Source organism: Clytia hemisphaerica, unplaced genomic scaffold (assembly GCF_902728285.1).
Source record: "Clytia hemisphaerica strain Z4C2 unplaced genomic scaffold, Clytia hemisphaerica genome assembly, whole genome shotgun sequence".
Taxonomy (NCBI): Eukaryota; Metazoa; Cnidaria; class Hydrozoa; order Leptothecata; family Clytiidae; genus Clytia; species Clytia hemisphaerica.
The window spans coordinates 396,915-469,003 of NW_027103851.1; the positions used below are offsets into that span (position 1 = coordinate 396,915).

A 72,089-nucleotide genomic window follows, 5' to 3' on the forward strand; every position below is an offset into this window, starting at 1 on the left:
TCACGAGTGAAGCTATGAATGCCATCCTCGGAAGCTTTAGGCTTCCTGCGGTGGCAATTATCACTTCAAGATATAACGACCCTGAAGAGTCTACGTTTGAAAATGTTAATGTTCTTTCTCGCTCCTTTAGCATAAACAATACACGACAATACAATATAATGCAATAAAATGAATTTGCCTTAGAACTTCAATTTTTGAAAATTAAAAAAAAGTAATCATATCCGCAGCAATAGTAACACTGCCAAAATCTTCATGAGAGAACTCGGTATATAAAACATTTCACAAATGAAAAGGGTTTTTTATGCATTCAGTGTAATAAGAGTGTAATAACAGAGCATAACATGCATACATTTAGCTTTTTTAATAAGATTAAGAATATCTTTTATAAAAAAATTAGGATGAAAATTGGCCAAATCGCAAGAATACTCTAAAAATACACTCTAGGGCGATACACGCTTTTTTTTTTATAAGAATACACTTTATAAGAATGTCCATGATGAAAATGGCCAAAAAATTAAGAATATGGTAAGAATATTGCCATCATGGAATTTAGCAACTGAACCTAAGAATGCCATTTTTAATGCATTTTAACCTGTAGATTGCCAATTTCGATCTTAACCTAAGAATACCGTAAGAATATTTTTGGATGATTTTCGCCAAAAAGTTAAGAATATCCATGATGAAATGAAAAAACACCATTCTTATAAAAAAAAAAGCGTGTAAGATAAGATGAGAATACAGTCATTTTGTATTTTTACAACAGAAAAAACTGCTTCTTTTGTTAGACTTAAAGGGACATTGCGGGAGTTGTGATGTAAACATTGTCGCGCTTTCAAGTCAAAACAAAACATACAAAATCAAAACAAAAGTCACGTGGGAAAACAGAAAAACCATAACAAACATGGTAGACTTTCCTTTGGGCGAAAAGTTGCAGGAAGCCTTTTGCATATGAATCCTTCCGATCTTTCTTCTAATATTAGCTAACGAAGTAATATTTTCATTCACAGAGAAACATTTCCAACAAAATAAAAAATCTTTCATTCATTTCTTGTCATTTTGTTTTTGTTTTACTTTTTTATTTCTCTGGACGGGGGTGCTGGTGTGTTTCTCTATCGCTCTTGTAAAGAGTAATGCCCTTGCCAAAAAAATTTTGCTTTGAAAATGGGATACTTGACCATTAAAATGCACTTCCTGAACTCCCAAAAAATGTCCCCAAAAAGTTTCCCTATATCGTCAAACGTCCGGTGGGTCGCTTTACGTTTTAGATGCCCCCCCCCCCGGGTTTATTGCAAATTTTCGAACGTCGAGGTAATCGATTTCATTGCTCTCTCCTCCGCAGCTAAAAATTGAAATTATAAAAAAGAACTCCATTATAAAAATGAAAAAAGACACAACGGTAAGTGCGCTACGATTACGTAAATCTAATGATATTTTTGACCAATTTTTAGCAAATACGTCTTTGTTATTATGACAGAAAGCAGACAGAAGAAGAAGGAAAAGAAAAATGGATGATTTATTTTGCAATTGTAAAAATACCTTTTGTAGAAAAGATTACAATCTCAGAAAAGGATGTCCCTGCAAAACAAGGGTTGTCAAATGCTCAGAAAAATGTTCTTGTGCGAAAAGAAAAAGAAGAGCCTATCCTGCATGAGATTATAAAGCTAAGTTATAGTTACAATTTCCAATTTAAAAAGCATAATAATCCACATTTTAAAGAGTACAAAGTTCTTAGTAGTGGAAGCCAAGGGAAGATCAAACACCTATTTTATATTTCTATGAAATCCAAATAATATGCATTGCATTACAGAAATCTTTATGATTGCTAACGAAATACTTAAAATCATGGATCGAAACTTCGCAGACATCAACTTTGATAAGTCTCCTTTCAACTCCATACATTCCCAAAGAAATTGGTAAAATAAAAGACAACTACTAGACCATTAAATTAAAGTGAAAGAGACCACAGAGAAATACACATGTTCTTGCCGACATCTTGAAAAATATTATAAAAATAATCCGCAGGTTGTATCTCAGTGGCTGGAAAATGAATAATATAATCTGCAGACCTAGGCTTTAGTATAAAGCGCGCTGGTCTGTAAAATACACAAAACACAATCTACCGATTCTTAAAAACGAAAGGCTTCTATTGTTAAAACTCCCGCAATGTCCCTTTAAGTTTAAACTTTGAGGCAGAAATATAATTTTAGCTCCCAATGTACACTCGAAAGTCCAAAACTCTCAAATTGAATATTTCTCATATTCGGATATAAGTCAAGTCTAAAAATATTAAGAATACGTTAGGAATATTTCACCCTCAATTTGGGGAATTTCTTAAGAATACTTGACCCTCATATAAAATCATATAATAAAATTGAGCTTAACCCTATTTTGGGCTGTTTCTATCAAATTAATGGTAATAGCTCCTGAAATAATAGAGCTTTTACCATGAAATGTTCTGTAAATTCTTAAAGGGGAAGTTAAGTCATTTCTAGGGTACCCATTTTTTGCTGTTATCATCATTATATGACAATATCATGTGCCTCAGGTTACTTTTTATTCGTTCAAAACACTTTTTTCTACGAGATATAGCTCCCTCTTTTTTGCAATAAAAGTGAGTTTTTAAAGAGAACGCGTTTTTTAAAGAGGAATGGCACGAGCATCTGTTCTGACGTAATTTGCTCCAAAAGACAAACAGAAATTTTTCTTTTAAACAAAATCTGTACTGATAAACAGTGTTTTGTAAAGAGATTCTGCTAGACCTGGCTAGACATTTATTCGTTTTTTTTTCAAGATTTCTTCACGTTTCTTTGATCCTATACTTTCTCATACTTTCTAGCTACAAGATTAGTAAGTCCTTGACCTTTTGTGATAATTTTAGTTTGATGAAGCAACCGTAAATGCTAGATTTGTAGATGCGGAAAAAGCTTCGGCTCTCCAGAGGAAAATGTGTCCACGAATAGTCCTCATCCCGATTGGGTAAATCGCTAATTCCACTTGAATTTTGTGGCTGAAAATGATTCCATTGAGAAAAAAAAGAATTAACATATCCCATTTAAAAGTCTCTTATTTTGACTTTGACTTTACTGCGTGCGAGATTCAAAAGTTCCCTAGAAGGTTCTCCTTCCTTTACTTCTCCTAGAATTTAGAAAAATATATATTTAACCCAGTTGCTTTCAGACTTCAATTTCCCACTGGATTAGCTAGACTTTAGAAAAACCTACTGGTAAAAACAAGTTCTAGACTTTAGATATAGGGCGCACAACGTACGTTAGCATTAACTCACTAACGTTGACTTGTCATGAAATAGGAATTATTTAGCAACATTTTTCTCTTTAAAGAGCGAGGAATGGTCTAAATACAATTTTTATATCTCTTGTCTTTCGTGTTTCATAACTATAACTTTACTTACGGCCTCTTCACATGGAAAGAAGTCCAAAACTTACTAAGCTTACTGGACCTTACTGAAAACACAAAGATTCTTTCACATACCTAGATATTGTGGCTACCAGTGAATTTCTATTGAAAAAAACAAGGTTTTTGGATTCTAGTATGGTTAGACCGTATAAAACATCAAGTAATGAAATATTGAAAAAATCAAGGGTTGAAAAAAGTTTTGATCAGTTATGATACAGCTCTTTTCTACTACAAAATCGTTTAAAAAAGATTCTTTCTGGAGCAAATGACGTCACACGAAAGAGAGATTAGAAGGAATTTTAAACAAAAAGGGGGTCTTTTAAACACCGGTTTTTGCGTCTAAAAGAGTATGTGTTTATGAAAGATATATCGATGTTTAGACATTGAAGTTGAGATTTTCGTGAATTCTATGATGTTAGGATTGGTTTTCAGGGAAAAAACATACACCTTAAAAATCACTTAACTTCCCCTTTAACTTTTATTTATGTTCAAAAAAAAATTGACACCCAAAAATTTTCACACCTTGCGCATGATGACATTTCTGACAGTAAAGTGTCACAAGAATTGGCACATTTCCAATACAAATTGTCTTTATGTCAAATACATCGTTTAAACCGTAATTTATTGAATATTTAGGACAATATTTTCGTTAAAAGTTACCTTATGTGACAAGGATCTTGTGTGCCAAATTTCAACCAAAAAGACCCTCTAGAACAAAAGTTAAGGGGTGGTACACGAAAAGCCCCCCTCCACTAGTTTTGAACCACCCCTAAAAGCCTAGTATAATAGTATGAATAGGGTTAATATGTACTCTCCATCTTCGATTCATTACATGCACGATAAAATTTTTACAGTACGTCTCCACAGCTTAACTTCAGAGAAGCTTCGGTGTTCACGGTACTGAACCAAAGGATCGCATTAAGCGTGAAGCTGGCAGTAGTGTCCGTTTTCTTTAAAACTGTAACAACTTTAAATATATGTACTCGTTTAAAAAAATGTTCCTGCAATCTAATCTTTTTACGAAATGTTTTGACATATGTGGAATCCACATCTCCTGCCATCAGTTGATTATTTTGTTGATATAAAGTTTGTTTTTTATCTAGTTTTTCACCATTGTGTCATACATAGGTGGAAAACATGGTTTCTGGTAAGTTTTTTGACGTTTTTAAAGAATTTCAAACAACTTCAATCTTAAACCAGTCCCAAACGTTTCCAAAACATTGTTTTGGTTGGTCATCAGAAAACGTAAAATGTTTCCCATCATTTCCAATAACAACATTTTTGAAGGGTCTATCCTCTTTAAGAACTGATGACCTTGTTGAAAGTTTACCATCTTCTGGATCCCACGTGTAACCCAGGCTGTTTGGTACCCAGGCCCAATGAGTGACAACAGGTTTCCAATAGTTATCACCTATGAAAAAAATAATTGTCGGATATTCAAAACGTGATCTATTCGTGATCTATTAAGTTAAATCAACGATGTAAAAATAATAGATAACCAACTTGCCTTGATTCTCAAAAAACATCCGTGTTATGGTTGTAAAAATATTAATGACATTTTGCATCGTAAAAAGTGCAATTAAATAAAAACTTGCTTCATTTGCAACCTTCTATTGGACAGAATCGATCACGTGATGTATATTTTTCCAAAATTTGGGTTAGAAAAAGTGTATTTTCCTATAGGCAGCCTCACAGAAGGAATTTTTTAACTAGATATAGTTGTTCTATAAACATTCATCTGTTTATTTTGTATCAGGCAACCTTCATGCACTTTTCATTCGTGAGATATCGCAGTTCAAATCACACATATATTTTTCAGATAACAGCATTTTATGAGCGTTTATTTATCCAGATGAAGATTAAGTGGTATCAGGCTGATCCGTAGTCAATTTGTCTAAAGATTGGTACCTTTATCTTTTGAAAAAAATTTCGAAATTTGCAGTAAATAATAATTCAAATTTTCTATCAATTCAGTGGATGTCAAAAAGTGTGTCAAAATCTAGCTAAAAGCATAACACGCACTGCACACAGAGCTTTTTAATAGAGTGCTCATTTCAATAGGAAATCAATGGTTGTTCTCTTGGGAGAAGTGCCTTCTAGAGGTAGTTGGTTATCTATTATTTTTACATCGTTGGTTAAATGTTTTGCTGTGGTGTCGTTCAGTTTCATCTAAAAAATCGATAACCTCAAATAAGTACAAACCTTTGTTTGTGACGATAAAAATAAAGTAGTTGTAAAAAAAAGTTATCTAGATGAAACTAGACGGACTTTACGTAACTTAGTTAAACTGAAAAACATCTTCCAGATATAACAAAAACAAGGACTTCACGTCTTAAGGCTTGGGAAGACTAGAAGTTTTCTTTCGCATTGGTGCAATGCAACATGCTCCATGCCACCAACCTGAAACGCTTTCTCGTGTCTCCACCCCATTTTTCTTTTAATAACATTTGCGCTTCTCTCACTTTTGTCCCAAGAACAAAATCAGCGTGTCTTTTGGGTATTTCCCTCACTTTTTGTCCCATGAAACAAAAAAGAAACCATGAGACACGCACTTTTTTCTTGTGTTGGTGGGATGGAGCATCCCGAAGAGTATTTTTGTGAGTTGATAGCTCGTGAAATTATTCTTAGAAATAACATCATGGCCCGCTACTTAGGTAAAAATAGGTACTGGGTATGTGCGGACGGTAAGGGTCGGTTTTTTCACCTTTCAAAGTCTCTCTAAAGCTCGGAAAATTCACGATTTTTAGGAAATTTCTTTTGATTTCGAGAGAAAAAATTGTAAAAAAATCTCTCTAAGGGTCACCTTTTTAGCAAAATTTAGGCTCTCTAAGGGTTGGTTTTCGGAGGTTCCATCCGAACATACCACTAATCTGCCGACCCTAGTACCTCCCCTGGCATCATGGGTTATATTAACTCCCGAATATGTCCCAAAGAATAGGTTTGTGAGTTATCAACTCGCAAAATATAAAAAATATTAATATAAATCACGAATAATGGCTTCCGGGGAACCCTTCATGTATTCCTGCCCTGTATGATACGAGCCCTCCCTTCTGGGGAATGGGTCCAACTATCCTTACGAAGTAAGAATTTCCCCTTTTTCAAGTTGGAACGTTTAGTGTTGTCCGGACACCGCTGGTTCTGTGCACGCGAGACACAGATATCATGATGCATAGTGAGCTGCGCGGGAGAGAGCATATTCATGATATTCATGACGTAATGTTTTCTACGGAAAGACCCCGGTTTTTGCCAGTAGTGGCAAATTTTATACAACTTTTGTCTTGCTTAAATTTGCCACTACTGGCTAAAACAGGGGGATTTCCGTAGAAAACATTACGTCATGAATATCATGAATAGCTCGTCGCAGGCGCAGAACGGGATGAGTGACAATGTCTAGTATATCACCCACACTCTTGTATGAGAGTAGTGGTATCCAATTCCCCTCACATGATATGGGTTGATCCGGGTAAAGGTATGTTCATTTGCCAAATGAACCGTAGTACTACAGTGGGGATCGAACTCTGACCTCCCAGTTGGGAGTTAAGAGCGATGACCACCACACCACTACGCCCTCCAACCCTGAATATAGCTTGTAACGAATTACCAAACTCCATGAAATACCTTCAAGCTGTTATAGTTTACAGATTGTTAAAGAATTTCTACCTGTAAAATATTTAGCTTGGCGGTAATTTACCAAATCATTTACAATACGATTGACGAAAGAATACGTAGCCCCACCATTTGTTTGAGAACATCGAAAATAGATTTTGTCAAAATAAATCAATTTTTGTAAATTATTCAAGAATGATGCTTTTGCTCTGAACAATCCATTCGTCAAATCAAGACCATCAACCAAATCAATATCGCTCAAATCTACGACAAAAAGAAATATATAACGTCATTCTCAAAGCATGGTGGGAATTTGCTAATTCCTTTGAACAAAAAACGTGGGATGAGAAATTCACTATACACCTTTCTTTTTATAATGTTGCTTCATTTCATCTCATCATGAATGTTCTTAACTTTTTTGTTGAAAACCATCCAAACCATCTTATGGGTTTTCTTACTGTATTCTTAATTTTTTGGCCATTTTCATGATTGAGTATTCAAATTTCTAATCTAATCGACTTTTGAACAACCGTTCCCAGGGGATTAAATTTCAAGAATTTCGTAGATTTGAGTGTCCTCAGAAATGATTAACGGTTAGCTTGGGTTTCTCCTAAAATTCATACTTTTTAGCACATACAATTGAGTAGCGCTTTTGTGCTTGTTGAAAAGATAAAGAAGTGGAATATTTTCAAGAGAAAAAAAATCCAAAAAAAATCAGAAAATGAAGATTGAAAATGAATAAGAACAAAAACTTCTTCAATAACATTTTTAAATCTATAGAACAATTTATACACCCCCTTCTCACAAAACCACTGGTATACCTTCCCACTGGAAAAAATTTTCCAATACATCGCCCCCTGGAAAATTAACCCCCAATTTTAAAATATTATGCCATTTTTCCCATACCCACTGAATTTTCTGACAAAAGAATTGAAATCCCTAGCCATAAGAAATATGGGAATAATCATCCCCATCATGTTTCAGCCCGTTGTCTTTATCCCCACTCAGCTGGCACACAACGTCGTTTCAATGTTCATCGAACGTTATATGGGCACTGGCTGAAAAAATCCAACCGGGTCTGTGAGAAGGGGGTGTAGTGTGTTTGTATGTTGGATTTACCTCTTATCTCCGAGTTACTATTCGTAATTTTCGTCACTGTCATTCGATCACCTAAAAAGGGAATTGGAGAATATTTGATATCACAGCCACAGTGACTGGTAGAACTTTTTAAGCTGATTAATAGGGGCAAACCCTTAAGGCCTACGTCAACATTTTTATTTGAGTGCTAAAAAATTTCCCACGCCTTAGCAAAAAAACTCCTTACAAAACATTCTTTAAATAATACATTCTTTGAAATAGACCGGGTTTGGTTGCGTCACTTAAAAGATTTCAAGGGCCTTGGGGTTCGCCCCCCCCCCTAAATATGGCTCAGGAAATGAGTGATTCTTATCCAATGTTCAATGGTCAAATATACGAAAAATAACATATAAATAATAATACAGTATAATACAGTATGTCTTAAAAAATGCGGACAAATTTCGTAAAGTCTTAATTATTTATACAAAATTTTATGACTAAACCTGATTTTCTTGGGAATTAGATATCTATTGATTGAGAAGATAAAATTGTAATCATCTAGTCTGGCTTAGAAAATCAGTTTTTTATTAAATTTCACTTTATATGAAAGATTTGTTGGCTTTTTGGGACACACTGTATGAAAATCACTCTCAAAGGAATCCGTCTAATTGTATTGACATCGTTTCCACAAGGAAAAGCCTATAGAAGGTGGCTCGTTGAAGTGGAAAAGAAAGTAAAAAACAGAGTTTTTGGACTAAAACAAGCTCCTTCTAGAGGTTGTAATTCCCAGTTTAAGAGTTCTACGGAAAAAAAAATAGAAACTGGAATTGCGAAGCTTCAAAGTGCATTAACACTAATAATGAAATTCATAGGACTAAATTAAGAATAAAAAGTTCATTTTTTATCGGCCTATTCAAAAAAATGTTTTTTTCTTTTGTAAATTATTTTGCTCTGAATTATTATTTCAACAGTGGGGGCGGCAATGGTTAGAATTTGAAGCACTAGTTGAAAATGCAAGCAAAATAATTAGCGTTTAATATGTAGACCGAATGAAATCTACTTTTTTTTCACTTACCATGGCAAACTACGGTAATGTTTCTTTGATCCCTCCAAGGGTAGATAGTTTGTATTGTTTTGTGGACAGATATGTCGTAATACTTCTTGAGTGTTCTGCATGAGCTGTTCTTACCATCCAAAATATCTAAAACGATTTTTGTTGGAGAGAATTATTGCTTTTTTTTAATTTTACTGGCTTGCCTCTCAGCTGTTCTTATTTCTTTCTTAACCTCTTCTTATTTTCAAGGATGGTTAAGGTGTTTTACGCTCTAAATCTAATTTCTAATACTGCAAATCTTATACACTTCTTGAAATTGAGCTAATCCAGGTTCATCTCCAGAGGGAGAACTGACGTTGATGGCCGACGGGATCGTGGTGTTTGAGTTTAAAAAGTGGACCCTGTCAGATCTAAATGATTGGTGAATTTGGGACCCTGTCAGATGGATCCCCAATCTCTGGCGCAACATGAATCGCGGTCCCACCAGTATCTCTACAAACCACTTTCATAAAAGTAAATTTTCTTGACCACTCTTTTGAAAATTATAGTTTCAAGAGAAATAAAGAAGATTCTGAAGATGTACGCAATCAGTTTCAATTGAGTTGAACTCTTTTTGCCTTCAAAATCAAGGAAATCGGTCCGATTTACCAATAGATAATAGCTTTTAACTGGCAATCGCACCAAGAAAGGTTATAAATTTTTCCAAGGAGCCTTAAATATGTGCCATTAAGGGCTCTGACCATAGTGAATTTTTCATAATTGCCGTGTTTAAAATGTGTTTTCTGACTGATGTAACCAACAAAACTATGGCATGTTATACATTTTCTGTTAGACAAACTATTCCTGATTCTGAGAATTCAAAAATTGCATTGAAAAAGAAGAAGAAAATGAAGACTTTTGCAAGGAAGAGTATTTCAACTTTGAAGAGCTTAGTTTCGGCGAAGAAAAAACATTTTGAAAAAATTTTCACAGTAGATGGTGTATCTTTTACCGAACAATAAAAATTTTTGCGGAAAATTTTTGTAAATGCTTCTTTGTCTCAAAATCTTCAAAATAGTGGATTTTCATCAATTTTTCATCTGGATTTTGCTTAAAAAAACAGTCTTTTTATAAAAGAAGGTGATGCAACATATTATTAACGTCTTTTTAAAGTTCATAACGTCATTTTTGCAATTAAGTTCTTAATTACTCTTAAGGGTTTTTATTAAAAAGCAATTTTATAAAGGCAATTCTTTGTTAAAAGTGTTAAAACATAACTTTCATGTTCAGATACTAAAATCAATTTTCCGACTATGGTCAGAGCCCTTAAGTTCTTTTTCCAGCTTTCTAGAAAGAGACCAAAGATGAGAATAGGTTCAATCGTTGTTTGGAATATTTAAACCTTTAATTCAAAATTGATTACCTTGGCTAACTGTCGGAGGGGTCGGCGGACCTAAAAGATTAAATAAAAATTCATGGTGTTCATTAATAGTAAAGATTTACATGTTTAGGCACTGCTCGCATTCGTAAGATGTTTCAAGGTTGTCGAGGGGTGCTTCGAATTTCAAAAAATCTTTAGATCATCTATAACAAGAATAAAAAGATCCACCTGCATGCATAATACTTGGCTTGTTGCTGAGAAACCGAGAAATAGAAACAACGATAGAAAGAATTTCTTTACAATTGATATTTTGAACAAGAAAAGTGGTTCATAAGTTTTACAAGGAGTTTTCATTCAACAAACTAAAAAAAGATTAAAGCACGTTAGAAATGTATCGAAATAAGGCAGGCTTCCGTTTTCTGTTTCATGGGATTCGTGCTTTTATTACCTACCGGCCCTTTTTGTAGTGAAGTTTTAAAAAGACAAAAGCAATATAAATTCAAGTCAATTATGACAAAAAAGATTTTTAGTGTCTTTCTCGAAGGGAAACCTGTACATATGCATTTTATCCTCTAAATTGAATAGAAAGGGGGATGTCATGTCATGACATGTACGAATCATTTGAAATGGACTAACAACCATTATCTTTGTATCCATTTATAGCACTTAGTGCGTAACGCAGGTCACAGGTCACTGGTTATACAAACTACAGAACGGAAAACTGTACTGCACTCGTAGCATATAATTCAAAACATGTTTCTTGAAATATTATGCAATGGGAACGTTGTATACAAAGTATGCTATGTAAAAGGTTTCATGGGCAAATCAACAATGAATGATTCAACCCTCCAATATTGACAAACTGACACAAATCGACAATTATTGAAATAATGACGTCAGCACCTATTGAGCATGAAAAAAGATTTTGTTGTAATTTGTGGTGTGACCTGTGCCCGGGGGGGGGGGGGTACTTAGGCAAAAATAGGTGCTGGGTATGTGCGGACGGTAAGGGTCGGGTTTTTCACCTTTCAAAGTCTCTCTAAGGGTTACAAAAATCAGGAAATTTCAAAGTAGTCTCTCTAGGGTGGGAAAAATCACGATTTTTAGAAAAAAATTTTGATTTTGAGAGAAAAAATTACAAAAAATTCTCACTAAGTGTAGGAAAATTTTGAAAATCAGAGAAAATTTTTCGAAAATGTCTCTCTAAGGGTCACTTTTTCACTAAAATTTGGTCTCTCTAAGGGTCGGTTTTCGGAGGTCCCTTCCGCACATACCCCTCATTCACCAACCCTAGTACCCCCTGTGCATAGCACTACTTCGTCACATATCCTTACTTCGTCTCCTATTGTTATTTTCTTTTCTACGTCATAATGTATGCTTAAAAATTAAACAGCTAAATATACATGGTTTCTACTAGATTATTGTTAATCATTTAAACAACATGACGTAACATATGCTATTATGCAAGCTAATAAGTTGATTGACAGATATCTTTGAATAAAATATGGCAAATTGATTGACAGATATATTTTTCTAGAATTATACATAAAGTAATTACCGTTAGGTGTGAAAATGATAGGCGAAGAGGTAAATAAAAAACATCAAAATCTAACTTTCAATTCATGTGACCAAGTAAGGATAAATCTTTTTGACTGATCTGCAAAATCTAACTTTCAAGTCATGTGACCAAGTAAGGATAATTTTTTTTGCCTGATCTGCGAAATCTAACTTTCAAGTCATGTGACCAAGTAAGGATAATTTTTTTTTTGACTGATCTGCAAGATCTAACTTTCAAGTCATGTGACCAAGTAAGGATAAATTTTTTTGACTGACCTGCAAAATCTAACTTTCAAGTCATGTGGCCAAGTAAGGATAAATTTTTTTGACTGATCTGCAAAATCTAACTTTCAAGTCATGTGGCCAAGTAAGGATAAATTTTTTTGACTGATCTGCAAAATCTAACTTTCAAGTCATGTGACCAAGTAAGGATAATTTTTTTTGCCTGATCTGCGAAATCTAACTTTCAAGTCATGTGACCAAGTAAGGATAATTTTTTTTGACTGATCTGCAAAATATAACTTTCAAGTCATGTGACCAAGTAAGGATACATTTTTTTGACTGATCTGCAAAATCTAACTTTCAAGTCATGTGACCAAGTAATGATAAATCTTTTTGACTAAAGTCTGTTCACGATAAGTGTGCACTCTTATTTCTTTTAGCTATAACTTTTGAAGGAATTCTTCGTTTTTTATAAATTTGGTACCGTTGGAGAGATATTTGTGAGTGAAACAATTTGAAGTAAAAAAGTCTTTAAAAAAATTCTAAAAACGAAGATGAAAATGAAGAAGAAAAAAATGAAGATCTTGTAGAAAAGTGCTATAACTTTCATTTTCACTGGAGAGATTCTTTGATCTTAGGAGGTCATCACTTTGAAGAAATTTCACTAAAATATTTATTCAATTTAAAGTTATGATACAAAGTTAATGAGTGATTGACCCCAAAAAACAGCAGAAAACAGCAGAAAACAGCGTTTTTAGACGTCAATCAGCTTATAACTTTGTTTGATATCTTTTGACTTAATGATTATTTTTGAGAAATTTTTTCACAGTGATGACGTTCGATAATGAAGGAATCACTTCAGTGAAAATGATAACTATAGCACCTTTCTGCAAGATCTTCATTTTTTTCTTCTTCATTTTTCATCTTCATTTTCAGAATTTTTTATAGATTTTTTGATTCCAAATTGTTCCACTCACTAATATCTTTCCAACGATACCAAATTTATAAAGATTGAGGAATTCCTTCAAAAGTTATAGGTTAATGAAAAAAGAGTGCACACTTATCGTGAATAGACTTTAATATATAAATCTAACTTTTAAATCACGTGACCGTGTAGTGGGAATACAAGTTTTTGCGAAATTTTTAAAGAACTCTTACACAATGCATCGTGACCAAGTAAGGATAATTTTTTTTGCCTGATCTGCGAAATCTAACTTTCAAGTCATGTGACCAAGTAAGGATAAATTTGTTTGACTGATCTGCAAAATCTAACTTTCAAGTCATGTGACCAAGAAAGGATAAATTTTTTTGCCTGATCTGCGAAATCTAACTTTCAAGTCATGTGACCAAGTAAGGATAATTTTTTTTGACTGATCTGCAAAATATAACTTTCAAGTCATGTGACCAAGTAAGGATACATTTTTTTGACTGATCTGCAAAATCTAACTTTCAAGTCAAGTCATGTGACCAAGTAAAGATAAATTTTTTTGACTGATCTGCAAAATCTAACTTTCAAGTCATGTTACCAAGTAAGGATAAATTATTTTGACAGATCTGCAAAATCTAACTTTCAAGTCATGTGACCAAGTAAGGATAAATTATTTTGCCTGATCTGCGAAATCTAACTTTCAAGTCATGTGACCAAGTAAGGATAAATCTTTTTGACTAATATGTAAAATCTAACTTTTGAATCACGTGACCGTGTAGTGGGAATACAAATTTTTGCGAAATTTTTAAAGAACTCTTACACAATGCATCGTGACCAAGTAAGGATAAATTTTTTTGCCTGATCTGCGAAATCTAACTTTCAAGTCATGTGACCAAGTAAGGATAAATCTTTTTGACTGATCTGCAAAATCTAACTTTCAAGTCATGTGACCTTGTAGTGGGAATATGAATTTTTGCAAAATTTTAAATATAACTCATATGCAATGCATTGTGACCAAATAAGGATAATTTTTTTTACCTGATCTGCGAAATCTAACTTTCAAGTCATGTGACCAAGTAAGGATAAATTTTTTTGCCTGATCTGCAAAATCTAACTTTCAAGTCATGTGACCAAGTAAGGATACATGTTTTTGACAGATCTGCAAAATCTAACTTTCAAGTCATGTGACCAAGTAAGGATAATTTTTTTTGACTGATCTGCAAAATCTAACTTTAAAGTCATGTGACCAAGTAAGGATAAATCTTATTGACTGATCTGCAAAATCTAACTTTCAAGTCATGTGACCAAGTAAGGATTATCTTTTTGACTGATCTGTAAAATTTAACTTTTAAATCACGTGACCTTGTAGTGGGAATATGAATTTTTGCAAAATTTTAAATATAACTCATACGCAATGCATTGTGACCAAATAAGGATAATTTTTTTTACCTGATCTGCAAAATCTAACTTTCAAGTCATGTGACCAAGTAAGGATAATTTTTTTGACTGATCTGCAAAATCTAACTTTCAAGTCATGTGACCAAGTAAGGATAAATCTTTTTGACTGATCTGCAAAATCTAACTTTCAAGTCATGTGACCAAGTAAGGATTATCTTTTTGACTGATCTGTAAAATTTAACTTTTAAATCACGTGACCTTGTAGTGGGAATATGAATTTTTGCAAAGTTTTAAATATAACTCATACGCAATGCATTGTGACCAAATAAGGATAATTTTTTTTACCTGATCTGCGAAATCTAACTTTCAAGCCATGTGACCAAGTAAGGATAAATCTTTTTGACTGATCTGCAAAATCTAACTTTCAAGTCATGTGACCAAGTAAGGATAAATTTTTTTGACTGATCTGCAAAATATAACTTTCAAGTCATGTGATCAAGTAAGGATACATTTTTTTGACTGATCTGCAAAATTGCAAAATCTAACAACTTTAAAATCATGTGACCATGTAATGAAAGTTTTTTTGACTAATCTGTAAAATCTAACTTTTAAATCACGTGACCATTTAGTGGGAATATAAATTTTTGCGAAATTTTTAAAGAACTCTTACGCAATGCATCGTGACCAAGTAAGGATACATTTTTTTGACCACACATCAACATTTTGCTTTTAATTAATGTCAAACCAGAATAATTATCAAAATAATTTTACAACGGAGTTTAAAAAAATACTTACCCACATCTCTTCGTCATCTTCTTTTATAGGATTATATGTAAGCTCGATGTCCAAATTCCCTGATAAATATAACCGTGCCACTTTTCTGTCCTGGTTTGTGCGCTCCCTTCCTTTCACCATATTCCGACCATCATTTTGAATTATATTGACGAATAATTCACAATCTTCGTCTTCTATAGCCGTGTTCTATAAGACGGTTCTCGGTTTTGATTACATTTCCAAAAAGCAGAATAAAAACGTAAAAAATAATAATTTTGCTTTTTCTTTTCATACTTTCTTGTTTTATTTCGTCACGAAAAAAAGCCATTTGCTTCAGAAGTTTTTTTCTGACAATGTGTAGAGCACGTGCATGCGTATTATCGTTTCTTCGAGACATTTCTTTAGATATTCAATCACGATTGTTCATCGTGCACTCACTCTTCAAAATATTACATATATATTAGTGATTTGATTAGTCAGTTAAAGAAATGTAATTTAGGTATATGGTAGGTATTTCACATATTTTAACTCAAGAAACTTTACAAATTGCACAAATAAAAAACGTTTCTCGGTCAATTTTTTACCCATTAAGAATGTTCATAGTTTTAACTAACAAACACTACTCGGTCACGCCTTTTTACTCATTAGAAATGATCATACTTGCATCCAAACACCAAAACACTACTTGGTCACGCCATTTTACTCATAAGAAATATTCCTAATTTGGACCGAAAACTCCAAACACTAATTGATCACATTTTTTTTATCCTTAAAAATGCTCATAGTTTGCACCAAAAGACCAAACACTACTTGGTCACGTTTTTCCATTCACTAGAAATGTTAATAACTTGGAACAAAAACACCAAACACTACTTGGTCACGTCTTTTAACCCCTTAGAAATTATCATACTTGCATCCAAACACCAAAACACTACTTGGTCACGCCATTTTACTCATAAGAAATATTCCTAATTTGGACCGAAAACTCCAAACACTAATTGATCACATTTTTTTTATCCTTAAAAATGCTCATAGTTTGCACCAAAACACCAAACACTACTTGGTCACGCCTTTTTACCCATTAGAAATGATCATACTTTCACACAAAAACACCAATATAAGTAGTGTCACATTTTTTTCTTCATTAGAAAAGTTCATAATTGGGACTAAAAACACCAAACACTATTTGGTCACGCCTTTTTAATCGTTAGAAATGTTCATGGTTTGGATCATAAACAATAAACACTACTTGCTCACATTTTTTTCTTCATAAGAAAAGTTCATAATTTGGACCAAACACTACTTGGTCGCTACTTTTTACTCATTAAAAATATTCCTAATTTGGATATTTGGATCATAAACACTAAACACTACTTGGTCACGCCGCTTTACTCGTAAGAATTTTTCCTAATTTGGACCTCAAACACCTAATACTACTTCGTTACGCCTTTTTTCTCATTAGAAATGTTCATAGTTTGGACCAAAAACACCAAACACTACTTGGTCGCAACTCTTTACTCCTTAAACATTCAGATATTTTTCGCATAAAACCCCATCAAATGTTACTTAATCATATCTTTCATTAAAAGCTCTCCTCACTTCCATTATTCGTCCAAAAATTTCTTCGATATTTAAAGAATTTTACGATATATTGAAAGTTCAGGTGCAGAGGAGTTGCTACCTTGCACTTTTGCGGCCGAAACGCCCGACGAGACAGAATAAGATATACCTGTTTCTATTGAGATTTTTTAAAAACATTCAATTTTTTTTAAAGCTTTAGGGTGTTCTTTCTTTTGAATCTTAACCCTAAAAATATTATTAAAATTTTTACGGCGATCGGTAACCGGTAAGACCGATTTTAAGGGATCCCAGCCGTGATCAGGATAGGATAGAGTGATCTGTCGAAAACGAAAGTGTCTCAGAACTTGTGACCTGGTTGATGTATGTATCAAAAAACTTCTTTCTTCTACATTTTGACTTGTTATAAGGAGACTTTATCATTACTTTTAGAGATACGAAAGAAACAAGCTGAAAAAATTTCGATTTTTAAAACTTCCACAGATAGATCAATGTGAAAACTAATTTATCTAAAATTATTTAAAAAATAATATCAAATTCGATTTTTTTCGAGTTTTTTTTGTGCCGCTTCTTAGAAACCGTATACAGTATGTTCTTTACAAAGTTTTTGATAAAAAAAGGGTTCAGACATTGAGATTTCAACCTTTTGTATTACTTTTTGCTAGACGGAACAAAAAAGCGACCATCCATTCACTTTATTAGTTTGCTTGTTAACACCTTTAAAAAAAAGAGAGATCAACCATAGACTATTTCTTGTATCATTTGTTTATTAACACCTTCACATGAAAGAATGAAAGAACAATTTTTTTGTTTAATTTCAACAGCTATAAAGGTGTTACATACAGAACAATACAATAAAAAAAACAAGTAGAAACCACCTCTAATCTCAAGATCAATCAGAAATAATTTATGCGATTATTCATGCATATATTATGACGTAAAAGAGAAAATAACAATAGGAGACGAAGTAAGGATATGTGACGAAGTAGTGCTATGCACACCCCCCCGGGGACCTGTGACCTGTGACCTGTGACCTGTGACCAGCGTTTCGAACTAGCCGCAATTATGGGCTTTACCTGTTTCATTGCAATGTAATCCAGTATACGGAGCCAAGCAAAGAAGGCATTCGTATGTTTTATTCAAACGATCAGGTGCACAGGTACTCCCGTGCTCGCATAAATTCAGATTTTCGGTGCACGGATTCTAAACGTGATAGAAAATTGAAAGTAATTACTGTGGTGTTAGTAAGGGGTTTTTTTCTCTTTATAACGTGGGTATCATGGTACACTAGCGAACAAATAAAACAACACACTACTGACAAAAAAAATGTCCTTCCCCGCTAGGCACCTAGCGATATCACCATAGATACTAAAGTGTGTGGACACACTGTTTCTACTGTTTTAAAAACCATGACATTAGACTATTTAGAAACTTTGAACATTGCTAATTTTTCAAATCTGTGTTCAGATTTTACGTATCTTTCTTAGATGAAAAGTTACAGCATTGCGAAGTTGGTCAGACTATGATGGCTCGCACATACCCTACACCCTTTTTTCCATGTACCCCCTCCCCAGTTGTTATCAAAACCTTCATATAACGTTATATGGACGTTGTGAATGTTAGTTAAATGTTTAAACAACGTTGTTTGACTTACCATGACTTCGAACGAAGACCATTCATCTGAGAATGTATTTGTAGTAGCTTGTTGACCAGCAAGAAAGCTTATCGAATAACACAAACAAAGATCACCATCAGAGGACCAAGAAATACACTGCTCATCGTCCATACATATCTCAGCACATTGCCTTTTACTCTTACCCGACTTACTAATAAGAGGGTTTTTTCCGTAGTATGGAAATGGGGTTTTCTTGAATCGCATCGATTGGATTGTAATCAGTTTGTTGTTAGTTAAAACAGTACGATTTTCTGCTACCCATAAAAGTTTTGAAATAATAAGCGTCGGTAGATTGAATAATAAAATGAAGTAGGAATACATTTTTACATCAAAGTGCAGAAATTAATGTCAGCGAAGCCTGTCTTCTCTAAATAATAACAAAATCTTTTAACTAATTTTTTTGAGAAAATTTGGAATTATATAAATTTATTGATATATTATTTTGATTGAAAACCAGGACAACCATTTATTTTCTAATATATATAAGCTGAATGCATACTTCGAAAATTACGACAAGGCAAGCGGAATCAGTTACTCACATGGAAATATTTTTGATTATATTCATTTATGAATTATGTATCATTTTGAATATATCTTTAGTTATTGATTTATTTTTCTCATGCTGTTGATTCCGTATGAATAAATCAGAGATTCATGAAGACTGTTTGAAGTAGAAAATCTTTGAAATCGAACCCTTACAGCGCAGAGAAAATTTTGAGAAAATTGAGAAAATTTGAGTGAAAAATCGACCCTTACGGTGCATTTTCTGGAAAGTTTTTGACCATTTTCAGGAAAGTATGGTCAGCCCTATTCAGGCTAGTCACCATTGCCGGCTGATTTAAAAATACCGTCTTTCCGTCTTCTTTTTTGTTAAATCCCGTAATAAAAAAGGCCAATCCCGTCACACCGTAACAGTACAGCTCCCCCCATAGAAGAAGCCGACAAAATTTAGAGGGATCAAGTGGGAAAAATTATGTGGAACTGATATATTTTGAAAATTATTTCTAGATCTTGTGCCAATAGCGTACTTTCTTTTGAATGAGAAGTGAAGAAATGGAGCTACAGTTGGATCTCCACAAGTAGTATTCTCAGGGGACCGGTGATAAATGGGTTATTAGCTCGGAGGACATTTTGAAGCCGTAGCTTTTTGAAAGTAACCTTTTAATCTTAGTTTGTTATGTTTTTCTGGACGGGCATGAAAAATTGTGCAAAGTCTCATCTTTTCACACCTTTGTGCACAATTTTTACACAACAACACCGTACTCACGCATTCACGTAACCAGCTTGCATTATATTGCATTTAAATAAATAACAAGATTCGCACAAATGCGACTAAATATTTCCCCTTACACTTGCAGATGGACTGCTTGATCGAAAAAAAAACGTTTCAACTTGAGGCCGTCCAGGCTTGCGCACCGCACTGGGCTCGACTTCAGCAACTTTCGAATTATTTATTATTTAAAGGTCTGATTGTAGCAGCTTAAGATTAAAAAAAAAATGAAAACTCGACCCCAGGCCCAAAAATCAAAATTTTCAAAAAAGAAATATGGTTTGTCTCCTAGCCAATCAGATTGCTTATATTTTTCAAGTTCAGGAAAGGAAAACAAAATTCGAGTTATGGAGCCAAAAAAAGGGGAAAAAAAACGATCAGGGGGAGGGGGCCAAAAACGAATGTACTGAGGGGGGGGGTTACTTCGAAACGAACGCCGACGAACAGAGGGGAGGAGGTGGTCTAAAAATAGGCGAAAATGGACGAACGTACTTTTTGAATGGCCCCTAAGAGCGTAGCCCGGGGGGGGTACTACCCTTGTCGACCGACGGGGGTCCTCCGCTGAGGTTCGAAAAATGGACCCTACGTGGGACTCAAAATTTGCGAATAAAGTGACCCTGAATGGGACTGAAATTCCAAAATTTTCTACTTTTTCCCCAAATTTTCCAAAAATAGGCACCCTACGAGGGACTGATTTTTCTATTTTGGTGTTTTTGCGACCCTACCTGGGACTCGTGGAGGTTAAAAAAGGTACCCTGACCAGCGGAGCATCCCCGTAACCCATCTTGCCCTAGTACCCCCCCCCGGGGAGCGTAGTTCCAATGTGACCAGCACAAATGGGGATTGGCCAAATCTTAATATAGATTAAGCACAAATGTCAAAAAAATGTATAACAAAAGAACAGTAAAGTTTGTTAAAAATCAAAAGCACAAATGTTAGCAAATAATAACAAAAGAATAGCAAAGCAAAGTTTGTTGAAACCAAATTCACTTAAAACCAGCACAGTTTTTATTGGTATCATAAAGGCACAACGTAGTAGTGTCTTTGAGGAACTGCATTGTTACCTCTTTGTCAATCTTAGGCAAGGACTTGTTCAAGTGTGTTTGGAAGTATTCTTGCACTTTTGTTGGTGCAAAATATAGGATCTTACCATCCGACATTAACGCTTTGACTGAGACATTGTTTTCCGTCTTTTCTGACAAGCGTTCGCATCGATATGTTGCACACATAAACATTTCAGCATCTTGGCTAACATCTTCAACATTTTGCATTTGGGGCAGAAGTATTTTCTCTTTACAAAGTATATTGATTCGGCTGGAAATGCAACTTCTTCGTAACAAATTTCTTTGAAGAGGGTAGCAGGTGCAATATTATCTTCAGCAAGTTCAATTTTGGTACTTGAATTAGTTGTAATTTCAACAGCTCCATAATTGAGTTTAACTTTGCTATTTGATATGGTATATGTATTGTTAGTTGGGATTTTGTCAATCAAGCTTCCCCAGAGTGATACAGCGATTGTTCCTGTGTCATCGTTTGCAATAACAGTTTTCACATTGATAGGATCTTTTTGGTACTTTAATGATACAGGTTTCACAGGACGATTTTCAGCATTAACATAACATTTAATAGACACACAGTCCCCTGGCTTTTTTGAATCAAAAATTTCAGAAACTTTTACGAAGTCTGATGGCTCTGTATCAAACTTTTTAATAGCAAAGTCAAGAGTAGTGTCTGTCACATGAAAATTGTCATACACTTTTATTTCTTCAGAATACTTTGCCATTTTTGATGGCGATCGTTGAATATTGTGGATAGTTATTGGAGAGTTGTTTTTCTCTGCATCTTCAAAAAGTTTTCTTTTATTCGGTGAGAAGCAGACAAGTCGTGAAAAAGAAGTCGGGTGTTCCTGAAGAATCGCATTGAAGAATTCTGTAGTACCATTTTTCGCAGTTTTGGTTGGTGACATTAACTGCACATAACCAGAGGCTATAAGTAAAGAAAAAAATTAATTTTATTAGTTTTTAAAGCAAAATTTTAAGAATCTCTTAAGACTCTTGATCTACCTACCAATTGGCTATATCTATAGGTAATCGATGAAAATTGATAATCGATTGTAAAAACACTATCAATTCTCTCTGGCTTTGTGGAAAAAATAAATTAATGAGTCACTCTCGAGAAAAATGCTGGTAATGAACGAAAAACAGAAGTTAATTCACAGGACCTCCAAGCAGTCTAATAGACATCCAGATATGGAGACTTTTTCAAACTTCCATATGTGGAAGCTTTTTGACGTTTCAAGGTTTGGTTTTTTTTTGTCTTGGTATGGCTTTTTGAAAATTACTAGTGTGAAATTCTCTGCAGTTTAAGGTATGTGGAAACCTTCGTTTGGAATTTTTATCAAAAAAATTTTTTTTGTTTAATCTGATGTAAAATTTCCAGAGCTTTCCAGACATGTAATTATTGTTTATTAATTCCAAATATTTTGGATGTTATGATAGAATTTGTATCTCTTCCTTGTTTCCCTTGTTTATAAATAAAATGTCTCTCTTCTCTAGTTCAATAAGACCGCCAAACAATGTTCAAAAAAAGAAGAGGGGAACATTTGTGTTTTGACCCTTTTTATATAAGAACACGCTGCTCGAAAAGGATTTCTTAGAACAGTCAATCTTGTGACCATAATCTTTCCGTCCATAATAGAGCCCTTTAGAAGTTATCAAAACAGATGAATGTATCATAATAAGGATATATGATTTATTTCGAAATACAATAGCGAAACTTTTTAGACAAGAATAATTTCATTAAATTTTTCTTGTAAAAAAATGTTAGAGAGAACAGAAACTTCATATTTATAACTTTTGTAGTTTGATGAATAGTTTTGTTTAATCTTTATGCAAACAAAAGATTAAGGGGAAAACTTAAATCGATGATATTTCAAGACAGAAAATTGGGATACCTAGGGTCATTCCACGAGTAATAAGTCCCCTTATCTCTGAGCTACGGACTTCATTTTTTCTTTATTGTACTCGTGAAAAATAGATCTAAAAAACGTTGCCACGTTTTTCTTTCTTTTTGCCTTAAACTAAAGTTATGACCCTTTAAAGCAAAAAATCGCTATTAATTTCATGTTTTTTGTCGTTTTTTGAAAACTAAGCGTTTAGAAAAAAAAACGTGGCAACGTTTTTTTCGTCTTTTTTTCTGGATCATGATCATATAAAAAGCTTTATTAAATTGCCAACATAAGGGGACTTATCACTCTCTGAAGATGACATGGTCATTTTTCCTTTGTCACCTTTTATTTCTTCGTCAAATTGACAAAATTTAATGTTGTCAGTATCATTCGATAGAGAATTTAATAAGCTTTCCAAAAATATATACTTTTACTATTGAAATATATCTGTATCGAAAGCTATTAATAAAAGAGTCAGGTGTGGTGTAGAAGGTTTCCACATACCTTAAGCTAAATGGTTTTATTCAAAATGAACTTTATGGGTGTTGAATAATTAACTTACAAAAAGCTTCCAAAAACGCAAGTTTTCAATTTGGAAAAACGAAAAAACTGCAATGTCTTCCGAAAAAAGCTTTAAAAAGCTTCTGGATATGGAAGTCTGAAAAAGCTTCCGTATCTGGATGTCTATTAGACTGCCAAGAATTGTTACGGTGCCACCCGAAGCCTCGAGGTCCAGGGTCATTTCAGTTTTTGTCTGAAACCCCAACAACACAAAATTTCTAGCCTGGATATCCAAGCTCAAAATTTTAGAAAAACCAAAATTTACCTCAACATACAAAGTTCTAAAATTATAGAGCTTGGTCTCCCTAGAAAATGAAAGTGCAAACCCATGTTTCCAAAACTTTCCTAGCCAACCCAGGGCAACAAAACATAAATTGAAAAAAAGCAGCCTTACAAGATCTAAAACCATTTAAAACATCCAAAGATTACACCAGAGTCTATAAAACTATAAACAAGTTTGCATGCATAATCATGACCAACCATGTTTTCTTGGAAAATGAACTTGCCTCTGTTTTCTTCTTTTTCATGTTTTCATGTAACAGAAAGCTCTATCTTCACTAGCAAGTGGAGGACTATCCTATTTTTGCTTCAGAATTGCCTAAAATTTGTTTCACAAACCTTTTTTACTGTCATCATCACTCATTTTGTTGCCTGCATCACCAATTTGGTTGCCTGCATAATTTTCTTTATCTTCATCTTGAGAATGTTCAGAAGCAGCCACCGACCTAAAATTTGCAAATATCTGTTCTGATTTGCCAGCTGGAAGGATTTCCACGAAATTAAGAACAGTTCCTCGTTTTCCAGGCGAGAAATTTTTACTTCAGAACAGTTATATTTTTCCAGCTAGGAGGTAAAAAAACTTTCAGAACAGATACGAAATTACCAGGCGATTGATTTTACGCGAGTTAACTGTTCTTATCTACCAGGGCTGACAAAATCTTTTAAGAACAGATCGCTAAATTCCAGCTTGACATTGAAGGACTTTTAAGAACAGAAACTTAATTTCCAGCTAACAGTTCGAACAGATCCACAATTTCCAGATGTTTTGTAGAACAGATGGAGAATTTTCAGCTGCCACTCCAGGCAACAACATTCAGGACTTTTTTTAAATTCCCTCAGAACAGATAGGAAATTCTTAGACACGTTATTTATAAATATAAGATATCAGACTATTTTTTCATAAGAACAGATCATATTTTTCCAGCTGGTCCCAATCTTCAGTAGAACAGATCATATTTTTCCAGCTGGTCCCAATCTTCAGTAGAACAGACCATATTTTTTCCAGCTGGTCCCAATCTTCAGTAGAACAGACCACTTTTTTCCAGCAGACTTTTTTCTTTAGTTCGGTAAGAACAGACCGCCATATCCAGCTGGAACGTGCCTTCAGAACAGATATTTTGAAGTCCTCCTTCGGTGGATGCTTTCGAATGTTCACCCAACATGATGTCTATAAATAGAAATATAGAATTGATTGAGTTTGTAAATGTCAAGTTTAAGTTCTATTTCATTATTTGATTGATGAATCGTAATAGTAAATGAAAGTAAGCCTGACAATCAATTACCTTGACTTTGACTTTAACAGAATCCAACAAATAACAGAGCGTAACCACGAGAGAACTGCGAAGAATGAAGAAACGTTCTCAGGATATATAGAGGTTTGGGATCAAATTAACAGCTACCGTGGTCATATTTACTTGATACATTTTGAAATTTTTTGTTTTAAACAAACTTGAATGATAGTTTGACCACTTATTTATAGAAACGAGGCTGAAAAATCAAATCGGACGATTCTTTTTTAAACGCCCCCTCCACCCCATAGAGTTAAAAGCATTGAGTTTAAAGCCCGAAGGGCTAGAGTAGAATCTCTAACCTTTCCCAGGCAAGAAAAAGTGAACTTATTTCCCATCCAGAACGCGCCTAGATAGAACGCGCCGCAATCATGACGATGGATTGTATCCAGCGGTTTCTTTGTTTTTGAGTACTACATTTTTCGAAATCTAGCGATAGATTTTACTTTCAATCCGGCGTTTGTGTAAAAACTACGCGCGGGCGTTCCGGATGGGAAATCATTAAGTGGCTTCATTTCCCATTCAAAAGTTTCTACTCTAGCCCTTCGGGCTTTAAACTTAATGGTTAAAAGCCCCAGATGAAGCTTCTATCTCTTCTTCTTCACTTCTATTACCAGGCTTAGAAAAGTGAAGCCTTAACTATTTTTTGCGACGGATTGAATCTAGCAATTTTATTGTTTCCGACTGATCAAGTTTTCATAATCTAGCGGTAAACGCTACTTTTAATCCGGGGTTCTGTAGAAAACCATACGGGTCGCCGCACGACTTTGGTAGGATTTAATTTGTTTCAAATCCTACCAAGAAGTTCCTAGTCTAGCGCTTCGCGCTTAGATGTTAACGTCCACCCCTTCGAAGCGAATTTATGTATCTGAGATATCGACGGCTACGGTTAAGGCGGCGAGGGAGATGGCGAGTTTGGCGAGTAAAAGCAAGTTCGATATTCGACGAACGGCACTGTGATTTGGTGTTTTTACCGTCTATAACAAAGTCGACAATAAGTTTTCCCGACAAGTCGAACTTGCTTTCCCGGGCCGTCGTGACGTTAACCCTGTGCCGTAGCGCTAGATATCTCAGATACATAAACTCGCTAAAATAAAATAGTCGATTTGAAATATATAATTTTTATTTGCATTGATGGGACCGAATTTCCATTTGAAAATAATCAAATTATGTGCATAAGTCACACGCGTAAACATTTAAACAAGATTTTTCGTCAGCAGCTCTAACGGTTGTAACGAATGATTATAGAATATGTGAAATTTCAAGCATCTTTATTGCTGGGCCACATTTCATAAGAAAAGGTTGCGACAATATATGCAGTTCCAGGCAGGTGAGCAAGTTTGTGCAATCTGAAAAAAATAAACAGTTAGAACATCAGTTATCGTTTCGATATATCAATACATGACTTGTTGTGATTTATGCAATGTAAGCATCACATTAGTGCACAAGAAAGTTAACTATTCATTACAAAAAACGTAATTTTAATTATCTTAATAAATACATCCACATGCCAGTGTAGTAGAATTTTTAGTTCGATCAAAGAACCATGCTGCCAAATAAATTGAAGAGAATAGGCTGTTCCATTTGATATCGAGTTTGATATCCATCTATGGAAGCGGACGAACTTTTCCAGTTTAAAAATAATTCCAAGGGTTTTTTGGGACATTTTCTCATTTTTCGAAGGGTTTCAAAGCCCAATTAATTTTCAATAAATAATGACTATTCAACCATAAAATATTCATTCTTCCTCAAAAGTAGATTGGGTGCCTGTCTTTCCACCCTTTTTCGGTTGCCATCCTTAAAGACTGGAAAACGGACGGGTGACATTCCTGAGTCAATCTTTAACTCAACCAATCCAGATTGCGTAAGGTAAACCTCGTCAGATCAGTCGTTTCCGTAAGAAAGGAAAAACGCGGGAATAGAAAAATAACAAAGTTGTTTTGGCTTTTCTCTTTTTCTATTGTTTTGATGAGTGAAATTGACAGGTCATTCAAAAAGAACGTTCGAATAATAAAAGTCATTATCAATGTTATTTATTTTTTTCCATGAAAATTTTTTTTTTCTTTGTCAAAACTTTATGTCCCTTTTGTTTTTATATTCTGCAAAATCATTGTGAAATCAAAAGTGGAAAACAAAAGAAAGTTTGGTTTGATGATGATCTGAAATTTGAAGGGCGAAACATATTTGAGATCAACCTTGTCACCATACTGATATTCTGAACAGCAAGTGGGCGGGGTAGCAGAATGAAATATGCTAGCCAAGCTACCTCAAAAGGGAACCAATAATAGATAATTAATAACTTTTCCCATTTTAGCCTGCAGATTGAGTGCACAATATAAATAGAGCCTAACTTTGCTAGTGCATGCAGCTGTCTTTTTTTCTTCATGGAGTTAGGACATGGCACATGGAAATCTATCTTTGCTTTAAAAAATTCGCACACCCCTAATTTATTTTTCAGATGTAAACTGTGAAAATCAATAATGAAAAATATTTATAGAGATTCTATTTTACCTTTCTTGTGTAATCGTTGCACATCTGAATCTGTGACAATTAAATTTCGTTTAACACTGAAGCGCAAGTGAGGTTTAGAGACGAGATACGATGGACAGTTAAGATAAAAATCGATTTGATGTCCAATAGCAAATTCAACGTGAGATACTTCTCCTCCATTTTAATCCAAAAATCCATTCTAGTTAGGTTCAAATCATTCCAAAAAGCAATTCAACCACCAAATATCAATTGTCGTTGTTATTGTTTTGTATATAATTTGTTAGCTATAATTGAGATTGTTCAATGTTCATTGTTATACCAGAAAAACACAATGAAATTTTTTTTGAAATAAAACAAAACTTTATAATATAAATATAATATAAATCTTGCATTGAAATACAGTGTGTCCGTAAAAAAGTGAAACATTGTGAGTAGAAATCAACCCCTGCAAGCTTGAGTGCTTTTAAACAGACACACTGTAGATTTTGCTATGGTGCATTGAATTAAGGAATACCTTAGGGAAGAAATTTTCATGGAGTTTAATTAAATTCCTTTCCTCACGCAACACACAAAAAGTAGAATTTTACTGCTAATTAAAGGCCTGAAATAGCCCAAATTTGCACCAAAAACCTTGTTTTTTGCAAAATTAAATTCTGTGAAAATTTCTTCCCTTAAAATATTACATGGTATCTGACAAAAGAAAGGAATTCTTTTTTGAGAGCAGCATTGCTTTTTTTAAACAGATACCACATAAAATTACCACTTGAAAAGTATTGAAAGTTATCCCCAAGAGGCAAACAACCCATCCCTACCAAAAAATCCATAAAACCTCAGCACTTGCTGCTTATATTATAATACCAGTATACATTGTTTTCTTGTAGTCAATATCCCTTAGACTCTTGAGGCTGGAGGAGCATATTTTAACAAATAAGGTACGTTTTGAAATTTAGCCTATTGACATGCACCACAGCCATAATGCCACAGACACTAGAAGTAGAAAGTATTAAAAAATAGAAAAATTTGTTATTACATAATTAGTCAAAAATTTTGATTTGACCAATATTACATTAAAAAATCAAAATATATTACAAAATTAATGCAAATACACAAAATTTATTTCAAAAACTATATATTATATAAGTTTTTCAATCTTAAATTCAATCCCATTGATTTAATTTTCCATTCTACTAGTTGTTGAGAAATTATACCATCATCATTTGGAAGATAATAAAAATGTTTGTAAACAATAGATGTATATTGATGATTTATTGTTTTCCAAATAATCTGACATTTGTCCAGACACCTTACATAAGCCCCTCCTCCCCTCGCCTATCTAGCCCTGCTCCCCCAGCCCCTACCTACTAATACTATTCCGAGTCTATAATAGACCCCATATTTGACAATTCCATTATAACCAGCCAACTACAAGCTTGATATATGTATTTTTATTGCATCGTGGTCCGACAGATTAGTACAACATTTAGTGCAATCAACTGAATATTTTTCTAACAACGATTTTCTAACAAAGACATGATCAATAAGCCCTCCATCAACATGAGTAGGCTCTTTGACAATTTGAATGTAATTTTGTAGCCATTGATTCAGAAGTACATCTGCTTCCACACTTTCTCTTAGCAAATCAACATTGAAATCACCAACTATCAAGTCAATTTCTGGCATTTCATGGAGAATCATATACAGTTTATCAAAAAAGGAATGTAATGTTTCTTGATGACTGCGATAGAGCAGTAATACAGTAAAAACCTTTTTATTCAATGCCTCTTTTACAAACTTTACCAATGAGAAGCCAGAAACATGGAGATCCTCCAGTGTTTTAATAGATTCATTGCATCCTAAAGCCAGGCTTTTGAATTTGTCTGTGTCGTTATTGAAAATCATTTTAAAAGGTTGTAAATGCTGTTCAATTTCTTCAGTATTTGCATTATCAACAATTTGTGTCTCTGTAAATAGGAACAAATCTGTTTTTTTAATTTCCTTGTAGTTTTTCATAGAGACAGCTTTTTTATTGAGTGATCTAATATTCAATAAAGTCAGAACTAAATTGTGATCATTTGGAGTAAACGAAACCATAGGCTCTAGTAAATTCTCTTTACATCTTAGTCTTTGATATTCTAGCTCCGCTTTTGAATTTGCTTTAATTGCAGAAGAGGAATAATCACCAGTAAGATACAATCCATTCAACGAAGTCACTCGACTCAAAGCTACATAAATTTGCCCAGGATTAAAATAAGTTTGTTTATTCAACTGAAAATTTACAACAATTTTTTCAAGGGTTAAGCCTTGTACTTTATGTACTGTGCATGCATAAGATAAAACAATAGGAAATTGTGTCCATGTTACCATAAGAGTTGATTTTCTATTGGAAACTCCAAACTTGGCTTCAGTTCTTTCAATTGGAACATATCCATTATGACGCGCAAAATTGTCACTAGCCTTTCTTTCATTACCTGCTTTAACATCATCAAATAGGATATAAATTTTTTCACACTTTCCATTTAAAATAGTCAGGTGTTTTATAGTACCAAGCTGACCATTAACAAGTCTATCACTAATGTCCATATTTGCAGTCAACATGATTCGTGCACCAACTTTGATTCCAAGGTTATATGCAAGACCACCTGTATCAGTATAATTTTTGTTCCTGATTTCTTGAATTTTACTTGGAGCAAGTCCATGAGGATATTCTTCAGTAGCAAATATATTGACTAAACGAGTAGACAAAGTATTGAGCATTCTTTCATTGTGAATTTTTACAAAGACTATTCTCAGCAAACAAGTGCAGGGCATCCCATGGGTAATCTGAATTTTCAGGTGAAACAAATTTTGATTGTAAAATTTGTTCATCACCCTCAGTTAACCTTCCAATTCTAACGTTATTTAATAAATCAATAAATGTGTTGTCACCTTGTTGACGCATAACTTTATTAAGTTCTGCAAATCTGAAGTTATGCCAAAGCTTTAACAAGCTTATTATAAATCCATCAAGGGAAAACACTGGCTTTGCTCTTACAGGTGGCAATTGATACAAATCTCCGCTGACAATAATTGTTTTATTAGCAAATGGTATGCGGTCAGATAATCCAAATATTTCACAGAGACGTTGGTGGATTTGTAACAAAAGTTTAGGACTAACCATTGATATTTCATCTATAAATATTACACTTACTTCTTGAAGTTTTAATCGAAGATTGGTTTTCTGTTTATCACTAAGTGGTATGAAATTTTTACAAGGAATTCCAAGACCAGTATGAATAGTTGTGCCATCTATGTTAATTGCAGCAACACTAGTTGGTGCCAATAACAAAATTTTAGCTTTTGATGAATCACCTTTTCGAGAAAGAAGTTTATTCAAAGTATTGTAAAGGCATTTTACCAAATAACTTTTTCCGCATCCACCAGCTGCTGTTAAAAAGATATGCAATGGGTGTAATACCTCTGGTTTTTCCAAGTTTCTATTTTGGACAAACTTTTTTGCCCATGTATAAACCACATCAAATATTTCGCGTTGTTTTTCATTTAATGATTCTATGTTGGAGTTTAATTCATCATCAGAGAGAGCTATTTGATGAACTGTAGCAGGTGGTAAATTGTCTAGTGCTTCCTCTTCATTGTGTGATTCATCTTCAATATCATTGTTGTTATTCAACTCCTCATTTAAAAGATCAAAAACCTCATCGTTTTCTTGCTGGGCAAAGGAATTTTGATTTGTAAGCATGTCACTCCTGTAGTTTTGCAAAGCTACTTCAACTAATTCAGAGTTTGGTTCAAATATTTCTTTATTTCTATTAACTATTTCTAAGACATTAGGATCTGCTAGCTTAAGCATGTAAGAATTGTTCAACTTCAGATCTTCCTCTTCTTTGCGAAAAGGGTAAAATAACATCAAGAGGTGATGAGCGTATTTCTCTGGGTATAAGTGACGATTTGGAGTATACGTTCTAAGAACTTTTCTCACTTTTCTGCATCGCATACATTCTTTAGAGTTCATTAATGGAATTTTCTTGGGAAATGTATTTTCATCGTGATTTTCTTCAACAACAGAGTCATCTAGTACATTAGGTTGATTGTCATTCATCAAATCTGCATAGTCAATTTTTTTGTCAAGCTCATAGTTGCTACAAAATTGGGCATAACATAAGTCATCAATTACACTAAATTTGCCATTTTTAAAATTTCGGTTTGGTCGATCAATATATCTATCAAGGATATTTTTCTTGAAAACATCTTCGCTGTCTTCAGGAAGTTCAGCCAATTCATCTTCTGATTTTAACATATGAAAGCGGTTCTCAGGCAAATTAGTATTGACAAATGAAACTTGAGGATATCCCTTGCGAAGCCACAATTCAGGCATTAACTGATAGACTGCTTCTTGAACAGAACATTCTCTGTTATCACTGTAAGCTTGTGCTATTTTTCGCATGGTTTCATACTTGTCTTTATCAAGTTCTTTACATTCTGCTAATGCTTCTTTCATTGCTTCCGAACTAGAGGTTTCATTTTTTGAAAAATAAGAGCACATGTACTGCACAGCTTTATAATGATTAAAAACTGGTTGCAAGTCTATGTTAGCTTCCCAGGCAAGAAGACCTTCTTCAAAGTAATTGTTAACAAAACATGAGCTTGTACCCCTTTTCAAATGCACTTGAAAATCATTATCATCTGTTGAAATTGATAAGGCACCTTCATAATCATGAATGGAAATATCCAAAGATTCAACAACTTCATCATAATTTATTTGACGTCACTTAATCAAGACGCTTTCTTGGAACAGAAAATTTTTCCAACAACATCTTCACCAAAATATCAAATGTTGAAGAAAAAACCTTAATTTTTCTTCTAAACCTGACGACATGGCATCCAATCAAAAGAAATCCAGTGCTGAATTGGTCATATGCACACTAACGGACTGCATCGACGACAAAGATCAAGATTGTTTGGTTTGTCTGAAATGTAGACGCTTGGTCCATTTTCGCTGTACACAGTTACCACCATACCAAATTCAACTTTTCCTAGACAAGCACAAAAGCACGCACTACAAGTATGTTTGTCCCAACTGCGTGACTGTAACACCCAAAGTTCTTGAACTTGTTCCTGCAAAACCACGGACCCTACCATCATCTGTTAAAAGGGAAAACGAGACACTCCGCCGAGAGCTTAATGCTTGCAAAGGATTGTTAAAACAGAATGAGATTGACCGAAAGAAAATAAATGAACAACAACATGAACTGGAAAGTTTAAAGAGTAAACTCAGTACCGATCCTGGCCTTCACACTTTCGAATTTGTCGAACAGAAGTTGGAGACCAAGATAGAAAGCAAAATCGAATCCCTCAAGGAAATGCTTGAGGAGACAATTAAAAAAGAATGTAAGTTTCTGTCACAGACCTATGCCAATGTTACTGGCTCAAAGGAGTCCCCGGATTCAAAAGCCCTGAAAGAAGTGATCAGGGACGCAATACGCGAAGAAGAAACCGAAGAATACAGTAAACAAAAACGCGCCTCAAATGTTATCGTACATGGCGTTGTTGAGCAAAGTATTAATGATGACAAAACCTGGGCTTCAAACTTGATTAAGGATACCCACTCACGCAGTCTTATCAAACGTGTAGCAAGATTGGGTAAGGAGGAAGAAGGAAAGAAACGTCCATTGTTAGTCTCTCTTAACGATGAGTCTGATAAATGGAATTTACTTGGCAATCTTACAGCACTGAAGGATAACGCGACGTACAAAGGTATTAGCGTTACTGAGGATCTCACCCCTGATGAAAGAAAACAATTCAAGGTACTCTCAACAGAAGCCAAAACAAGAAACTCACAAGAGAAATCAGAAACCTATATCTATCGTGTGAGAGGCAACTCAAAAAACGGCTTTTACCTGAAGAAGATCAAAGTCGCAAACCACCAATAAAAACAAGAGAAACGCATAAACAAGTATCAAAAAACAAAAACGAGAACCAATCAAACACAATTTCGGAAATAAAAATTATGTATACAAATGCCGACCAGCTGACAACAATGAAAAAACTACAACTAGAAGAACTCGTAACAAAAGAATATCCACATTTTATTGCAATCTGTGAAGTCAAACCAAAGAACGGTGAAAGATGGAAAATTCACGAATATCTAATTGATGGATACACAGTTGTAAACCACACCAATACTGAGAACAATACAGGACGTGGTATCGTCATCCTAGGACATACCAGTGTAGACCACCTTACAGTTGACATTGAATGTCCTGTAGCACTGGAGGAGGCGTGCATCATTGAAGTACGTCTGGCTGGAAAAGATATGCTTTGCTTTGCATGCGTCTACCGCAGTCCAACGAATCAATCAAACTCTGGAGAAAATAATGCCAATCTTAACCAGCTCTTACGAATTATATCAGAAGATAAGAGATACACGCATCGTTGCATCATTGGCGACTTCAATTTTCCAACTATAAATTGGAAGAACTGGACAAGCCCACATGTAGAGGAAAGTAAAGAAGAGCAATTCCTGGAAGCATTACGTGATTCATTCCTTTTCCAACATACGAATGAACCTACCAGATGTCGAGGTACTGACGAGCCTTCACTGATTGACCTCATCTTAACAGATGAAAGAGATCAGGTTCAAGATCTAAATTTCCTAAGCCCTTTAGGAAAAAGTGATCATAGCGTTCTCTCTTTTAGCTTTAAATGTTATATGGAACTTAAAGCACCAACCGAAAGATACACCTACCACTTGGCAGACTTTAAGTCGATGAAAAGTCATCTGCAAAGAATCAACTGGACGAGAGAATTCATAGATACCTCACATGGGTCGATCGAGGAGCTCTGGTCAAAATTCAAAACAAAACTTCTTCAACTCAGAGATCAATTTGTCCCAAGAAAAGAGTTAGGAGCGCCTCACTGGAAAAAGAAAGGGAAAATTCCAATTAATGCTGAACTACGTAATGACATCAAAGAAAAGAGGCGACTTCACAGGATCTGGTTAAAATCAAAATCATCACCCACAAACAGACGTCAAGCAAGAATCCGATATGTAATCGCGAGGAACCGTGTCAATCGAAAGATGGCACTTGCAAAAAGAGAATACGATCTAGCCATCGGTGAAAACTCAAAGAGAAACCCAAAAGCGTTCTGGTCACATGTCAGAGGCAAACTTAAATCAAAAGTGGAGTTTCCCCTCTTCTTGAAACGCCCGATGACAAGACATCCCTAAAGCACGAGGACCAAGAAAAGGCCAACATCCTGCAGAAACAATTTTGCAGTGTCTTTACTAAAGAACCGGAAGGTGATCTACCTGATTTTGACAACAGAAACAGATAAAATACTTCAACCACTAAACATTACGAAGGAAATGATAACAGAACAAATCAGGAAGCTCAATGCGAATAAATCAATTGGTCCAGATGAGATTCATGCCTCAATGCTTATTGAACTTCGTGACCATATTGCAGAACCACTATCAATCATAATGAATAAAACTCTCGAGGAAGGAAACTTACCTAGTGACTGGAAACTAGCATATGTGACACCAATCTATAAAAACAAAGGAGCACACAACCTTGCTATTAACTATCGCCCCGTAAGTCTAACTTCAGTAGTCTGTAAGTTGATGGAAACAATGATACGAAAACATATCATGGAACACCTTATCAGCGAGGAGCTTCTATCGAACAAGCAATACGGTTTCATCAACAAAAGGTCAACAGTCACACAGCTTATCTCCTTTATAGATATGTGTTGCGAATCAACTGCAAAAAGTGAAGTGGTCGACTGCATATACTTCGACTTTGCCAAGGCATTTGACACGGTACCCCATCGAAGGCTTATGATGAAACTAGAACGCTACGGGATAAACGAATTAATTCTGAACTGGATCAAATCTTTTCTATCGAACCGCAAGCAATTAGTGAGTGTTAATGGTGCAAAATCATCTTTAGATCCAGTGATAAGTGGCATTCCTCAAGGAAGCGTGCTCGGTCCTCTGCTTTTTGTTATTTATATTAATGACCTACCAGAACATGTTCTATCAAGCATTTTCTTGTTTGCAGACGACACGAAGATTATAAAGGAAATCAATTCCATTCTTGACTCCTTAATCGTACAACATGACATTGAAGCACTTGAAAGATGGTCCCATGAGTGGCTGTTGAAATTCCACCCCGACAAATGCCACGTTTTAACGATAGGTAAATTCGAGAACATAAAGCATGCACACCCGTATCAACTAAATGGAGAGCAACTTGAACATGTCTTCACAGAAAAAGATCTCGGTGTTTTGATAGACTCAGATCTTTCATTTGAAGAACATATCGCTAAGCAAGTAAACAAAGCTAATTCTATGTTGGGATTGCTCAAAAGAGGATTTCAAGACCCTAGTCCTCACGTATTCCAGACACTTTATACCACCTTTGTACGACCACATTTAGAGTATGCTCAATCAGTATGGCAACCAAGATTACGTCGATCTATCAACCTGATCGAGAGTGTCCAAAGACGTGCGACAAAACTAGTAAAACCAATCTCACGGTTACCATATGCAGAAAGACTAAGACGCTTGGCGCTACCATCCCTTGAGTTTCGAAGACTTTTCTGTGACATGGTCCAGGTGTATAAGCATATCCACATCTATGATAGTAAAACAACACCAAAAAAGTTTATCAAAAGGACGCGACCATGTAGAAAGCATATACACGAGCTTCAGATGAATTTCCCGGACGATGGAGTACGTGGTGCACAAAGCAAGTCCTTCTTTTATAGAACTATCTCAACATGGAACGCGCTTCCAAAATACGTGGCAGAAGCATCATCGATAAAATCGTTCAAGAATAATTTAAACAAAGCATGGGCAAACCATGAACTACGATATTTATTGTAAATAAACAAAGACCAGTTCTAGAGGCCCACGGCGTGCCTGAACTTTGTATTCGTTGTAATAATAATAATAATCAATATTTGGAATTTGCTCATAGTTTGGCTTTTCTGGGTACAAAAAATTCCTTTTTTTAGGGTTTAAAAACTTGTCGATATATTGCTTCACTTTGGTTAAAACTTCTTTCTGCTTTAATAAAATTTGACTCTTATTAGGTGTATCTGGTGGAATTGGTTTTGCGATAATTGTTCTATGTGTGAAGAACTTTCCAAATCCAAAGCGACATTCCTTGTTGTTATATTTAGTGCAGGTTTTTGAGTGGCTATGCACCTGATATTTCTCAACAAGTTCTTTCAGCTTAGAAAGTTCAGAAGGTATGTTTGCAGATATTATCGAATCCAAATATTGTGTATACTCATCTATAGTTTCTAGGCTCAAAGTAGGCATATTTTCAACCCATATCAAACAGTGTACATGTGGTGAACCTCTAAATTGAAATTCGATTCTAATGACATGATATTTAACTTTTCCAAGAGGGCCGTTAATTACTATTTCCTTAAAGAAAACCTCAACACGGTAATTGAAATGTCTTGCTAATAGAACTGGATTGCTATTGAGTAGCTCACATCTTTCAAAATAAGACAATGCATTTATTTCTTCGTCTGACAATTCTTGACCATTAAGTTTGGATATGATAGAAGGTTAAATCAGCACAAGATAAAGTCATGAAAAATGATGGGATCCCAAGCTGTTTCACCATTGCTAAAACGTCAGAGAGCATATTTTTCCAGTAGGCCGAAGAGCCTTTGACAGTATTCATGAAATTATACGCTTGTTCATTAACAACAAAATTTTTAACAGTTTCCTTGAAATTGTCACTCAGCATGCCAGCATTTATGTTTCTACCTGAAACTTTCCGCATTGCAACATTCATTTGATTTTGCAAGTTTTTTTGCTGGGAAACAAAGTTGCCAAAAAAAATGTAATCTGTATCAGAGGCAAATTTCTGTGTATAATTTAGCAAGCGTTGATTGAAATACTTTGTATGGGTAAGTTTTACATCTCTGGCTGCAGTATAACCAAATTTTCCTGTTGGGAACAAATCAGGGAAAGCCAAGACTTCAGCATTCAAGTCTTTCAAAATACTTAAAAGTGCTTTTCCCTCTCCAGGAGCTACAACAATATTTTCTTCATCTACAATAACATGGGGACATTTGGATATTAAACTGGTCTCGACGTATTCTATTCGGTGTTCATCCATTGGGTCCTCGTTTTCAAATTCATCAACCTCTTTGTAGTTACTAATTTTTTGAACATCTTTGTCATCAACAAATTTGATGATCAATTTTGTAGAATCGTCTGCTGATGCATCATCATCAACAGTAAAATCAATATCTTTTTCATCAACAAATCTGATGTCAAAAGCATTCGCTGAAAGTTCTTGAACATTTATATCACAATACAATGGATTAACATTCTTAAGATGATTTAAAATTGAAAAAATGAATTCAGGTCTTACTGACTCAGCGATAACATGCGACTTGTAACTCAATTTTCTTTTCAGTTTCATAAAAATGACATTGCTATTTTCAAGAGTCCTGGGTAGCACATTGCAGACTTCTTCAGTTTCAATTGGTATATTACAAATTATTCCTTTGATTTTTGGAAATTGTCCTTTTGGCATTATTTTCACTTTTGAAAATAAAATTCGCTGTGATATTACCGCACGTTCAATTTTATTTATATTTTTTAAATGATTTGGCAAGCTATATAATTCAAGTTTATTTTTCACACTTTGACAAGGTATTTCCTGTTTTAGTAGTTTCTTGTCACAAGTTCTACAAATGTATAATGAGTTGTCAAAGCTTGGAACAAGGTCTAAGTCCAAATTGAATCCATTTTTGTTATACTTTTCTTCTTTGAAATAAATAACAGATCTTTTATAAAGACATCGATGACAACAAACGCAAACATAGATAGGACCTTCTTTAATGCTCTTTTTAAATTTTGCTATTCTTTCATGTCTGTGAGAATTATTCTGTCCCCTAATTTTTTCCTTATTATACTTGACTTTTTTGCTCTGCTTGATTTCATTTGAATGCTTTGAATAATGACGCTTTCGCTTTTGTTTAACTTTATTGGTTATATGCATTTTCTTTTTGTATGGCAGTTCATTTGAATAAAGTTTAGATGCTCTAAACCTTAGTTAAAGCTTTTCCTAAATTAGTTTTATTTCCTACACTCATATTTGCCTCAATATAAGCAAATTGATGAGCATGGAATCCATAAGTAGCAAAAATATAGTCTGAAATTTCTTTTGATGTTGATAGTTCCATCAACATTGATTTGCCAGTATCACTATCAACTATCTTTCCTTCACCGTCACGACTGTGAGAATCAAACAAATAAAATTTTTGCCTAGTTCTATCTTTTAAAATGGATACACAATAACCTTCAATAAAAAGAATTACACCAGTGACAGTTTCACTAAAAAATAAGTTTTTGTCGAGAAAAGTGTCCAAATAAACTTGACTGCCATCATAAAGAGTCTCTACATAACCATCAACTAGCTGAATAACCTTGATATCAAAATCATTATCTTCAACAAAAATTTTCAAGGGTAGCTCGTTAATATAAAGAGAACGACTTTTGCCAGTGTCTTTGAAAACCTTGTCACCCTTTTGCAAAATATAGTCTAAATCATAGTCTTTCCAAAAATTGGTATGTCTAATCTTTGTCCAACATATTGAAAAAAGTGACATAGCAGCACACTGCTTACCAGCGCTATGTCCAAACATTTCGTGTGCTTGGTTGAAATTACCTTGGATTACCTTCATGTTTATATTTATGTGGAAGTTTGTTGATATATGAATCTCTTGACACCAATCTAATCCACAAAAGAGGAGATGCTTTATTCTATCGACCTCTTTGTCAAGAATATATGTCAACCTGAAATATCGGACAATAGTTTTTCTATCGACTTCTTTGTCGAGAATGTAAATCAATCTGCTCAAGCAGACAAGGTTTATATTTTTGCCGTGTACGAAATATCGGACAATAGTTTTTCTATCGACTTCTTTGTCGAGAGTGTAAATAATCAATCTGCTCAACAAGCAGACAAGGTTTGTTTTATCGACCTCTTTGTCGAAAATGTAAATCAATCTGCTCAAGCAGACAAGGTTTGTTTTATCGACCTCTTTGTCGAGAATGTAAATCAATCTGCTCAAGCAGACAAGGTTTATATTTTTGCCGTGTAGCTCTTTAGTGATCAAGCACTGTTGTTTACTCACACTGTTGGTGATCAATGCTTCCTTAATCACCAGCACACTGTATGACACTTTTAGGAGAAAAAAAAATAAAAAAAATAAAGAATATTGCATCCAAAAACTTCAAAAATCCTTAAGAAAAAGATCCCTGAAAGTCACTTTTAAAGCTGTCTGACTGTCTGAAAAATAACCAGAGAGAAAGTTTCCAATTCAGTCGAGTTGACAACCAAAGCAAAACAGTCCAGAATATGCACCACATGGTGAGTTAAATTTCCTCAATAAAAATCGCACATTGATTAATCCTGACTAAAGGTTTTACACTATAGACAAGAGTTCCGCCTCGCTGCACAAATGCCTCGCTGCACAAATCGATCGGGAGAGGCGTGGGCGTTATTAAGGGCGCAAAAAGGGCGTAAGTAGCCAAGGATCGGAGAAATGCCTTTTTAACTAATATTTCCCCTTATAGCGGGGGAAATATTCAAAAAGTTTCTTTGCTTGTTTTAGGCTGAACTTACATCAAAAGTAAAAGCAAAGATTTGACATATTTTGATTTTGGTTTCCAATAAAAACAGGATTTTTAAGAGGTTTCAGGGTAAGGTTTCAGGAAACTTCATGTCAATTTTAACCTGATTTCTTTTGGAATAAGAAAAATATATCATTAGCTAGGAGCTAGGTATCAAAAGAGTTGAATTGTCAATAATTTTTAGTGCTGTCTCGAAATGTGGATGAAGAGATTAGTATATTTGCTGTTGTTTTGTTTCATCATTCTCAACATTCGAGGTAATCAAATCAAAGGGACAAATTATGTGAAACTGATGTATTTTGAAAATTATTTCTAGTCTTGTACCCATAGCGTAGTGAAGAAATTGAACAGTTGAAACTTCCATTGAGTTTACTATTTAGCCCGAAGGGCTGGAGTAGAATCTGTAACCTTTACCAAACGAGAAAAAGTGAAGCCACTCATTTCCCATCCACGCATAGAACGCGCCGCAATCATGACGACGGATTGTATCTAGTGGCTCATTTCTTTCCTTACTTACTTTCAGTCCGGCGTTTGTGTACAAACCACGCGCGGGTGTTCTGAATAGGAAATAAGAGGCTTCATTTCCCATCCAGGAGTCTCGAGTTTAGCCCTTCGGGCTTGGAAGTCAATGGAATCTCCACAAGTAATTTTCTCGGGGGACTGGTGTAAAATGGTTCATTTTGAAGCCGTAGTTCTTTAAAATAAACGTATTAACATTCACCTTTAATCTTAGTGTCACCAATCACCTCATCGTCATGTCGAATATACAATGGTAAAATATGTCATGAAAGCTCTGGAATGATGCTGGATATTCCTGTAGGGGTGACTGATGCTGAAATTGACCAAGATGTTGCCACTTTCACTCGGAGCCATCATCGGCGTCAGCGCACTTGCAAACAACAGATCGCTAATTACGTTTGTGCTGTCAAGTATCCGTTGTGTTTTCACCATGAAGAAAAGAAAATATGGAAAAGACTTCCAATGTGTCGTCAATCCTGTCAACTAGCTAAAGATGGAGCAATCTGCCGAGATCTGAAATTTTACCAATATCTACCAAGGATACAGTCTTTCATTGATGCAAATGATTGTAACATTTTACCTGAATATCGATCACGTGATAACAGTTGCATACCCTTTTCATTTTTAAACCGTAAGTTTTTGTAAATTAGGATACACAGGCCCCGCGGAACAACCGTAAAAGTGGAGAGGCTGAAGGCTCAAAATGAGATCAAATTCAATAGGAATTTGAGAGAAAAACTTCATTTGCTCGAAAGTGGGAAGACTGGAGTCTCCCCGCCTCCACCAGGCCTGATACAGGTGATGCTTTCTTACTCGATTTTCACTGGCAATTGGATTTTCTTCAAATAAGGGTGTGTATCGAATATTTGAGCGTCGTTTATGGGAGTTTCTTGTTGACAATGACTTTCAATATTTTCAAATAGTGGAACGTATCGAATAGGTAGAACCCGAGGGGGGGGTACTAGGGTTGCGAGTTGACGAGTATCTGCCGCCCGACTTCCGACCCTCGGATCCTTAGCAGGACTGAAGAGGAGAAAAAATAGGAAGATTTTGCGCTTTTTACGACCCTATTGAGAATAATTTGACCAAATTTTGATCTTTCAAGGAGGAGTTCAAGGTCCCCAAAATTGTACCCTCAAGGGCGGTGCATACCCGTACACGCAACTCCCTCCATCCCAGATAGAACATCAAAAACATCAAATCAGAGAAAGTCAAATGGACTTACAAATACCACATAATAATTCACTATGAAAGTGAACCCGTTTTCATTAAGGTGGTAGTCTACTGAGAAATGGAAAAAGTCATTTTTTTACTTTTTTTGTAATAACTTTTGAAATATTTAAGATATCTCAATGAAACTTTCCACAATGGTAGTAAAACTATTAACAATGCAAAATATGAAAAAAAAATTCTAAAAATAGCACAGACGGGGGTGATACCGACCAGGGGGTTACGTACTATAGTTTTCTCCATACAGGTTTTTAAAGACTTCTAAAACGTTTTAGCAAAACGTTTTTGGTATGGTGGTTGGTATTCATCAAAGGCAGAGGATGAGTGAAAAAAAAATTTATAATTATTTTCCAGGGGGTCTGGAACCTAAAAAACGTGATTTTTGAGATTTAGAACCAATGACAGATTTTTTTGAATTTTTTCTTCACTCATCCTCTGCCAAATGGTACAAGAAACAACCCCTGAAAATTTCATGGAGCTAGCACTTTTCAATCCCGAGAAAAACCTGCATAGGTGTTAGCAAACCCCCGGAAACGTGTTTTGAGAAAATCAAAGAAAAGACAAAAGTCTGCAAAAATGGGTATTATTTTAAGCTGGAAAGCTCGTTTCAAAAAATTTCTTCACTGAATACTCATCCAACCAGTCAGATTTCAAAAGTTAAAGTAAAAAATTTCACAAAAATTGATAAAATATCCAAAGATCAACAAAAACATGTTGCACTAAAGTCACGTATACATAGCAAAGTTTGCGGTAATCTTGCGATAACATCAAATTTGGGTGAAAACAGCCACATAAGTGTGTCAAAATGTTCATTGAAAGTCCAGCATGACTCTCTGTAGGCATGAAAACTTTTTGTGTGCATATTTTTATTCACATAGACTAGATGACAATGAGCAATGAGCTGGCTTGACCGAAGGAAGGCTGTTGTCAGCGGGCGGGTGTCAGATGAGAATGTGCGTCTCCAGAAGCTAGGTCCAGTTCATTATAATGCACATTTCCATCTCTGTTACATCATGTTGTGCTTGTAAATATCTCAGTTACATTTAAATCCACTACAAAACATTATGTGAGCCACCAAAAGCACACTGCCTATGCTCAAAACAAAATGGCGGCAACTTAAATGTTTTTCGTAGAAATCCAGCAACATAACCAATGTACAGCAACTTTATAGCTTCTGTAGGGTCTATTCTTCATTTAAACAAATCATTTCCATCAAAGAAATTAAGTTTTGATCTAAAACTTGCCAAGAAATCTGCAGAATCATGCTTACAGCTTGCTTTTCAGCTTGTTTTGATGTGTTACACTACTGAACCTACCATCTTTAATTTTAAGGATGACGTAATGCCACGGAAAATAATATTTTGACGCTCGAAAAGGGCGTAAAAAGAGCTTTCTTTTGGTGTATCACATTGCTATGTTCCGACCGAGATTGAAGAAATAAATCCTTAGCAACGGGATTTTTTCCGTTGCTAGGGCGATTTTTCAAGCACCCAGCAGGACGAAAATGCTCACTGCGACCTGAAAAATAAAGATATGTCTCTGAAATTTCCAGGAGATGTTCAGAAAGACCTAAGGATCTCAAAACACCCAAAAACCAAAATTCGACAATTTTTTCGATGATTTTCCATTTCTCAGTAGACTACCACCTTAAAGCTAGAATATTCTCATAGAATTTCTCATTTAAGACAAGAGTTGAATTTCAAGGTATTTTTACGGTCAATTCTTTCAGGAGGATTCCTCTCTGATACAGGGATGTTACAACATTTCAGTCGACTAAAAAGAATAGCCTTAAAGTTCACTTCCACTGGAATGGGACAATGATCTTCTATTCCTATTGGAGAGCTAATATGATGTGATCTTTTTCATAGATGATGAATCCAAAATGAATGATCGACGCTGTTTGAAAGGTCTACGTTCAAAAGGTAATTTTGGTAATTTTGGTCATTTTTGAAGACTAATCCTTAGTTTTAATCAACGCGCTTTAAGCGACATACAAAAACTTGGATGAAGCCGCAACAATCAAATCACAAATAAGAAAAGTAAAAAAGTTAAAATGAAAGAGTGCAATCTCAGAACGTGACATAAATATTTTTATATAGAACCCTAGGTAAGGGCTGTTTTCCGTTACTTCCCAAATAACTTTTTTACTGAATATATATTTTGTTAAAGGCAAAACACATGCAATTCAGGCCAGCGTTGGAGCCAGCAAAAGTAAGACAAGAAGGATGTTAAGGAAAAACTTTCCAAATCAAAATTTGAGTGATGTCAAATGTCACGTGAAGCAAAGACCTGTATCAATGAACAACATGACAAGCTTACCAAACTTCAACAAAGATTGGCTAGCTAATGCAACGTCGTCTGTTATATGTGTTTCCGAAAAGGGAAAAGTTAAATTTGAAGTCTTCTCGACAATAATCCCTTTGTATTCACCAGATGAATATACATCGCTGGAGAATGTCAGTGTTGCTATTCAAACTGATCTTACCAGTGAAGAATCTGGATTGGTTGCTTTCGGAGAATACCATATCTGTTACCAGGATAACTTTCAATACATTATGCAAACAAATGAAGCTGGTATTACAGTCTTATTATACGCCTTAGCTATAAAAGACGAAACTAAACTAGCTTTTGTAGAGCGTTATTTTGGTGTTTTACCAATCTTTGATAAGAGAATTCTCCGTTTTTTCGATAATTTCGGAATATTTCACCTGTTGACCTTCGAAAATCTAAAATGGAGTGTAATTTGGGATGAAGAACAAAAGAGATTTGATTTGCTCCAAAGTCGAAAAGGAAGTTCATTGCTCACTTTGCCAACAATGTCAGGGGATTTAGTATATAAAGAAAAGAACGTCGATTTAGAATCTCCAGAAATCTTTCTTGGGTCATTCGGATCATTCTTGGCAATGTCTTTCGAAGTCCATGGTCTGAGTTTCATGGATTTTATCCGGACTTCGTTTTCAACGAAGTTTGGATATATAGGTGATGCAATGAGCGACTTGAACGTTCCAAAATTACTTGTCTTGGAAAAGGTTGGTACTGTATAATCCATAGGATATTTTTATCTCTATTCATTCTTGGACCCATTTACTTCATACACACTGCGTAGAGAATTCTAACAGGGGTAAAGAAGGGGTGCAATTTTACGGACTACATCCATTCCCTTTCTCACAGAACCGGTGGAATTCTTTCAGCCAGTGGGGATAAAAATAACGGACTAAAACTCGATGGGGGTTGATATTCCCATGCTTTTTATGGCTGGGGGTTTGAATTCAATTGTTTTCGAGCCAGAAAGTTCAGTGGTGATGGAAAAAATAGCACAACATTTTGCAGTGAGGACTTGCTTATCTGATTATTTTAAGTGGGGGCAAAGATTAGGGTATAATTTTCCACCGGGACGATATTTCGGCCAATATTTCCAGTGGGAAGGGGTTCCAGTGGGTCTGTGAAAATCGGGTGTCAAACTTAATGCTGTACCAGTATAAAGGAAAAGCTAGTTGAAATTTTGTGCTGGCAATGTTTGGTAAATTGCGAATTGCTTTCTGCCCTACAAACCCTTGCTAACATTCCACCATATTAGTATACGAGATTCTTTTCTTTATTGACAGGCATCATACTTTGTAAGAACAAGTGGTAATTTTACAAACAAAATATCAAAAGACACTGAAGTTCCTGCTTTCAAAGACTCCACTATTGTTTCCAAAATGCTACACTCAAAAGACTACAAAGCTGTCTTCAAAGGATTTGGTAAAGCAATTGGTGATAAGAATATACTCTATTCAGGAGGATATGGTGGATTAGACACGCGCTGGTTAGAGAATGTGACATTTCAGATGGAATCTGTCATACTGGCAACGACCAACAAACAAGAATTTCAGATTACGTTTAATTATGAGAATGTTGTATGCAAAGAACCTGAAAAAGAAGAACCTGAAAAGCCTGATATCGGAAACGTAAGTTCAATTTTCGAATAATACCCTCATACGTTTTCGAATAACAATAATAACGAGTTTACATCCCTTTTTACAGACCCGTTGTACCGATTCCTCTAACTAGAAAAATTAGCTAAAATATCTTTAGTGGAAAATTATATTAAAATCTTTATCGCTACTGAAAATAATCAAATAATCAAATCCTCACAGCAAAACTAATAATATGCTATTTATTCGATCCCCACACTGAATCTTCTGACTTGAAAATAGTGGATTTCAAATCCTCGTCGAGTTTCGATCTATTATCTCTTACCCCAATGGCTGAAAAAATCGTACTGGGTCTGTGAGGGAGTGTTTCAGCTACTGATATTTATAGTTACTGAACATGGGTCAAATAGTCATCCCATCATAGAATTATACAGTTTGTGCCTATAAGTCCTATAAAAATCGAAAACTAAATTTACATTTCCACTTGGAAGAATCCTACAGTTAAGTTTTAGTTGTATGAAAGTTAACTCCCAACCTAATGAATCAGGATGATTTCGTTTCAAATATTATTTTCACCGAGTCGCTGAACTCTGAGGCTAAGAAACTACTATACTACCAGGGTTCAGTGACTCGGTGAAGGTAATATTTGGAACGAAACTATTCATACTATACTACTAAGGAGTCATTCATTAAACTTTCTAAAATATCGTGCTGTACTGAATGAATTTTCTTCTTTTCCTTAGTTACAGTTCTACTTCCTTGAAGAAGCGCTCAACTTTTACAAACAGGTGACAAAACGATGTTGCAGTTGTAAGTATCAATCCACTGAAAGAAAAATACCGTTCACGAATCAATGCAGTCAATTGAACCAAACGAGATTGGCAGCCTTGAAGATTTATGATTTTGAAGACTTGAGTAAAGTAAGTTTGCATATCACAGCATCGAATGGTTATGTTGAAACGCAGCATGTTTTCACTGGCATCAAGATGAAGTATGTCAGGTATTATTTAAATCATTTGTCGTACATCCCTCGATTGGGTGGCTATGATGATATCAGCAAAGATGAAAATGATTGTTTCAGTAAAAAATATTGATTGAGGAAATTTTGTGCCTTCAGCATTATTTACTTGGTATTCTTGATTTTGGTGCTTAAAAGAAGAGTCTAAACGAGACCAAAACATTGTTTCATGACAATCAAACCACTTGGATAAAATAAACCATCATTGTATTTCTTTAGTTCTTTGAAAATTGTATTTTTAAAACTTTTATTTTTAACACCACTTCCATAAAATAATGACGATATTTTTGAAGAGTTTTTCGAGGAATTCTTCCCCTGGTTCCTTTTCTGTTCATCGCACGATTTTCTTTGTCAATCTCTACTAAATGACTACCGGTACCACAGCGTGTAAACATAACAGTGATTGTGAATCTTGGTTCAAATTATCGGAGAAAAAAAAACATGAAAACTGATGTAAGATCTTTTGCCAGCTCTTGTGGATATGTATAATGTAATTACGTCATGAACTACTTCGTAGTGCTGACAGTCAGAGCAAAAAAGGCCCTATGTTTTCGTCATCACAGCTTATTACATATTTCCAGGTAAGCCCTAAATATGACGAACGGTAAAATCAGATATTTAAAAAATAAAAATAACAAGTACTTTGATATTTTCTGGGAACTGGGGCAAATCCACATCATTTACCAGGGGGTACTTTAGCAAGTGAAGAGTACGGACATAAGCAGCCGTTAAGGGGTGCCTTAAAATTTTTCAAACTTTTTGCCCTCGAAATCGAAGTTTAGTCAAATTAGTACCATTAAGAGTTGTAAAATTCACTGTGAAAATTTTCCTTTTTTCCTCCTTTTTTAGTCCCGCTAAGGGTCCGAGGGTCTAAATTCGGGCCGCACATACCCATCAGCTCGCAACCTTAGTACCATTCCCCGGGTCGTTGTCATTTCTAAAAATTTTATCATAGACATAACCTTTTGTTCTTCTATGTCACATTTGTCATATAAATGCTATGAGAATTGAAATCACAAAACATTCTGGGTTCTCTTTAATGAAACGAAACTATGATAAAGCCCTTCCTGTCACTTTTTTCGCCGAGTCATGGATATGAGATTGGTTTTCAAGCATTCAAACTATTACTCATCCTTTCCATTTGTATGTTATTGTCTCCAGTCTTTTTAAAAAAATACCCATTAGTTCATTAAATATTTCCTTTCCAGAAGGAAATATTTGTTAAAACGGTAATTTTTCTCCTTCTCCTTCTCCTTCTTCTCCTTCAAGTCTAACGCCGGTTTTGGTCAATTTCGTGAGTTTGTACATGAGTCTCTTTTAAAATCAAGCTCCGGCGGTAAAAACAGTATGATGTTCTTTTTTCGAGGCGGAAGACGTCATTTTTTCAAGACACGTCGTAGGAAATATGCGTACGGTGGTCTATTCTCCTTGCCCATCGGAAAACGTCGCCCGGTTCGAAAGCGTATTGTTGATCGGACCATACTGCTTTTTAACAGTCATAACAAAGATGGAGGCAAAAAATAGACAACAAATGTTGCTCTTTCGCTATTTTTCTTTCGTTTTTATGCTTTCATGAGTTAAATTGGATCATGTTTTTTGTACGATTGTCTGGATTTGATGTTTCGTTTACATACTCTTGGTGTGAGAGATACAATCTCTTATCTTGATGGTCTTGGAAAAACAGGACATTTTGTCAACTTTCATGTTTCACAACAAGCTAACTTCAATTTTGCCTGTATATTTACCTAAAGTGATATTATGGATAAATCTGACCATTTTATACCTGAAAAAAAATACTTGCGACATCAAAAAAGTTTGAACTCACTTTTATGGTATGCACCACCCAATCCAATGCGCAATGGTCAGATGGCGATATGGGTGGTGATGAACTATGATTTAGCTAGCTTTGAGCTAAAAAATTTAAACATGGAGCAAAATTGACTGGTTAATGATTGAATTTCCCTTGGTGTTTTTATCTACAATAATGAATTAACTGGTTATTGACAGTTGGTGAAAACTCTTTTTGTGGGGAAAATTCTGTTGCGGTTCACAGAACTGTAATTTCAAACTTTTTAAGCTGATATAACCGGAACACCTTGGCTAATATGAAGAATGTTAACTCTTAAAATTTTGATTGTATTGAATATGGAATTAAACAATTGGAATCATTGTCTTGAACTTGGTACTTGGAGATTTTTCCCCATGCATTTATAATCCATATAATGTGGAAAACTTTGGTCGTGGAGATTTTTTCCACGTGCGTTTTAAACGTGGAAACTTTTGTTGTGAATTTGGAGATTTTCTTCCCCGTGCATTTAAAATGTGGAAAACTTTGGTTGTGAATTTGTAGACTGTTTTCCACGTGCGTTTTAAAGGCAAAAGGTTGAAACTTTTGTTATAAATTTGGAGATTTCTTACATGTGCATTTAAACAATGGAGAACTTTTGTTATGAATTTATTTTCTTCAATACGCGTTGAAAACGTGGAAAACTTTATAAATTTGGAGATTTCTTACACGTACATTTAAAAGATGGAAAACATTTGTTATGAATATATTTTCTTCAATGTGCGTTTAAAACTTGACATTTTCTTCCACATATCATATGCATTTAAAAAATGAAGAAAACTTTGTTCTCAATTGACAATTTTTTCAAGTGATTTCCTGACCTGGCATGACAACCTTTTTCCTTTTTTTCATTCTTTCATTTCAGATATTTCCCCTTTTTGGCTAATATTTCTGGCAATAAGCGCTTAAAATAAAATAATATAATTATGCACTATCCCAAGGCCTTTTGATGTGTTCAATAACACAACACTCTACTCAGCAGGTGCGACGCCGGGTGACGGCTAGTATATACTAAAATCTAACTAAAGTCCACCTACTCTTGGGTACCTAATAGCCGGGGGGATTGGAATTTAAGCGGGGGGGGGGGGTTCGAAAAAATCTCAAAACTTAATAAGAATTGGAATAAAAATGTCCTGGGTGGCAAATTTTTTAAAAGGAGGCTAATAGACCTTTTTTCAAAGAGGCCACCCTGTTGAATAATTATGTAGTCCAGCAGAAAAACAATGATAAAACCATGCATAATGTATACAATATACATGATACAGTAATTATGCATGACTCTATCATTGTTTTTATGGCTGGAATACAAAATTATTCAACAGCACGTCCTCTTTGAAAAAAGGGACCAAAAATTAATAAGCGGGGGGGGGTGGAATAAGAATGTCCTGGGTGGAAATCTTCGAAAAATAAATTAGCGGGGGAGGGGGCGGCTATTAGGTACCCGAGAGTAACAAAAATTAAAGGTTGTCTAGCCAATTTGGTTACTGCATTGTTATTCTCAGTCGAGTTCAGCTTGGATATACTCCGTAATCCGTAGGTTTGAACCTTCGTCATCTTAGGAATAATCCTGCAAATACTAGCAATTGCATAAACGAATTTTGAAATTCTTGGGGACTTGTGTTGCTTGATGTTATCTGAGATAAAGCACTTTGAAATCTTTTGAGGACATCAATAATTATTTTATCATTCGTAAAGGAAATATTTATCCGCATCTTTGCGGCTCTTGTTTTATAAAAGATTTGGTCAAGTTTTAAAAGTCCAATAATCAAATTTTGGAACCAAATGGCTGGAATTTCATCATCAGGAACCCTTTAAGTGGAATTTTGACGGTCTAAAAATATCGGAAATTTGATGTTTCCGTCATATTGGACTGGTTGAGCCGATAAAAAGAAAAGTGGATATGTGCTTATAAGAAATAACGACCATAGATTCTTTCAAAACCTTAGAATAACTACTATAGTCAGATATTTATGTCATATCAATGACAGTAGTCTCGTTTAGACGCTTTTAGGTCCTGTGAGTATTGATTTTTTCCATTTTCATCTTTAAGTCCATAGGATTTAGTTTTTACTAAGATGCTGATATGTAAAAAGCAGGGTAGCCAATTGGGGTAGCCAATTTGGCTAGGTTGTGGGATAGCCGTGTATTTCATAGACCAGAGTAAAAAATAAAAACTTTTTAGCGGCTGATAATCCTCTGAATGCCTGAGTTACTTTAGATATAATCAGGTATAACTAATTTACCTTAAAAGTAAATCATTTTTGGCCCAGCGCTAGCAATAGGGCCTTTCATTAGCACTTTTCCGTCCGTCCGTGTATCTGTCTGTCCGTTTTGGTAGAAACGGCGCTTAAAACCAGTAACACACTTTTTAATTTTGCCGTCTGGAGAAGGAAAAGCTTAGCTAAAGTCGGATACTGGCTATAAAAGATATATTTTCTGATTCCGCGCTCCTTCAAAACAATTTTCAAAACAAAACAATATGGCGGTCGAAGCGAGGAGGCTGATTCATACTTTCTTGAACATTTTCTTTGCTTTAGTGGTCAAGAGACTTTCAAACCAAAGAAATTTGGTAATTATTTTTCTTTATAAACCTTTTTCAACATTCTGCCATATCTTATAGTCTTAGCTCAAGTTTTCATAAAGTTTTATGAGTGAAAATTCTACCTTAAATCACTTTCATTTTTAGTTTCTTGTTTTCATGGTCAAAAAGACTTTATAAATTTTTAGGAAATAATGGCTTCTGATATAGAAATAAATAAACTGAAATGCATCTGATGTGTAAAATTGAATAAGATTGGAACTTTTTTCTTGATGCTACATAAGAAAACAGTCACTTCTGGATCTGTCTCTGTTGAGGCTGTTAACAAGACAACGGTGGTCAGTAGTGGTGGGACGTGGTATGATTTTCAAACTCAACACATAATTATTTCAAGTAAACTGATTCTGGAATTTGGTAATGGACACTAATATGGAGCCCATGTGTAAATTGGAACAAGATTGAAACTTTTTCCATGATGCTACGCGTGAAAATGGTTATTTCTGGATCTGTCTCATTTGACGATTGGTGGCTTGATTTGTCAAACTCGACACAGAATTATTTCAAATAAGCTGATTATGGAATCATGTTAATGGAGACTAAAATGCAGCTCATGTGTAAATTTGAACAAGATTAGGACTTTTTTCATGATTCTACACGTATATTAAATAAAATGGGTATTTTTGGATCTGTCGCATTAAACGATCGGTGGCTTGATTTTTCAAACTCGACTCACATGATTATTTAAAGTATAAACTGATTCTGGAATCTGTTAATTGACACTAAAATGCAGCTCATGGGTAAATTTGAACTAGATTGAAACATTTTTCATGGTTACAATGCACGAACAGTGAAAATGGTCATTTCTGGATCTGTCACATAACTGTTAACTCACATTAAATCTCATGAATTATACTAGCCATAACTTTCATTAAGGTGCCACCGCAGCAAAACGAACACATAGAGTTGAATTTGCGTTCAAAAGGAATGATCTTAGCCCTACAGTATTTTTTGTTAAGAGTGACCTCTCATCTGAGACAAAATTCTTCCAAATGCTAACAAATGTGTCAAGGGAGTGATTTACAGTCTACTTAGAGTGACATCCGTGCCTTGTCTTACACGTTTTTTATAAGAACAATTTCATAAGAATACGAGGCTTAAATTTGGCCAAAACCTAAGAACAAATTAAGAAGAATCTGAACCTCAGATTTCAGAAATTACTGAGAAGTACATGTTTCCATTTTAACTAATATTGACATTTAAGGCTGAAAAATCATATAAATTTAAGAGCAGCCCAGCCAAAATCATATGCCTACTGGTTTTTCCTATAAAAAGCGTATATATCTGAAGATACTGCTCTTCATATGTTATTTTACTAATGTACACGTTTAGCAACATAACTGTTCGAAAACTTTTAGTAGAGTAATATTTTTAACCTATGAAGAGCGCTTAATAACTACTTGTGGTATAAAAAGGGAATTTCCCAGAAAAGGGAATTTCCTTAGATTCATTTAACTCTCCAGGGATAAGAAAAAGACAAACTGACATTTCAAAATGAGTAATCAGATCAAAATAACTCCGGAAAAGTCTTTTTGATGATGATAAAACAATAGAGACCGTAAGATAAGAATGCTACCGTTAAGCGGAACTAAAATACTGAAAAACGCGCGCAAAATTATGAGATGTTTGCCCAACTTCCTTATGCGTGAAGCTATGAATGCCATCCTCAGAAGCTTTAGGCTTCCTCCGGTGGCAATTAGCCTTGATATGCAGACCATAAACTATTTTATCGTCTAGTTTTTTAAAGATTATTTTTCTGGTTTACGGTCTGGTCCAACTAACATGCCTGCAGGGATATTTCTCCCTGAATATGTGAGTGCACCTAATTGGTTAAAAAGCGCCCACTCACTATTTATTCGCGGGTTTTTAAAAATATTTTTCTATGGGCGCGCATAATTTATGGAAATTTTCCACCTAGGACATTTTTATTCCAACTCACCCTCCGCTTATTAAGTTTTGAGATTTTTTCCAACCTCACCCCGCTTATTCCAAACCCCCCAACTATTAGGTACCGTGAGATTGGGTAACTTGCATCAGTGGAGGCTAACATGCATAGCCCTCAAATGAAAGACCTGGCTGGTCATTAAAATACAAAATTAAATCAAAACAAAAGAGTAGAGCTGCGAGCGGAGCTGCGTAGTTGTATTTTAATGACCAGCCAGGTCTTTCATTTGAGGGCTATGCATGTTATGCATGTTATGTTAGCCTCCACTGATGCAAGTTACCCTCCACTGATGCAAGTTACCCTCCACTGATGCAAGTTACCCTCCACTGATGCAAGTTACCCTCCACTGATGCAAGTTACCCAATCTCACGGTACCTGAGAGTATTCAACCGGGTGAACCTGCGCCGGTTGGTAGGAGACCATTCAATAAAATTTCAAGCGTCTAATCAATGAGAAGTACAGCGGTGATTTTGGAAAAATTTTCCCTGTCTTCACTTTGATCCATGTCAACAGGGTCATACATTTGCTGTTTTGCACGCTCGTTTTCAACACGTTACTTTTCGCTGGGCCTTCAAGCCAACAGGCTTCTTGTTTGATGTTAAGATTGCCCATTGTTCCAGATTGTTTTGGTTTTCATTCTGAGTCTTTGTTAGAATGTTGGGGATCTGAAAATATTCTCTACTTTTCGCCATAAAAATGGTCTGGTCTGTAATTTTTCAGAGTGTGAGAGGAAAAAAGACAAGATGGCGACCGCACTCAGTAAACAGAAGTAGATTTTAGTACTTTAATAAAAATTACTACAATAACTAAAATTACGGATCAAATTTGAACCTTTTTTCTTTAAAATGACTGTTAAAAGGTTCTAGTATTGAATTCTCACAAATTAAAGCACTAGACTTCAAAAATTTGGGCAGAAAAGGGGTACCCCACAACCCAGCCCGATTGGGGTAGCCAATTGGCTACCCTGCTTTTTAGATCAACCCAATGTTGATTTGCATTGCGACACGTTCATATATGCTAAAGATTGTTGCAGTTGATGTTAGTATTCTTGATATGCATAGCAACACAGGGGTCAAATTCCAGTGTTATCGGGTGTTTCTGATAGGGAAAATGACGTAATCTTGACTTACGCATATCAAGAATTACTCACTTGGATGGTAAAAGATTTTCACCTTTAGGCAAATTGGGAGAAATAAGATAGTAGTGTAAAGATTTTTACACTAAAAGAGATAGCTTCGAAAAAAAGTTTATAAAAAGTGTAATATAAACAAGGAACTAAATGCTTAAGACGTTTAGATTAACTTTCCATATAAATGATGACAGCTTATCTCAAATCCTTATATAAACCAAGTGGACAAACAACTTCCAGTTTTCCGCGATGAAAGACAAAGTTTTTCGTCACGTCTTTAAAACGTCATGCCCATCAAAAGTCTTTTACTTTTAACCAATTTTAATCAATGAGATGATTCCTTTTTTGATGAAATTTCTAATCCAAAATAAAATATGTTCACATCAGCCAACACCATGAAAATTTGTAAATATTAAGAAAAAAAATTTCATTTCAAATTTTTGCTCTAAAAATGCTCATTTGCTCTAAAACAGTCAGAATGGTTTAAAGCTAGCAAGAGAAATATACCCACTGAATATTAAGGCTCGAAATCAATGAAATTCAAATCCCCAACAATAAATAACATAAGAATATCGATTCCCATTGAGTTTTGGTCCGCTATTTTTACCCCGACGTGATTGAAAAAATCCTTCCGGTCCAGTGAGAAGGGGGTGTCAAATTGATGAGGAGCGCAAACTGTATCTTTGCCCTGAAAAAGCTATGACATCCGAAATTGCTTCAGAAATTCTTAACTTTTTGAGATTTAACCCGGTTAACCACAGTATTAGATGCAAATGATGTATGCACCAAAATAGAAATCAGAATGTAAAATAATAACGCGGAAGTGGATCTAGATAGATTTTGGGTACTTATACTTTTAGCTCAGAAAAACGGATTTCAGAAGATAACGATCTGTATGAACCTCTAAATTGGCAATAAAAGAAAAATGATTGAGCATCCATTCAAGAGTTGCAGTCTTTCCAATGTGTTCAAATGTAGCTTGCCAATCCTTCCTCTGTCCTGTTCAGTTAGACTGGCCGTTGACCCTGTGAAAACAATCGAAGGATTGTCTAAAAGTTCTAAATTACTAGGAAAAAATTCGGATTAAAATGTGTATTATGTTTCACTATCATTAAAAAATTGAGAAGGGGGTGTCAAATTGATGAGGAGCGCAAACTGTATCTTTGCCCTGAAAAAGCTATGACATCCGAAATTGCTTCAGAAATTCTTAACTTTTTGAGATTTAACCCGGTTAACCACAGTATTAGATGCAAATGATGTATGCACCAAAATAGAAATCAGAATGTAAAATAATAACGCGGAAGTGGATCTAGATAGATTTTGGGTACTTATACTTTTAGCTCAGAAAAACGGATTTCAGAAGATAACGATCTGTATGAACCTCTAAATTGGCAATAAAAGAAAAATGATTGAGCATCCATTCAAGAGTTGCAGTCTTTCCAATGTGTTCAAATGTAGCTTGCCAATCCTTCCTCTGTCCTGTTCAGTTAGACTGGCCGTTGACCCTGTGAAAACAATCGAAGGATTGTCTAAAAGTTCTAAATTACTAGGAAAAAATTCGGATTAAAATGTGTATTATGTTTCACTATCATTAAAAAATTTCCAAATATGAGGGTCTCTTTAACTCGAAGCTCCAAAAGTCGAATGTATTCTCAATCCGAACAAAGTTTTCTCGTCCCTTCAGTTAACAATGCCTTATAAACTTTTCCCCGTAATTCGAAATATCCTTCTCTCGAACAAATTTCTGTTGTAGCAGCAAAAAAAAAAGAAGCACTTAAGAAGCGAGAGGATTTCAGATTACAATTCGTCACAAACTAAGTGACAGAGTTAAAAATCCTTGTGATATTTAGCCAAGAGAGAGTGTTATGACATCATTCCATCGTTCATTCATTATTCAAAAAGTTTTACAGCTCAATAAGCTTAGTAGCAGTTACGCTGCGTTTGCGAATAAAATTTCTGGGAACTTAAACCAGACAGTTTTCTCAAGCTTAAGAAGTAAGACTTAAGCCTCAAGAAAATTAAAACATTGAAACAATAAAATAAACTTAGAGGAAGCAAAAAGAATTACACGTTTTTTTTGTAAGAACATCCAAAAATTTTGAAGCCTTTAGATGTTTTAACTTTTTGAGTTTTCAGCCTAAAAATGTTCTTAACATGTTTTGATTTTCATCATTTTTCGAGCATTTTTGCTCATTTTCCAAAGAAAAAGGGTGTTTTTTTAAATTTTCTTAACTTCTTCTTAACATTTTGGCCATCGAAGCCTTATGTTCTTATAAAAAAACGTGTATGAGAAACGTGATGTAAAAAGTTTTAATAAACATTAGATAGTTCACGCAATGACGTTTTAATGTCTGTTGATTTAGGACTCTTTAAACGCCTCTTCTCCAAGCAAAATCTTTTTTGCTGACCAAATCAAAATTTTGATTTTTTGTCAAATTTCCAAAGATATTTTCTTAGCATTGATATTTTCTAATAGACCTATACACACTCCCCACTGGAAAATTTGGAAAGAATTTCGTCCCCCGTGGGAAAATTCCCTCAAGTTTCAGCCCTATTGAAAAATCGACTTTGATTTCATCCCCATTCGATATTTAATATTTAAAAATTGCACTCCAATCCCATCCCCACTGGATTTTTTAACCTTGGGTCAACAGAATTCATATTCCCGTTGGGATTTCAAAAGGAGTTTTTATCCCCACTGAGGAAAAAAGTTCCACTGGGGCTGTGAGACAGGAATTACCTTTTCAAGGGTTCAGGATTGGAGAATTGTATTCAAAATTTCAAAATCTTATACACCCTTGTCTCAGTGACCGGGTGGAAAACAATAAATCTCGTCAGGTTTTTCTTATATTATAGTATGGACAAGTCTGGTTTTACCATAATTCATTAATTTGAATACTTTCTTAATTTTGCAACTTAGAATCTCCGTAGAATTAACATATTATGTAAATTGTCACCTTTCCGACAAATTTACATATTACGTTAAAGTGCACTAAACCCGTTTAACGTTATATGTTAAATCACTGACTGAACATTCACGTAAGAGAATATGGCGTTAAGGGGGTGGCAAGGCGGAAATTCTTTTGGTGGCGAATTTATAAATGGTAGGCACAGAATTTTGCAGCTTGCTTGCCCTAATAAATGCATTCTTCAATCGGGTTGATAGAATAAATCGTTTTGCTGGGCTTGAGAATTCTAGTTTGTTTTGACTGGCTTACTCGTTATCCTACTGGGAATTAAAATTAAGCCATTCCTGGTAATCTTTTCACCGGGTTTTCCAGTGGGGGAGTCTGACCGGGTCAGAGATCAGAATAAGGAGTTAAGGAAAAATTGCCTGGTCGCTACGGATTAAGAAACTTTTTATAGGATAAGATTTCTATCTATTAAAATGCTTAACCCCACTTAACTATCAAATTCAATTTTACCGGGTCCATCCAAAGAGGAAAATCGAGACAAGAAAGTAGCCAAGGGAGGGGGAGGGCAGACTTGGGAAAAAGAGGTGTGGGAATGTGCCGCTGGTTAGGTTACCTTTTTTCACCTGAATGAGCACCAGGTAGGAGTCCCAAAAACACCAAAATAGAAAAGTTAGTCTCTCGTAGGGTACGTTTTTGGGGAATTTTGGGAAATTTGGGAAAAAAGTGGTCACCTTTTTCGAAAAAACGAGTCCCACGTAGGGTCCATTTTTCGAACCTTTGCGGGGAAAATGTAGAGTATAAAACAACATAATCGTTTCAAATGATTGACGTCAAACAAATATATATTGGAGAGAAGTGCAAAAAAGTGTAAAAATAACATATAACACCAGACCAGAAAATTATTATTTATGTCATTTTGGTCAGCTTTGTGTGTTGCGACTTTCGAAGTGAATGAATAATGTTCTCAGTTGAAAGAATATTCGAATATTATAAGAACTTACAACTAAGAACATCGTTCTTTCACTTCGACGAAGTGGTATACTGGTTATCATACTTGACATACGCCTGGGAGGCCCGAGTTCGATACCCCCCGTGTCTCTACGATTCACTTGGCAAGTAAATATACCTTCGCCCAGGTCAACCCATACCATGTGAGGGGAATTGGGTACCACTGCTCTGATACAAGATTGTGGGTAAATGAGACAGACATTGTGACGTGCCGTGGCACCCATAAGAATTGACCTCTCGTGAGCATCACTCTTCCAGTGTCGTTCGAGTGTCATGGTATACGCCATGGCTTTGCAGCTCCCGTCTGTCAAGTCACAGTGTCTGTCAGCGCTATGATTCCTACTCCTTCGTGTGTAGGACTCATTCCGAACGTATTCGGAGTGCTCATATCTATCTAAGAACTTCAAGGGGCTAAGGTTCTATTCATAATTTAACTTTAGTATCTAAGTTCAAAAGACAATCAAAAATGAATATCAATTCTTAGAGTTGTAAAGCCATCGGTGTTATCAGAAATTACGAAAGCTGTCTAACTGTCTTTTTTACTTTTTCCGAATGTAGTTCTTATAAAATCTAGCACACAAAACTAGAACGTAGTGCGAAAAGAAAACATTACGTCTTATGTTTTCATACGCAATAGAAAGACGATATTTTGTTTTGCCTTATGTGTAGGATGATATGACACATAGCTGAACTTGACCCTTATAAAAGGACTGACAATCTGACAGGTTAAAATCAGAAATCAAAAACAGGTCTCAGAGAGAAGACCAAATATACAAGAAACTAGTATAAAGAAAAGAATTGGGGAAAATAACAAACGAGCAAAGAATGGGACGAATTACACATTTGCTTGTTGGAGTAATACTGCTGCTGACAGTTTATCACCATGTTCATGCACAAAAAGTTGATACCGGTAAACTGACCCCTAAAGTTGCTGCCGATGTAAAGGTATAATCAATTGATATTTTATTTGACCATGTGGAAACTTTCAGCGTACTGAAATTTAATACCTTTGAACAAGATTGATTTTGAAAAATTGGATTGACTTTAAAACACTATAATAACTAATTAAAGTCTCAAGCAATAGATAAAATGTAAGAAATACCAATAAAACAACCGCAAAGTGCTGAATAGGTGTTTTAAAATTCCTTTTTGAATAATGTGAAAGCAGAACTCAATTCTTCTATGCCTTTTGACGCAATCTTATTCGAGGTTTAACTATTCATCATTCGATATATATTAAAAGCCACCCTAAAAAAACTCTTCTGAATGACGTTCTACGGTTCGTTAGTCAAGTTAGAGAGTGTCGACCCAGCCGGGGTTGCCCTTTATATAAAGTTTGATCTCTCCCAGTTTATTTCCGCTTATTCTTTCCTCGCTCAAGGAGTTTGAAATTTAATCAAGACTATCTTTCTCTTTCAGGCCTATATGGAGAAGTATGGATATTCACATGGCTTCAATGTTGGATCCTCAGTTGCCAGCGAAGAATTGAAAAAGTTTCAACAATATGCAAATATCGCAATCACAGGTAATAATTTGCACCAGGAATTTGGAAACCAAAGGGAAAAAATGAGAAAACAGCGAGCGACAGCACCGATTCCTATCCTCTTTTTCCCAATCTCTGTTTACACCTTGTCTCAATGTTGAAGAGGGTTCCATTTTCTTTCAACTCTGTTTAATAAGTTTTTCCTATCATTTGTAATATCAGTCGGTTGCTAATTACTTCTTAAAAACCAATGCTCTAAGAGGAGAAGCAATAAGGTTTCATTAGTCAATATACAGGGTGTCCCTAATTAAAGTATCGAGTCGAAACACAACTATGAGTAGAAAGTTTTATGTGCGTGTTCACAAAATTGTATTTTAAGCTCTCCCTCTTTTTTCTTTGTCATTACGATTAATTTATACGTTGTAACTACCTTTTGTAATAAGCCTGTGTGATGGAGAACGTTCTTATATTTTAGCGATAACACACACAAACTTTTCTACTCAATCGCATGTTCAAACTCGATACTTTAATTAGGGACACCCTGTATTGGACAAAATTTTTCACACACGCTGTGATAACATGCTGGGTATGACACTTTTAGCCTAGCAGTTGACTGCAATTCTCTGACGTAAGAGCTAATAAAGTGACAAGTGGAATGCGATATGATTTGCACCCACAATAGTTTGTTATTATAATTTCCAAGGTTCAAATATCAAATAAAAAGGTGTAAAAATCAAAACTTTTTATCTTTTGACCTTGATTTGATACTCCTACCACTAATCCAAAATTTGAAACTAAAACTTCAAAATATTGATAATGGTTTATGTAAAAGGCGTTTTTAACCGCGAGGGACAAAATTGGGTTAACGAGTCAAGCTTGATGCTTAGCAACCAAACGGAAAGGTATCAAGGATAAGTTGAGAAATCAAGGGCGGCAGGTGGGCATCTAAAGCTTCGGATTGCCCTCGACTGCGGTTGAAACTTTCTTTCAGCTATCTTGCTATCGTTTTTCAGGTCAGCTTGACGATGCCACTCTGAAGAAAATGAATGATGAACGATGTGGAATGGCCGATTTCAATTTGGAAGTAAATAAACGTGTCCGAAGATATGTTCACCAAGGGACAAACTGGAAGCCACTGTTTAATAAGAAGGGCGAGGTACATTCCTTTTTTTAAGCGTAATAATTTTTTTGCTGAGCCTCGGGTAATCTTATCTTCTCTGCATTTTCATTCTCAGGTCGTTATTATCCTGTTCTTATTTTCGATTAAAATGGACTTAATTTAGGCTTAATACCTAATGGCAGGAAATACGAAATCATACAATTAATTTCACGTTAATAATTAATTTTATCTTCTTTTTTTTAATTCTTCTAGATGACGCTTCGTTGGACATTATTGAATACGGATAGTGGAAAAACAGTGACATACGCACAAGCCTTAGAAGCAATGAGGATAGCTTTCTTCTTTTGGAACGAAAAAACTGATATCGATTTTGTTGAAGTCTCAAAAGACAAAGTCGGAACCCTCGGCAACGAGAAGGAAAATATTGAAATCCTTTGCTCTTTCGAAAGTGGAGGCCATGGCGACCCTTACTATTTCGACGGCCCGGGCCGTACACTCGCTCATGCTTTCTATCCATTGTCTAACAAAGGTAAGGTGTTAGTGGCATTAATTCGGTTTTAACATGATCTTTCTTGGGATTGGTCATTAAACGGAGAGACTAGCGGAGACTTGGAAAAGATTTATTCTTAGTTTAAACTAAAAATAAATTACACTTGATTTTGCGGAGAGAAACTTCAATATAGTATGAAGAACAAAATGGTTAGATAAAAACCAGGTCTTGTAATTTATTGTACTGACTGCTCAAATCTGACGTCCTGGTTTCCATATTGCAGGTCTTTCTGGTGACGTTCATTTCGATGATGATGAGGAATATACTTACAAATCAGCCATAGGGAAAAACTTGTTGTGGGTGGCCACTCACGAAATCGGACACTCTTTAGGTAAGCCTATTTCTTGTGTACAGTCAACTCTCTCTCTAGTTCGAATCTCTATTATTCGAATCTTCCTGTAACTCGAACTAAAATATTTGCGAAAATATTGGCTCCCTAGCTGGAAAGTGGTTTAAAATAGGCTCAGGAAACTATTTTCTCCATTTTGATAGTTTTCTTTACTTGAAATTCGCAACTAAACGTATCCATGGTTGACGCTCTCTTATTAGACATTCAACTACTTGCCTCCATCATATGATAATATTGAAAGTCACCGTCAACAAGAAACTCTCATAAACGACATTTTACTTTTCTATACGCTTCGATGAAAACCCTATTTCCCTTGAAAGTCGAAGCAGAGAGCGTCATTCTGTAAACATCGCGTTTTTAATACATTATCAATGGTTCGATTCCTCATTACACAAACTACTCTTTTCTTTGCAGGATTGGCTCACTCAAGCAACCGCAATGCAGTGATGTACCCATGGTACACAGCTTACAATCCTGACATGAAATTATTGGACGATGATATCCTCGGAATCCAAACACTTTATGGTAGGTTTGAAATTGTAGAATTCATAATTCATCCAGGAATAGTGTAACAAAAACCTGGGTACGTCAGAGATCAAAGAGCAAAATTGTTACCATTTATCAACATTCTTCAAACCATTCTTATAATGTTTAAACGCAAGTCTCGTGATTAGCAAAAGATTCGTCCACACCTTTAGCTTTAAGGCTCGAGATCAGATCAAAGTACAAAGAATTCTCCAGTTTATTAACTGGCCAGCTTATTAGGCTCTTGGTTAATTCTCTTGACCAATCCAAATGAATCTTTGGAAACCATCTTTAAAAATTTTACACGTTAATTTCTTGAGTATTAGAAATTCTTTTCTCCACATCATTTAGGCTCAAGAAGCAAAAAAGCACCAACACATCCTCTAGCAAAAGTTGATCCTACACTTCCACCACCAACCAAAGGAAATTGTCCACAACAAGGAAAAATCACAGCAGTTTATTACAGCGATTTATACAAACAAGAGTTCGCATTTACTACCACTAACCATATCTATTTCCTTGGATATAAAACCAGAATTCCTGTCGTCAATCGATTCAATTATTATCCAAAGGTCATTGTTCCTGGCACCATTGAAGCTGTGTTTACATTAGAAGGATTCCAAAATTTTGGATACACTAAAGACAAATATCAATTCATTTTCAATGACCAAGGAAGGTAGGTTATTTAAAGGGGAACTCAACAAATTTCGGATTTTTTTGTTTCTATCCTGAAATGGTTTGTTTCAACTATAAATTTCAAAATTTCAAGGTTGCAACTCTCCTTTCACTCTAAAAATTTGTTTAATGAGCTTTTAAAAAGAGGCTCCCCTCTACTAAAATGAAATTGTTTATCAAATAAAAAAGACGCACTTTCAGCTGTTTTATGACGTAGCTGCATTCAGAAAGAGGAAGATGCTTATCTTCTCAGGCTAAAAATCAGTGAAGACAGGCCCTTCAGTAGAGGGTTTGCGACTAAATTTTTGCGTTTCTTGTTGGATTTTTTATTGTTATTCAGCTAAATCACCCACAATTTACCAGGAATACTTTTCTATGTATTTATTTTTTATTTAAAACAGAACTCTGAAAACATACTGTAGTCATAACTGAATTTGTTCTGTTTTCTGAATACTTTGACGTCATAATCCAAAGAGAAGTCGATCTTTTTTAAAAAGAAAGGGGGTGATTTTTTTAACATATTTTTAACTGAAGTTAAGAGAGATTTTTCATGATTTTTATTTGAGAGATCGAACCTATATACTTTCTTTCTCATTTTTATACTTAATATTACTAAAAATCAGGAAAAAAATAAAGATGAAAAATTTGTTGAGTTCCCCTTAAATCCTCATATTTATATGAAAACTTTATACTGAAGACTATTATCTAACTGGCACCCTTTTGCAGCACATTTGATCTACACAGGACAAGAGGTTCATAGAGGTCATTAGACCTGCGAAATATATTGCTATAAAATAAGTTTTATCTAGAAAATTAACAGTTGAATAGTTTACACTTGAGGATTATCAGAAGACAACAAGACGTTAATTTTTCATTCTGACAATTTCGTGCCGCCTTGGACAACAATTCTTTTCAAAATGTAATTCAAACTTAAATATATGTCATGAAAGAAAGTTTAGCATCCTAAGTAAAGGAATTAGGCAAACCTATCTTTGACTAGATCCAATTTTCACCATGTCGTTCTTTACTTCACAGATATTGGCAATATTATGGATTTAGTTACGGAAGCGGTAATGCCAAGCAAGGATTTTCCATCCACGATGGCCAAGGGCCTTTACGTTTACGTTTCCCGAGATACGTCAAACACGTCGACGCCGTTTTTAACGCCGTATTCAATGGACGAACTTATTTCTTTGCTGGCACTGAATACTGGCGTTACAATAACAAACGACGTGAATTTGATGCCGGATACCCGAAAAACATTAAACAATACTGGGGTGGTTTACCAGGGACAGTTGATGCTGCTTACAGTTCACCGGATAAATCAACAACTTATTTCATCGCTGAAGGGAAATTCTACCTTTACGATGACGTGTAAGTATATACACAACTTTTAAATCGTTTTTCAATCTCGTACCCAGAGAAATATGAACCTTGCACTTTCTGATTTCACTGATGCATGCGATACATTTCCTGAGCACTATCAGAATTGTGAAATACCAAGCTTAGGAATTGGGTACAAGTTTTGGATTTTTGTTAGCACTATCAGAATCGTACACAGCGGACTAACAAACTTGAAACGATTTTGGTTGTTATACTAAGGGATATCAATCAAACATTTAAGAGGGGGAGGAAAAACAGGCAAATTCATTTCAATAATCAAGTTTGATACTAGATACTGGATACTGGATATTATTAAACATACTTGTTATTTGAAAGATCTTTCTCTCTTTTTCTTTTAGCAACATCAAAGTGAAATCTGTGCATGAGATTTCCAGTTTTCTTCAATGCAGAGGTGCTGCCCAAATCATTGATAACTCAAGCAGATCATCTAACAAGCTTGGTCTTATTGGAATGATATCATCTGAACCAGCCAAGTTATCCGCTATTTCATCTCCAGGAGAAAAACCAAGAGAGCCTTGAACGGATTTAACAATCGAACAACAAGGAACTAAAAATATAACTAAAAAGTTTCAAAAAGATCATTTGGTCAGATCTTGAAGTCACTAATTTATTGAAAAAAGTTTTAACTTTCAAAGAAAATAGTTAAAGTTTTAAAGGATACGTTTTGCTTTTTTTATGAAAACCAGTAAAATTCGGCTGAGGCTCTCAAATTTCGTGGTCTTTAGACTCAAATGTTTTTATATGTCATGATATTCTTACTGAGGCCTGGAATTGTTCTTAATTTGTTCTTACCTGTTGATCAAAATTAAGCCTCGTTTTCTTGTGAAATTGTTCTTATAAAAAAAGCTCGTAACGAGGAAAATAATAAAAACTTTTACTAATGCCATTGTATAAATTTCGAACTTTTAAAGAGACATCGATATTTTCAGACTTTAAGATTTTTTATTCTAGGGAAAATGGTTTCATTCAACATTTCAAGTTTTAAGTTGAATATACTTTCTGAGTATTTATGACTTTAATTTTGTAAAATGAAAAATTTAAAACACATTGTTATATTTATTATTTTTTACAATACTTTGGAACGGTTTTATATTATTTTTAAAGATGTTTTTAGATTTAGAGAGAAAGATAAATTTTCTTGATCAAAGACTCACAATTTTCAGGTTTTTTAACTAAAAGTAACTTTATCACTATTTAAGCTCTTGCACGTTTTTCTAAAAGAACATCCAAAATTTTTGAAGCCGGATGTTCTTAACTTTCTGAGTTTTAGTGATTTAAGCCTAAAAATGTCGTTAACATTTTTCTTATTTTCAGCATTCTGTAAGTATTTATGTCCATTTTCCTAATTGTTCTTAATATTTTGGCCATCGAAGCCTTGTGTTCTTATATATTTTGTTTTTATAAGAAAGGTGTATATTTTAAGTTTGAACTTCCTTTGTGGTACCATAGAAACTGCATTATGAATGAACTGCATGAATTACAGGGAGTTACTGTATTTCCAGCCACAGATCTTTTTCTGGAAAAGCGCATTATCGGAAGCACAAATTCAAATTTTTGTTCATTGAAGTAGACGCCAAAACCTCTACCTGAAATTGTTCGTTGTAATGGCCTGTCAAAAACAAACTAGAAGAATTTCCATTCGAAATTTACAAGATTGATTACAAAGACGTGTTGTGGTTGGGAGGTCGTTTTCCGATCTTTTTTCTGGCGTCCTATCATAATCACCGTCAACCCGCAAAAATTGAAAAGAAAAACCTGCAAGCAGACATTTTTTTATTGGTGACGCATAGGAAATGCATTTGTGTAATTTATTTTCTGATTTATAATAATTCGGTTTTTGTGCCTTGTGTCATGAAAATAGTGAGGTTAAGTAAATCGGTAAAATCACGACGACGAACGAAAATTTAACAGGCTAGTGAGTTTCAACCAATCAAATTTCGTATTTCCACTAGCCTATTACATTTTTCGTTCGTCGTCGTAATTATCCTGGTATGCTTAACCTCAGTAATATGTTCATGTTCGAATGTATGGCCACACTGCTCCGTTTTAATTCATGATATTCATGACGTAATGTTTTCTACGGAAAGACCCCAGTTTTTGCCAGTAGTGGCAAATTTTAGCTAGAGAAAAGTCATTCAAAACTTACCACTACTGGCTAAAACCGGGGTATTTCCGTAGAAAACAATATCTTGAATATCATGAATAAACAAAGTGAAACAAAAACTGTCAGTCAAAAATTGAAAAGAGGAAGAAGAAGCTGTTTACTTTTTTTGCCTTTCTTTCTTTAAGCCGATCAAGAAAGACCTATAAAGATGCTCCAAAGGTTTCCAACATTTGAACGATAAACTTGTAATACTCCCTGTGTCACTGACGCGGTGGGACCCGAGTAGGGACAATTTTCATCACAAAGCCGAGTTCCTCTTTTTTCTAAACCAAAATAAGAAAACAGACTTGATTATCTTTCTCTTTGCCTTCAACTCACTCTCGACATTCTCCAGCCACAGAGACACATATGTAACTTGAGAATTCATACTTACAAATGGCACCTTATTCAAATTCGAACCCAGTCCCTTAGCTCGCTTTTTGATGATTCTGATAGCGCTCACGAACAGTTTGTATCACGTTCATCAGGAAGATTAAAAAGGTGATGCAAATAGTTTTACACCCCTGTCTCAGTGCCCCGGTTTTTTCCCTCAGTGAGTATGAAAATTTCTATCAAAATGCCAATGGGGATAGAAAATCTATTGTTTGCAGCTCGAAAATTCAAGTGGGGATGGTTTTGGAGTGCAATTTTTTACATTCAGTTTTCAATGGGGATAAAATCATAGAACAATTTCGCAGTGGGGTTGAAATTGTAGGATTTTTTTCCAACGGGGACGATTTTTTGGCCTATTTTTCCACCGGGGGGGGTCCACCCGGGTCTGTGACACAGGGGTGTAGTTTTGAACACTTTTTGACCAGATTAAATTTGTAACTGCTGGCAAAAGCTGGGGTATTTCCGCAGAAGACATTATATTAGAATACCGTTCATTGGGGTGCTTTTCTGAAGATCTTTTGCCGAGTCTCGTTACTAAGTAATAAAATTTATTTTGAGAGATAAAGGCGACATCATTAGTCTAGGATTCGGAAAAAAATAAGGAAATCAAAAAAGAGGTAGTGATAGACTTTTATATCCTGTAAACTATAATTTTAATGGTGCATAAGGGAAATAAACTTCATTCATTACATATAGTGACCCCCTCCTAGGAGCAGTGGCGGCCTGGCAGGGGGTGCAGGGTGTGGAGTGCACCACCCAGAAAGACCTGAGAGGGGCGCCAAAAAAGCTTTTCAAGGGGGCGCCAAAATTCTTTTTGATGTTTGGTTGGGCGATTTTGCGCCATTTGACACGTTTTTAGCGCCTTCTATATAAGTGCAATGTAAATTCTTTCACCTGCGGCGCTTAGTTTTATTTTACGAATTTTTTCAAAACTACTATCAACATTTAATTTTGAAAAGTCAAAGCAAGACAAGTGTCTGTTGTGTATCCACCAGGGGTTAAAGAAGATGCTCACCTCCAAAATGAGAGATTGATCGAAACTGTTCGCTGTGGTTTTTGTGGTCTTGTGTGGATTAACTTTCTCCCTTTTAGAATATCGTATAAGCTGTTTGACCTTTCTAAAACAAAATTTTTTTGCCTGCGGCGCCGGCTTAAAGAACCCTTATTCTTGCCAAATTTCGAATTTTTGGGGCCTCTTTCAGCCATGGATCTTTAATGATAAATAAAAGTTTGTTAACTCAAAGATTCAGGGCGTTACTTTCAACCAGGCACTGCTCTTACAGTAGTTTCACTTAATGGTATAGGGCGCAAATAAGGACAAAAATACCAGGGGCGCCAATTTCATAGCTTGCACCACCAAGAAAATTAAGCCAGGCCGCTACTGCTAGGAGACGAAACCAGAAATGATCCAACAGAAATGCGCTACCTGTTTCCTAACATTCTAATTTTTACAAATCAAGTAAATATTAGGGATTATAGCAAAATAACACCCTCCCGGGGAGGGGGTATTGGGTTGGCTGATTTTTGGCCTCGTATTTGCGGTTGGGACCTCCAAAAACCCGAGCAAAAACCGACCCTTAGAGAGACTTTTTTGAAATATTTTTTTCGCTTTTTGAAAAATTCCCTACCCTTATTAGAGAGAGTTTTTTGAATTTTTCCACTCTAAATCAAAAGTTCTTTCTAGAAATCGTGAATTTTCCGACCCAATAAGAAATAAGAATCATCGTTGTTGAAGATCTGATTCTCAATCTACAGTTAAGTCTTTTTAACTCGAACCTCTATAACTCGAATGTTTCCTTTCCTCGGACAAGCTTTATGGTCTTTCAGTTAACAATGCCTTATAAACCTTCCTCCATAATTCGAAATCTTCTTTACTTGAACGAATGTATCCCCCATGCATGTTCGAGTTATGGAGCCTCCGCTGTATATATGTTACTTTTTCAGAAAAAACATTGTCTAAGAAGGTCTTCTGATATTGTTGACAGTGTATTTTTGGAAAAATAGGAAGTATACCGGACAAAGTGAAATATATTTCTTAGGTCGGATCTTCTAGTCTTTAAGTAGGGGAAGCACGCTTTTTTGCAAACAGTCGGATGCATAATTTCTCACTCTTGGTGACATGTCTGGCATGTTTAATTTTCTGCAGAATAGTCATTTTTTCATTGATGCTGAATGATCATAAATCGACCAGAACTGTTGACGATCAAATCGTCTGCGTACACGTAAGTACGTAAGTACGTAAGTACTTATTATGAACCAAAGTATTTGAAAGATATCAAATCTCTATTCTATTAAGATTAAAAAAGTACCAATGTGATCTCAGGCACAGAACAAGATTTTTTACAGATTTTCTTAACTCGAACAAAAAGTCCTTATAAACCTTTACTCCATAACTCGAAATTTCCTTAATTTGAACAAATTTGTGTTCACTCCCTGTTCACTGTGTGTTTGGGTTTGAGATATACACCCCTGTCTCACAGCCCCAGTGGAGCTTTTCTCCTCAGTGGGGATAAAAATTCCAAACAAAATTCAAATGGGGATATAAATTCTATTGTTCCAAGGCTAAAAAATCCAGTTGGATGGTTTTGGAGTGCAGTTTTTAAACATTGATTTTCAGATGGGGATGAAATCAAAGTCAATTTCCCAGTGGGGCTGAAATTCCCGGATACTTTCCTACCGGGAACAAGATTTCTGCCAAACTTTTCAGTGGGGCTGGGGTCCCGGTGGGTCTGTGACTCAGGGGTATAGATATGGAAACTCCACTGTATAATGAATTGATGTCCAGGTGGATCTCTTCTCTGGATTCTTTATCAATTAGCCTTTCGAAACAAAAACAATAGGAGTTTTCAGAAGAGAAAATCAGCATTAATTAGAACCTGTGATTGCTGCTGCAAAAAACTCAATATCAGTAATTTGTCCATATCAACTATTATGAATTTATTGTCATTAATTCAAATGGCTGTTCGGTTTTATGCTAAACCATTTTTAATTGGGTTCGCCTACTGTATTGCTCCAACGGAAGTATGTAGCTTCATCTAGTTTTATTTGACAATCTACCCCATCAACAAATTTAGTAATTTAGTTAAAACATAGACGTTAAAATTTAATGCAAATTAGGAAAACATTGTCTTTAGTGGAGCAATTCGTTCAGTTTTTTCAATAATCTTGATTTCTTGGTATCCTCAGTATCAATGATCACGATTTTTTCATTCAAACTTAAGAAAATATTTTCATGTCTAGGTTTAAACGTCTAAGTATAAATTTTCTTTTTGGATTTCTTAATAAAAACTAGTTCTACCAGTTAGAATCATGCATGACCTTCAGGTTTTCTTTAAAAATATTTTCATAGCTTATTCAACTTTGACCAACAAATTTCTGGCAAATAGAAACAAACAAGATATTGAAATAAAACAGCAGACGACCAGGTTTGGTCGGAATAGAAAACTTAATTTTTGGATCTGAAGTCGTACCTTGAATTTGTGAAGTTAGGACTTTGAGTTCCTGTACATGAAGGTATTCAGTTAAAGATCCGTCCACAGACCGGGGGTACTAGGTTTGCGAGGTGACAGGTATGTCCGAGCCGAGAATCGAAAATCGACCCTTTGAGAGACAAAATTTTGGTGATTTTGGGACCCTTTGAGAGACTTTTCCTAAATTTTGGTCCATTTTTTCCAAATTATGGTTTGATTTTCACCAAATTTTGGTCAAAATTTTTGGAAATCGTGACCCTTTGAGAGAGAATTTTTTGATTTTCGTGATTTTGGGACCCTTTCAGAGACTAACTTTTGAATTTGTACCCCTTTGAGAGACTTTTGAGGAATGAGAAAAGATACCCTTATGACTCGCACATACCCGGCACCCATTTTGCCTAAGTACCCCCCCCCCCGGAGTCCACAGCATACACCCCTGTTTCCTCTCCTTCGATATCTGGTGAAACTATTACCTATTTGAGAAAAGAAAATTTCTAACCAGCATACTAATTGATTTTTATTCTTGACCTACTTTTCCAGTAGAAATGGTGTCCCATAGGTTAAGTTATCCTGAATTGTTCCTGGGTTGGATGGAAAAACTAGGTTTAAAAGGAAAATGAAACGAGAAAAATTATGTATAAAAATGACAGCAGTTTTTCTTTTAAAAAATATCATAAATATGTACAGTCGCCATAAATCTAAAATTCATCAAAATAATTTAAACAAAGCCTATTTATTTTTGACATCTATTTTTCTTGGACATTCTTATTTATAGGGGACAGGTTTCTTTTAAAACAAGAAAGCTGATAAGATTGTGAAGATTTGAAATACAGCTCAAAAGTTAAATTTCACGAAGCAAAACCCATCTTCCTTTTTTCAAAAAATTTTTAAAAAACGAAAAGCTCATTTTGAAATTTGAGATTGACTTTTTAAGACTTTTGTGGGAGTGGGTAGCTTAGAAGCTTAACAGAGAGAAACGAGACACTCTCAAAATAGAATTTGAAGAAACCCTTCCAGATTTTGACGTGTCATCATCCAAGGCAGATTTTTTCTTTAGATCCTGCTAACACTGAAACATGAAGACCATGTCGCACCCCTAATTTAACTTTCTCGGCTTAGTGTAAAAAAGTCTAGTTTTTTAAATAGAATTTATAATATCAAATTTTTCCGTAAAGGCGAAAAAAATACTAATCACATATAAACAACACAAATAAACGTAAAAAATGCATCATTTATTAAAATTTTAACGAGTTTATCCTCTACTTAGAATTTAGAACCAACTCTGCATTCCTTACGGTCACGAAAATATTACATAAACTATACCGGTACCGAACCGGTCAATATCATATGTTTTAAGTCTGGTGGAAAATCTTCATTTTCTTCTACAAGTACTTTCGCAATTTGCGATTTCTGTTCGTTTGTACCATCACCAAGTCTTAATAAAATGGCACGATTTTTATCGTTTTCATAGCGTTTTTGTAGCTTATATTCCTCATATCTCTTCCACATGAAATAAACAACAAAACAAATGATAACAATAAATTCGAACGCACACATTGCGTATAGAATCTTCAGTTTTTTAGCATCATCCTCATTAGGGATGTGTTCTTTAACTATGATATATTCCGTGCGGTTGTTTTGTCTCTTAAGTGCAACCATGTTTGGACTGAGTGGTTGTGGCGGAGGTTTGTTAACCTCGACAACT

General features: G+C 35.0%; 5 protein-coding genes across 6 annotated transcripts in view; 3 read left to right on the plus strand and 2 right to left on the minus strand.

Annotated features, from left to right (window-relative positions):
- Nucleotides 1-4,214: 4,214 nt before the first annotated feature.
- Nucleotides 4,215-19,028, minus strand: LOC136807671 (uncharacterized). 2 transcript variants are annotated; one of them, XM_067064267.1, is made up of 7 exons: nt 18,623-19,028; nt 18,045-18,171; nt 10,554-10,583; nt 9,173-9,298; nt 8,140-8,190; nt 7,075-7,284; nt 4,215-4,825 (listed from the first exon to the last, which is right to left on the minus strand). In XM_067064267.1, the coding sequence occupies exons 1-7, from the start codon at nt 18,962-18,964 to the stop codon at nt 4,590-4,592; spliced, it is 1,122 nt and encodes a 373-aa protein (XP_066920368.1). In that variant the 5' UTR covers nt 18,965-19,028; the 3' UTR covers nt 4,215-4,589. The 2 variants fall into 2 exon arrangements, with proteins under 2 accessions (XP_066920368.1, XP_066920369.1); XM_067064268.1 differs by lacking the exon at nt 7,075-7,284.
- Nucleotides 19,029-33,513: 14,485 nt separating this feature from the next.
- On the plus strand, nt 33,514-34,704 carry LOC136807817 (uncharacterized). The gene has a single exon (XM_067064439.1). It carries the CDS (start codon nt 33,514-33,516, stop codon nt 34,702-34,704), a length of 1,191 nt encoding a protein of 396 aa, XP_066920540.1.
- A 5,579-nt stretch (nt 34,705-40,283) lies between these two features.
- LOC136807673 (uncharacterized) lies at nt 40,284-47,123 on the plus strand. The gene is made up of 6 exons (XM_067064269.1): nt 40,284-40,406; nt 40,883-41,299; nt 43,767-43,820; nt 44,068-44,927; nt 45,504-45,848; nt 46,559-47,123. The coding sequence occupies exons 1-6, from the start codon at nt 40,346-40,348 to the stop codon at nt 46,907-46,909; spliced, it is 2,088 nt and encodes a 695-aa protein (XP_066920370.1). The 5' UTR covers nt 40,284-40,345; the 3' UTR covers nt 46,910-47,123.
- Nucleotides 47,124-58,940: 11,817 nt separating this feature from the next.
- On the plus strand, nt 58,941-65,527 carry LOC136807674 (interstitial collagenase-like). The gene is made up of 9 exons (XM_067064270.1): nt 58,941-59,217; nt 59,692-59,797; nt 60,769-60,911; nt 61,128-61,404; nt 61,649-61,756; nt 62,189-62,299; nt 62,651-62,975; nt 64,010-64,348; nt 64,717-65,527. The coding sequence occupies exons 1-9, from the start codon at nt 59,098-59,100 to the stop codon at nt 64,895-64,897; spliced, it is 1,710 nt and encodes a 569-aa protein (XP_066920371.1). The 5' UTR covers nt 58,941-59,097; the 3' UTR covers nt 64,898-65,527.
- Nucleotides 65,528-71,089: 5,562 nt separating this feature from the next.
- The window catches only part of LOC136807675 (leucine-rich repeat-containing protein 70-like), a 2,187-nt gene continuing 1,187 nt past the window's right edge, over nt 71,090-72,089 (minus strand). Inside the window, exon 1 of the mRNA XM_067064271.1 lies at nt 71,090-72,089. This exon is cut by the window's right edge and continues 1,187 nt beyond it. Within this exon, the coding sequence (XP_066920372.1) occupies nt 71,702-72,089 (388 nt within the window). The 3' untranslated portion in view covers nt 71,090-71,701.

Coding starts and splice junctions, on each gene's coding strand:
- LOC136807674 (XM_067064270.1), top strand. CDS start 59,098: ATGGGACGAATTACACATTTGCTTGTTGGAGTAATACTGCTGCTGACA. Junction 59,798..60,768: donor TGCAAATATCGCAATCACAG/GTAATAATTTGC, acceptor ATCGTTTTTCAG/GTCAGCTTGACGATGCCACT. Junction 60,912..61,127: donor TGTTTAATAAGAAGGGCGAG/GTACATTCCTTT, acceptor TAATTCTTCTAG/ATGACGCTTCGTTGGACATT.
- LOC136807817 (XM_067064439.1), top strand. CDS start 33,514: ATGAAAAAACTACAACTAGAAGAACTCGTAACAAAAGAATATCCACAT.
- LOC136807671 (XM_067064267.1), bottom strand. CDS start 18,964: ATGTATTCCTACTTCATTTTATTATTCAATCTACCGACGCTTATTATT. Junction 10,584..18,044: donor ATTACATTGCAATGAAACAG/GTAAAGCCCATA, acceptor TTAATCTTTTAG/GTCCGCCGACCCCTCCGACA. Junction 4,826..7,074: donor CCAAGCTAAATATTTTACAG/GTAGAAATTCTT, acceptor TTTTTTTCATAG/GTGATAACTATTGGAAACCT.
- LOC136807673 (XM_067064269.1), top strand. CDS start 40,346: ATGTGGATGAAGAGATTAGTATATTTGCTGTTGTTTTGTTTCATCATT. Junction 40,407..40,882: donor CATCATTCTCAACATTCGAG/GTAATCAAATCA, acceptor CTTTAATCTTAG/TGTCACCAATCACCTCATCG. Junction 41,300..43,766: donor ACCCTTTTCATTTTTAAACC/GTAAGTTTTTGT, acceptor TCTTTTTCATAG/ATGATGAATCCAAAATGAAT.